The sequence below is a fragment of the Rutidosis leptorrhynchoides genome, chromosome 11 (assembly GCF_046630445.1).
Source record: "Rutidosis leptorrhynchoides isolate AG116_Rl617_1_P2 chromosome 11, CSIRO_AGI_Rlap_v1, whole genome shotgun sequence".
Classification (NCBI taxonomy): Eukaryota; Viridiplantae; Streptophyta; class Magnoliopsida; order Asterales; family Asteraceae; genus Rutidosis; species Rutidosis leptorrhynchoides.
In genome coordinates this window covers 118,920,600-118,992,688 of record NC_092343.1, presented here as the reverse complement: position 1 = coordinate 118,992,688, position 72,089 = coordinate 118,920,600, and the positions used below count along the sequence as shown (strand labels likewise).

The 72,089-nt window shown below is 33.2% G+C and overlaps 1 protein-coding gene across 1 annotated transcript; it reads right to left on the bottom strand.

The window, feature by feature from the left end:
- Positions 1-43,492: 43,492 nt before the first annotated feature.
- LOC139874899 (uncharacterized) lies at positions 43,493-43,912 on the bottom strand. The gene has a single exon (XM_071862289.1). It carries the CDS (start codon positions 43,910-43,912, stop codon positions 43,493-43,495), a length of 420 nt encoding a protein of 139 aa, XP_071718390.1.
- Positions 43,913-72,089: the final 28,177 nt, after the last annotated feature.

The following is a 72,089-nucleotide window of genomic DNA, read 5'->3' as shown; positions in this document are numbered from 1 at the left end:
TGTAATTGTAAGCATTTTTGTTAAGTAGAAGTATTTTGATAAGTGTATTGAAGTCTTTCAAAAGTGTATAAATACATATTAAAAAACTACATGTATATACATTTTAACAGAGTCGTTAAGTCATCGTTAGTCGTTACATGTAAGTGTTGTTTTGAAACCTTTAGGTTAACGATCTTGTTAAATGTTGTTAACCCAATGTTTATAATATCAAATGAGATTTTAAATTATTATATTATCATGATATTATCATGTATGAATATCTCTTAATATGATATATATACCTTAAATGTCTTTACAACGATAATCGTTACATATATGTCTCGTTTAAAAATCATTAAGTTAGTAGTCTTGTTTTTACATATGTAGTTCATTGTTAATATACTTAATGATATGTTTACTTATCATAGTATCATGTTAACTATATATATATATATCCATATATATGTCATCATATAGTTTTTACAAGTTTTAACGTTCGTGAATCACCGGTCAACTTGGGTGGTCAATTGTCTATATGAAACATATTTTAATTAATCAAGTCTTAACAAGTTTGATTGCTTAACATGTTGGAAACATTTAATCATGTAAATATCAATCTCAATTAATATATATAAACATGGAAAAGTTCGGGTCACTATACCTTTGAAGCTAGATCCATTTTTCTCATTTCCAGTAGTTTTATCCAGAAAACTTGAGGTAGTAATGATGTTCATAACATCATTCGATTCATACATATAAAGCAATCTTATTCGAAGGTTTAAACTTGTAATCACTAGAACATAGTTTAGTTAATTCTAAACTTGTTCGCAAACAAAAGTTAATCCTTCTAACTTGACTTTTAAAATCAACTAAACACATGTTCGATATCTATATGATATGCTAACTTAATGATTCAAAACCTGGAAACACGATGAACACCAAAAAATCGGATATACGCCGTCGTAGTGAAACCGGGGGCTGTTTTGGTTTGGTTAATTAAAAACTATGATAAACTTTGATTTAAAAGTTGTTCTTCTGGGAAAATGATTTTTCATATGAACATGAAACTATATCCAAAAATCTTTGTTAAACTCAAAGTGAAAGTATGTTTTTCAAAATGGTCATCAAGATGTCGTTCTTTCGACAGAAATGACTACCTCTTTAGTAATTAACATGTAACTTAAATTTCTGACTATAAACCTATACATTTTCTTTTTGTATTCTTAAATTATAGTTCAATATGAAACCATAGCAATTTGTTTCACTCAAAACGGATTTAAAATGAAGAAGTTATGGGTAAAACAAAATTGGATATTTTTGATCTTTTTAGCTACGGAAAATGTTTAACAAATCTATACAAATCATATCCTAACTAACTTATATTGTATTATACATGTATTCTAATATATTATGTAATCTTGGGATACCATAGACACGTATGCAAATGTTTTGACATATCATATCGACCCACGTATATATATTATTTGGAACAACCATAGACACTCTATATGCAGTAATGTTGGAGTTAGCTATACAGGGTTGAGGTTGATTCCAAAAATATATATACTTTGAGTTGTGATCTAGCCTGAGACATGTATACACTGGGTCGTGGATTGATTCAAGATAATATATATATATATCGATTTATTTCTGTACATCTAACTGTGGACAACTAGTTGTAGGTTACTAATTAGGACAGTTGACTTAATACACTCAAATCTTTAAAACATAATAAAAATGGTTGTAATTATATTTTGATCATACTTTGATATATATGTACATATTTGTATAGGTTCGTGAATCGATCCATGGCCAAGTCTTATTTCCGAGGAAGGAAATATCTGTGAAAGTGAGTTATAGTCCCACATTTAAAATCTAATATTTTTGGGATGAGAATACATGCAGGTTTTATTAATTATTTTGCAAAATAGACACAAGTACGTGAAACTACATTCTATGGTTGAATTATCGAAATCGAATATGCCCATTTTTATTAAGTCTGGTAATCTAAGAATTAGGGAACAGACACCCTAATTGACGCGAATCCTAAAGATAGATCTATTGGGCCTAACAAACCCCATCCAAAGTACCAGATGCTTTAGTACTTCGAAATTTATATCATATCCGAAGGGTGTCCCGGAATGATGGGGATATTCTTATATATGAATCTTGTTAATGTCGGTTACCAGGTGTTCACCATATGAATGATTTTTATCTCTACGTATGGGATGTGTATTGAAATATGAGATCTTGTGGTCTATTGTTACGATTTGATATATATAGGTTAAACCTATAACTCACCAACATTTTTGTTGACGTTTAAAGCATGTTTATTCTCAGGTGAATACTAAGAGCTTCCGCCGTTGCATACTAAAATAAGGAAAAGATTTGGAGTCCATGTTTGTATGATATTGTGTAAAAACTGCATTCAAGAAACATATGTCGATGTAATATATTTCTATTGTAAACCATTATGTAATGATCGTGTGTAAACCGTATATTTTAGATTATCATTATTATATAATCTACGTAATGCTTTTGAAACCTTTATTGATAAAATAAAGGTTATGGTTGTTTTAAAAATGAATGCAGTCTTTGAAAAACGTCTCATATAGAGGTCAAAACCTTCGCAACGAAATCAATTAATATGGAACGTTTATAATCAATATGAAAGGGACATTTCAGTTGGTATCCGAGCATTGGTCTTAGAGAACCAGAAAATTTGCATTAGTGTGTCTTTTCGAGTTTGTTAGGATGCATTAGTTAGTCTGGACTTCGACCGTGTTTTCTTTAAAAATGATTGCTTAACATTTTTGTTGGAAACTATATATTATTAACATGTAAATATTATGTGGTATATTAATCTCTTAACATGTTTGATATTGTGTGATAGGTGTCTACCTCTAGCACAAATCCCATTGACTCACCTAATAATAACAACGAAGAGTCGAATATATATTGGCAAGATTCACAAGTTCCTGAAGAACCGGAAGAAGAGGAAACTGAACCGGAAGAAGCGGAACCGGAAGAAGAGGAACCAGAAGAAGAGGAACCAGAAGAAGAAGAGGTTCCGGAGGGGGAATAGTAGGAACCACAGAAAACCAGTCAAATTAAAGAAAATCCTCAACCAATGGACCAAAGTTAATAATGGTCAATGGTGTTTCCGCTAAGGAAGCAAAATATTGGGAAAATTACCAATTTTCCGATGAATCGGATCCCGATGAGGATTCCGATGATGTTATAGAAATTACCCTGACCCAATTTAAAGAGGCAAAAGAAAATAATAAGGGAAACGGCATCAAAATAGAGAAATCTGATTCCGACCCCGATGAACTTTATATGTACCGTCAACACCCGTATTTTCAATATCGTGACAATAACCCGGGAACCTCTAAACCACCAGGTTTTTTTAAATCAATGTGGAAAATGATGGCTCGTATTAGAGGAACATCATATATCCCTAAAAGATTAGGAAAAAGAACCAAGTCCGAAGAAGAAGAAACCAGTGATTCAGATTAGAGGGGTGTGAGCATGTTGTGTAATAAATGTATTGTAGTGTGCTTCTACTTTTATGTTCTATGTAAGAATTGCTTGTATTGTTTGTTATTACGAATCTAATCCTTATCTATTTTACGGTATAAAAACAAAATGGACGTTAAGGGTAGACAACCGAATATTTTAGAAGACCTACCAGAGGATATGATTGAGGAAATCTTGTCTAGAGTTGGTCAGAATTCATCAGCACATTTAGTTATGGCGAAATTAACTTGTCAAACATTTGAAAGACTCTCCAGAAATGCCTTAGTTTATAAAATGATTTCCTTTGATAGGTGGGGTATATCACATTGGGAAGACTTTAAGTTACGCCGTGTTTTCTTAAAAGCATTAAATGCGGGGAACCCAAATGCAATTTTACGCTACGGGTTAAGAACCTTTTTTGCCTCAACATATCCCAACATAGGATTTCGTGAATTAGAAAGAGCTTCTAACATGCAACATAAAGAAGCATGTTATGCTTACGGGTTAGTGATGTTCGCTTCTTACCTAAGTGAGAAAAAGAACATCGGATTGCAGCTTTTAAATAAAACTTTCCCACAAGTGACGGATTCAGTAGTTGGGGTGAGAAACAAGATTTTTAGATTATTACGGGGCTATTGGACATTACGAAACCCTCGTTCTTTTGACGACATTACAACATGTTGCCTAGCCAATGGTCATAAAGGTTATTTTTCACAAGACCAAGGATGGAAAGTCATCTTAGTAAAACCAGAATGCATGACTTGTTTCTGGACTTATGAATTACGTGTCTTTATTTTCTTTACTGAACAACTTGCGTATTAACTAGATTTATCTTCAAAACTGTCCTGTATCATAGTGTACTATATTTCATGTTATATGTAATATAGCGAAGTTGTAAGTTTGAAGAATATTTGTATGTGATATATTATTATAATCAGTTTTTTATATGGAATTGTAGTAGTTGATTTGTATATTAGCTACTAAGTATGAACTTAACGGGTAGGTAGCACCCGAATTTAAACTTATATAATGCTAATATGAAGAAAAAACTTTTATAAATGAGTTCATATTATGCTACGAGATACTATTGACTACTCTTAATATTCTGTATGATTAACTTGTTTCATTTGACTATTTTGAAGGAAATGGCACCGACTACTCGACACACCTTGAATATTAGCGAAGAGGAATTTCGTGCCGTTCTTGCTTCAAACATAGCCGCAGTACAGGCCGCGCTACATACCAACAATAACTCTGAATCTAGCAATACAGCTAACGGCGCAAGAAATCGTGTAGGATGCTCCTACAAGGAATTCACTGCCTGCAAACCTTCAGAATTTGATGGGACCAAAGGACCAATCAGATTGAAACGGTAGACCGAGAAAGTTGAATCGGTGTTTGCCATAAGTAAGTGTGCTGAAGGAGACAAAGTGAAGTACGCTACGCATACCTTCACAGGTATTACATTAACATGGTGGAATACCTATCTAGAGCAAGTGGGACAAGATGCTGCTTACGCGCTACCGTGGTCAGCATTCAAGCACTTTATGAACGAGAAGTACCGTCCCAGAACCGAGGTCAATAAGCTCAAGTCAGAACTTAGAGGGTTATGAACACAGGGATTCGATATTACTTCGTACGAAAGACGATTCACAGAATTGTGCCTATTGTGTCCGAGGGCGTTCGAAGATGAGGAAGAGAAGATCGACGCATTTGTGAAAGGGTTACCGGAGAGAATCCAAGAAGATATATGTTCATACGAGCCTGCCTCCATACAAAAGGCATGTAGAATGGCTCACAAACTAGTGAACCAGATTGAGGGAAGAATTAAAGGACATGCGGCCGAAGAGGCCAACGTGAAGCTAGTCAAAAGAAAGTGGGAGGAAAACGGTGATAAGAGTCACCAATACAATAACAACTATCCCAACAATCGCAACATCAATCCCAACTACAATAAACGGCACAACAACAACAACAACAACAACTACAACAATCATCCCAACAACAATAACAACCGCAACAACAACAACAACAACAATCAGAAGCAGCTATGCCAAAGGTGTGAAAAGTATCACTCGGGGTTCTGCACCAAATTTTGCAACAAGTGTAAAAGAAATGGTCATAGCGCGGCGAAGTGTGAGTTCTACGGACCAGGGGTTAACAGAACGAAAGGAACAAATGGTGTCGGAACGAGTAATGGCGGAGCAAGTAGTGTCGGAGCAAGTTATGCCAATGTATTTTGTTATAAATGTGGAAAACCGGGCCACATTATTAGAAATTTCCCGAACCAGGAGAACACGAATGGACAAGGCCGCGGAAGAGTTTTCAATATTAATTTGGCAGAGGCACAGGAAGACCCGGAGCTTGTTGCGGGTACGTTTCTTATTGACAATAAATCTGCTTACGTTTTATTTGATTCGGGTGCGGATAGAAGCTATATGAGCAGAGATTTTTGTGCTAAATTAAGTTGTCCATTGACGTCGTTAGATAGTAAATTTTTACTCGAATTAGCAAACGGTAAATTAATTTTAGCAGATTATATATGCCGGAATCGAGAAATTAAGCTGGGTAGCAAAATATTTAAGATTGATTTGATACCAGTAGAGTTAGGGAGTTTTGATGTAATAGTTGGCATGGACTGGCTGAAGGAGATGAAAGTAGAGATCGTATGTTACAAAAATGCAATTCGTATTGTACGAGAAGAAGGAGAACCCTTAATGGTGTACGGAGAAAAGGGCAACACGAAGCTACATCTTATTAGTAATTTGAAGGCACAAAAACTAATAAGAAAAGGTTGCTATGCTGCTCTACACGTCGAGAAAGTACAAACTGAAGAAAAGAGCATCAATGATGTTTGATAATGCTAAAAACGAACATATATTTCATAGCATTATTCCTCAAGAAAGACAAGCTTTTAGTTGCAATTGTTCTATTTACAAGTGATATTCATTTAAATAATAAAAGGTGAAGACAAAAGACAGATTCGACGAATTGAAGACGCAAACGACCAAAAAGCTCAAAAGTACAAAAGACAATCAAAGAGGTTCCAATTATTGATAAGAAACGTCTCGAAATTACAAGAGTACAAGATTCAAAACGCAAAGTACAAGATATTAAATTGTACGCAAGGACGTTCGAAAATCCAGAACCGGGACATGAGTCAACTCTCAACGCTCGACGCAACGGACTAAAAATTACAAGTCAACTATGCATATAAATATAATATAATATTTAAATAATTCTTATAATTATTTATATATTATATAAATAAATAAAAACCGTCGGCAAGAAAGACTCCAAAAGCTGGTGAGCTGTATTTACAAACTCCGCGACTCGCGGAGTTTGAAGGCAAAATGGGCCGCGAGTCGCGGAGCCCCAAAGTCTGAAACTCCCTATAAAGCCAATCGAATTCTGATCATTTTTGATCATCAATATATCCATCTCTCTATCTATATCGTATATATTTATATTTATATTTATATTTTAATTTTAATTTTAATTTTAATTTTAATCCTAATAATAAGGGTATGTTAGCGAATGTTGTAAGGGTGTAAGTCGAAATTCTGTCCGTGTAACGCTACGCTATTTTTAATCATTGTAAGTTATGTTCAACCTTTTTAATTTAATGTCTCGTAGCTAAGTTATTATTATGCTTATTTAATCCGAAGTAATCATGATGTTGGGCTAATTACTAAAATTGGGTAATTGGGCTTTGTACCATAATTGGGGTTTGGACAAAAGAACGACACTTGTGGAAATTAGACTATGGGCTATTAATGGGCTTTATATTTGTTTAACTAAATGATAGTTTGTTAATGTTAATATAAAGATTTACAATTGGGCGTCCCTATAAATTACCATATACACTCGATCGGACACGATGGGCGGGGTATTTATATGTACGAATAATCGTTCATTTAGCCGGACACGGGAATGGATTAATAGCCACTAGAATAATTAAAACAGGGGTGAAATTATGTACAAGGACACTTGGTATAATTGATAACAAAATATTAAAACCTTGGATTACACTCAGTCGATATCCTGGTGTAATTATTAAACAAAGTATTAAAATCTTGTTACAGTTTAAGTCCCCAATTAGTTGGAATATTTAACTTCGGGTATAAGGATAATTTGACGAGGATACTCGCACTTTATATTTATGACTGATGGACTGTTATGGACAAAAACCAGACGGACATATTAAATAATCCAGGACAAAGGACAATTAACCCATGGGCATAAAACTAAAATCAACACGTCAAACATCATGATTACGAAAGTTTAAATAAGCATAATTCTTTTATTTCATATTTAATTTCCTTTATTTTATATTTAATTGCACTTCTAATTATCGCATTTTTATTGTTATTTTATTTAATTGCACTTTTAATTATCGTACTTTTTAATTATCGCAAGTTTATTTTATCGCACTTTTATTATTCGCAATTTCATTATCGTTATTTACTTTACGCTTTAATTTAAGTCTTGTATTTATTTTTAATATTTTACATATGGTTTTAACTGTGACTAAAGTTTTAAAATCGACAAACCGGTCATTAAACGGTAAAAACCCCCCTTTTATAATAATAATATTACTTATATATATATTTGTATTTTTATAAAAGTAAACTAATATAGCGTTAAGCTTTGTTTAAAAAGATTCCCTGTGGAACGAACCGGACTTACTAAAAACTACACTACTGTACGATTAGGTACACTGCCTATAAGTGTTGTAGCAAGGTTTAAGTATATCCATTCTATAAATAAATAAATATCTTGTGTAAAATTGTATCGTATTTAATAGTATTTTCCTGCTAAATTTAATAGCTATTTTATATACACATCGCACGACATCAATGTTCCCGTCACAAAAGAATTTCCCGATGTATTTCTGAAAGAATTACCGGGACTACCTCCACATCGATCTGTTGAATTTCAAATAGATCTTGTACCAGGAGCTGCACCAATAGCTCGTGCTCCTTACAGACTCGCACCCAGTGAGATGAAAGAACTGCAAAGCCAACTGCAAGAACTATTATAACATGGTTTCATTCAACCAAGCACATCACCATGGGGAGCTTCTGTTTTGTTTGTCAAGAAGAAGGATGGTACATTTAGGTTATGTATTGACTACATAGAGTTGAATAAACTTACCATCAAAAACCGTTATCCACTGCCGAGAATTGACGACTTATTTGATCAACTACAAGGCTCGTCGGTTTTTTCGAAAATCGATTTACATTCTGGATATCATCAAATGCGAGTAAAGGAGGATGATATTCCAAAAACTGCTTTTAGGACGCGTTATGGTCATTACGAGTTTATGGTTATGCCGTTTTGATTGACTAACGCACCAGCTGTGTTCATGGACCTTATGAACCGAGTGTGTGGGCCATATCTTGACAAGTTTGTCATTGTTTACATCGATGACATACTTATTTACTCAAAGAATGATCAAGAGCACGAAGAACATTTGAGAAAAGTGCTAGAAGTATTGAGGAAAGAAAAACTGTACGCTAAGTTTTCAAAGTGTGCATTTTGGTTGGAAGAATTTCAATTCCTCGGTCACATAGTGAACAAATAAGGTATCCAGGTGGACCCGGTAAAGATCGCAACCGTTGAAAAGTGGAAAACCCCAAAAACTCCGAAGCATATACGCCAATTTTTAGGATTGACTGGTTACTACAGAATATTCATCCAAGATTTCTCCAAAATAGCAAAACCCTTGACTGCATCAACGCATAAAGGGAAGAAATTTGAATGGAAGGATGAACAAGAGAAGGCATTTCAGTTATTGAAGAAAAAGTTAACTACGACACCTATATTGTCATTGCCTGAAGGGAATGATGATTTTGTGATTTATTGTGATGCATCAAAACAAGGTCTCGGTTGTGTATTAATGCAACGAACGAAGGTGATTGCTTATGCGTCTAGACAATTGAAGATTCACGAGCAAAATTATACGACTCACGATTTGGAATTGGGTGCTGTTGTTTTTGCATTAAAGACTTGGAGGCATTATTTATATGGAGTCAAAAGTATTATATATACCGACCACAAAAGTCTCCAACATATATTTAATCAGAAGCAACTAAATATGAGACAACGCAGGTGGATTGAACTGTTGAATGATTATGATTTTGAGATTCGATACCACCCGGAGAAGGCGAATGTGGTAGCCGACGCTTTGAGTAGAAAGGACAGAGAACCTATACGGGTAAAAGCTATGAATATAATTATTCGTACTAACCTTACTACTCAAATAAAGGAGGCGCAACAGGGGGTTGTAAAAGAAGAAAAGTTGAAGAATGAGATACCCAAAGGATCAGGAGAAACATCTTAATATTTGGGAAGACGGAACCCGATATAGGGCTGATAGAATTTGGTTACTAAGATTTGGAGATGTGAGAGAAATGGTACTTAAGGAAGCACATAAAACCAGATATTTAATACATCCCGGAGCGGGGAAGATGTATAAAGATCTCAAGAAACACTTTTGGTGGCCGGGTATGAAAGCCGATATTGCTAAATATGTAGGAGAATGTTTGACGTGTTCTAAGGTCAAAGCAAAACATCAGAAACCATCAGGTCTACTACAACAACCTGAAATCCCGGAATGGAAATGGGAAAACATTACCATGGATTTCATTACTAAATTGCCAAGGACTGCAAGTGGTTATGATACTATTTGGGAATAGTTGATCGTCTCACCAAGTCAGCACACTTCCTGCCAATGAGAGAAGATGACAAAATGGAGAAGTTGGCGCGATTGTATTTGAAGGAGGTTGTCTCCAGACATGGAATACACATCTCTATTATCTCTGATAGGGATGGTAGATTTGTTTCAAGGTTCTGGCAGACGTTGCAACAAGCATTGGGGACTCGTCTAGACATGAGTACTGCCTATCATCCACAAACTGATGGGCAGAGTGAAAGGACGATACAAACGCTTGAAGACATGCTATGAGCATGTGTTATTGATTTCGGAAACAGTTGGGATCGACACTTACCGTTAGCAGAATTTTCCTACAACAACAGTTATCATTCTAGTATTGAGATGGCGCCATTTGAGGAACTTTATGGTAGAAAGTTCAGGTCTCCTATTTGTTGGAATGAAGTGGGGGATAGACAGATTACGGGTCCGGAGATAATACAAGAAACTACCGAGAAAATCATCCAAATTCAACAACGATTGAAAACCGCCCAGAGTCGACAAAAGAGCTACGCGGACAGTAAAAGAAAAGATATAGAGTTTAAAATTGGAGAAATGGTCATGCTTAAGGTTTCACCTTGGAAAGGCGTTGTTCGATTTGGTAAACGGGGGAAACTAAATCCAAGGTACATTGGACCATTCAAGATTATAGATCGTGTCGAACCAGTAGCTTACCAACTAGAGCTACCTCAACAACTCGCGGCTGTACATAACACTTTCCATGTCTCGAATTTGAAGAAATGTTTTGCTAAAGAAGATCTCACTATTCCGTTGGATGAAATCCAAATCAATGAAAAACTTAAATTCATTGAAGAACCCGTCGAAATAATGGATCGTGAGGTTAAGAGACTTAAGCAAAAAAAGATACCGATTATTAAGGTTCGATGGAATGCTCGTAGAGGACCCGAGTTCACCTGGGAGAGTGAAGATCAGATGAAGAAGAAATACCCGCAACTATTTCCAGAAGATTCGTCAACACCTTCAACAGCTTAAAATTTCGGGACGAAATTTATTTAACGGGTAGGTACGGTAGTGACCTGAACTTTTCCATGTTTATATATATTAATTGAGATTGATATTTACATGATTAAATGTTTTCGATGTGCTAAGCAATCAAACTTGTTAAGACTTGATTAAATGAAATAAGTTTCATATAGACAATTGATCACCCAAGTTGACCGGCGATTCACGAACGTTACAAATTTGTAAAAACTACATGTTGTGGTATATATAGACATATATATATATATATATATATATATATATATATATATATATATATATATATATATATATATATATATATATATATATATATATATATATATATATATATATATATATATATGGTTAACATGATATTATGATGAGTAAGTATCTCACTAAGTATACTAACAATGTGTGATATACATAAGAAATGAGATTACTAAGTTAAGAAACTCGAAATAATATATATAACGATTATCGTTATGATAACGTCTGCTAAATACATATGTATCATATTAAGATATTGATACACTATATTTAACATGATAAAATGATATTTAAATATATCATTAAGTGTGTTAACAATGAACTACATATGTAAAAACAAGACTACTAACTCAAGAATTACGAAACGAGACTTATATGTAACGATTATCGTTGTAACGATATTTTAATGTATATATCATATTAAGAGATATTCATGCATAATAATATCATGATAATATAATAATTTAACATCTCATTTGATATAATAAAAATTGGGTTAACAACATTAATTGAGATCGTTAACTAAAAGGTTTCAAAACAACACTTACATGTAACGATTAACGAAGACTTAACGACTCCATTAGAATGTATATACATGTTGTGTTTTGATATGTATTCTTACACTTTTGAAAGACTTCAAGACACATATCAAAGTACCTCTACTTAACAAAAATGCTTACAATTACATCCTCGTTCAGTTTCATCAACAATTCTACTCGTATGCACCCGTATTCGTACTCGTACAATACACAGCTTTTAGATGTATGTACTATTGGTATATACACTCAAATGATCAGCTCTTAGCAGCCCATGTGAGTCAGCTAACACATGTGGGAACCATCATTTGGCAACTAGCATGAAATATCTCATAAAATTACAAAAATATTAGTAATCATTCATGACTTATTTACATGAAAACAAAATTACATATCCTTTATATCTAATCCATATACCAACGACCAAAAACACCTACAAACACTTTTATTCTTCAATTTTCTTCATCTAATTGATCACTCTCAAGTTCCATCTTCAAGTTCTAAGTGTTCTTCATGAATTCCATAAGTATAGTTTCATAAAAATCAAGAATACTTCCAAGTTTGCAAGTCTACTTCCAAGCTTTCTAATCCATTCCAAGTAATCATCTAAGATCAAGGAACCTTTGCTATTTATAGTAGGTTATATTTATAATTCAAGGTAATATTCATATTCAAACTTTGATTCAATTTCTATAACTATAACGATCTTATTTCGAGTGAAAATCTTACTTGAACTGTATTCGTGTCATGATTCTGCTTCAAGAACTTTCAAGCCATCCAAGGATCCTTTAAAGCTAGATCCATTTTTCTCATTTCCAATAGTTATCCATAAAACTTGAGGTAGTAATGATGTTCATAACATCATTCGATTCATACATATAAAGCTATCTTATTCGAAGGTTTAAACTTGTAATCACTAGAACATAGTTTAGTTAATTCTAAACTTATTCGCAAACAAAAGTTAATCCTTCTAACTTGACTTTAAAATCAACTAAACACATGTTCTATATCTATATGATATGCTAACTTAATGATTTAAAACCTGGAAACACGATGAACACCATAAAATCGGATATACGCCGTCGTAGTGAAACCGGGGGCTGTTTTGGTTTGGATAATTAAAAACTATAATAAACTTTGATTTAAAAGTTGTTCTTCTGGGAAAATGATTTTTCATATGAACATGAAACTATATCCAAAAATCTTGGTTAAACTCAAAGTGAAAGTATGTTTTTCAAAATGGTCATCAAGATGTCGTTCTTTCGACGGAAATGACTACCTCTTTAGTACTTGACATGTAACTTAAATTTCCAACTATAAACCTATACTTTTTCTATTTGGATTCTTAAATTAGAGTTCAATATGAAACCATAGCAATTTGATTCACTCAAAACGGATTTAAAATGAAGAAGTTATGTGTAAAACAAAATTGGATATTTTTGATCTTTTTAGCTACGGGAAATGTTTAACAAATCTATACAAATCATATCCTAACTAACTTATATTGTATTATACATGTGTTCTAATATATTATGTAATCTTAGGATACCATAGACACGTATGCAAATGTTTTTGACATATCATATCGACCCATGTATATATATTATTTGGAACAACCATAGACACTCTATATGCAGTAATGTTGAAGTTAGCTATACAGGGTTGAGGTTGATTCCAAAAATATATATACTTTGAGTTGTGATCTAGCCTGAGATGGGTATACACTGGGTCATGGATTGATTCAAGATAATATATATCGATTTATTTCTGTACATCTAACTGTGGACAACTAGTTGTAGGTTACTAACGAGGACAGCTGACTTAATACACTCAAATCTTTAAAACATAATAAAAATGGTTGTAATTATATTTTGATCATACTTTGATATATATGTACATATTTGTATAGGTTCGTGAATCGATCCGTGGCCAAGTCTTATTTCCGAGGAAGGAAATATCTGTGAAAGTGAGTTATAGTCCCACTTTTAAAATCTAATATTCTTGGGATGAGAATACATGCAGGTTTTATAAATGATTTACAAAATAGACACAAGTACGTGAAACTACATTCTATGGTTGAATTATCGAAATCGAATATGCCCCTTTTTATTAAGTCTGGTAATCTAGGAATTAGGGAACAGACACCCTAATTGACGCGAATCCTAAAGATAGATCTATTAGGCCTAACAAACCCCATCCAAAGTACCGGATGCTTTAGTACTTGAAATTTATATCATATCCGAAGGGTGTCCAGGAATGATGGGAATATTCTTATATATGCATCTTGTTAATGTCGGTTACCAAGTCTTCACCATATGAAAGATTTTTATCTCTATGTATGGTATGTGTATTGAAATATGAAATCTTGTGGTCTATTACTACAATTTGATATATATAGGTTAAACTTATAACTCACCAACATTTTTGTTGACGTTTAAAGCATGTTTATTCTCAGGTGAGTACTAAGAGCTTCCGTTGTTGCATACTAAAATAAGGACAAGATTTGGAGTCCATGTTTGTATGATATTGTGTAAAAACTGCATTCAAGAAACATATATCGATGTAATATATTTCTATTGTAAACCATTATGTAATGATCGTGTGTAAACAGTATATGTTAGATTATCATTATTTGATAATCTACGTAATGCTTTTGAAACCTTTATTGATAAAATAAAGGTTATGGTTGTTTTAAAAATGAATGCAGTCTTTGAAAAACGTCTCATATAGAGGTCAAAACCTCGCAACGAAATCAATTAATATGGAACGTTTATAATCAATATGAACGGGACATTTCAACAAACAGGTACAAAACAACCTTAAAAAGATCCCCTGAGTTCATATCAAAAAACCCAACAAATCCTAAAAAAAATTGGACAACTTACCACTGGAGGTTTAGATCTCGTCGGTGATGGTTTCGGTGGTGATGGTGACCGTATATTTGAAACAATAACCGAGCAATTCTGTAACAACCCTCACTTTTCGACTTCTAAATTACTGAATTAACCCTGGGGTTATATGTCTGACTATATGTATTAAGGGTTGTTATATACAATTAAATATTGACCGAATAGTAATTTTTAGTCAACAATGTACGCTTAAATAAATAATATATTATTAATTTATATAATTTGACATAATTTAACTAAGTATATAAACTTTGTATCACTTTTATTATTTAGTTAATGTATTATATATTTAACTATATAATAAATCCAATTATATATAAATGTAATAATATTTACAAACTTACTAAAGCTATAGTTTAATAATTAAAATCATAATTATTTTTAAAAATACAAAATACCGAATTATTTATTATTTTTATGCAAAATTTGTATTTATTAATTAAATAAAAAAAATTAAAAAAAATAAAATAAAATATTATTGACAAATATTCTTGGAAAAACATTAAGTAAATTTGTTTATTTACATAAAAAAATCCTTAAAATAAATAAAAAAAAATAAATAAATAAATAAATTACTTTTTAATTAAAAATTGTAATGAAAAAACTGCTTTCATTATTTTATTTTGTGCATTATCCCATGACCTAACATTTAATACTTTTTAATTTTAAAATCCCATTAAGAATTAAATATTTCTTTTTCTTTTAATTATTTTATTCTTTTTACCTAATTTTTTCAAGTATAAATACCTCTCATTTCTCATTCAAACTCACACCTAAATTTCTCTTATTCTTTCTTTGAAGAATTACTACTAGTAAGTATTTTTTCTTACTTTTTATTTTTTTTACTTTTTACTTCTTACTTTTTACTTTTTACTTTTTACTTCGATTATTATTTTTACCGAAATATGTAAATAATGTTATAAATTATATGCAATTAAAAATAAAATAAATAACATGTATACACTGTTACTATTACTAGAACCTATAACCTACTACTTATAGTGTAACATAAAAACATTTTAGGATACGTATTAGAGATGTATAGATCTTCGAACTTTCTTGACGAATGGTTTCTATGAGATTCTAGGCAGAGGGTTTGGATTTCCGATTTAAAGGGTCCTATGGCTCAAGCCCCTAGATCTAAATTAGCCATTCGAAGGGAAAGGGGTGATTGTAAGCTTATCTAATACGGCAAGTATCCTAAAATGGAAAACATTGATAAAAGTAGAAACTCTCTAGTCATAGAAACTTAGTAAAATAAGAAACTTTCTAAAAATGAAAACTTTATAAAAATAGTAACTTACTAGGAATAGAAACTTAGTAAAACAAACTATACTTAAACACATACTTAAACTTAAACATGGGCAAAACACTTAACTACTCTTAAATGTCAATAGGTTGACTTTCCTGCTCACTCGTTCAACTCTTTATTCCGAGGAATAACACTCTCTCTACTTACTAAGGTGAATTCATTACCCCTCTTTAATTGCTAGCAAACTTCCTTACTTTTACTTGGGGTGAGACACATGCTGTTTTTATTTTTTACACTTTAGACACAAGTACCAAACTATTAAACTATGCTATACCCGGCTATGTCCGACTATGTCCCTACAGTGATATTTTTAATTGCTGCGACATGCTTAATTATTGGGGGTAGGCCTATTGGGAGTAACGTCTCCGATACATTTGACCAAGTCATTGTATTACTTAATAATGAAATTAAACCGACAAGGACAGACACAACTTGTCATGGGGCAAACTTGAACGTTTAGTCTAAATATCACGCATTGGCATAACTTTTTGATCCTGCGGGAGATCAACTTTACAAACTAAATCTTGTGGTGTAAAACAACGACAAAATTTTTGTTAAACCTATGAACTTCACTCAACCTTTTTAGTTGACACTTTAGCATGTTTTGTCTCAGGTGCTGTTTGATTCAAGCTCTTATACTTACTGCTTATGTGATGCTACTTGGACATAGGATCAAGAGATATCGCATTTATTACTTCTGCATGTGAACATTTACGATATTGTTATTCCTGTCATTGTAACGACATTTCATTTTCCGCTGCGTACTCATTAAAGTTAAATTCATCATTTAGTATTGTTCTCGTTTATTATAATATGTTGGTATGTTTTGATATTAGTGACGTTCCTTCCGAACCCTATTGGGAGGACGTTATAGATTGGTATCTGTAGTAACCCGAACTTTTCCATGTTTATATATATTAATTGAGATTGATATTTACATGATTAAATGTTTCCAACATGTTAAGCAATCAAACATGTTAAGACTTGATTAATTGAAATATGTTTCATATAGACAATTGACCACCCAAGTTGACCGGCGATTCACGAACGTTAAAACTTGTAAAAACGACATGACGATATATATATGGATATACATATGGTTAACATGAGATTATGATAAGTAAGTATCTCCATAAGTATATTAACAATGAGTTATATACATATAAACAAGACTACTAACTTAAGGATTTCGAAACGAGACATATATGTAACGATTATTGTTGTAACGACATTTAAATGTATATATATATCATATTAAGATATATTAATATATCATAATATCATGATAATATAATAATTTAACATCTCATTAGATATAATAAACAATGGGTTAACAACATTAATTGAGATCGTTAACTTAAAGGTTTCAAAACAACACTTACATGTAACGACTAACGATGACTTAACGACTCAGTTAAAATGTATATACATGTAGTGTATTTAGATGTATTAAAATACTTTTGGAAGACTTCAAGACATATATCAAAACACTCATACTTAACGAAAATGGTTACAGTTACTTTCCCATTCTTTTCTTTCATCAAGAATTCTAGTCGTATTCTTACCCGTATTATACACAGCTTTAAAACATACTTACTATGGGTATATACCAATAGGGACTAGCATGGGATTCCACTCTTGATTATGTCATGTATGACTAATCAATTTTAACTTCTACCATGAGCTAGTCAACTAACTAGAACTCCTTTTAACCCCACTCACCACTCACCAATTACCACTCATCATTCACTCCATTTCACTTCCAATTCTCTTTCTAAATCTCTCTCAACACACACACACACACACTATTATGAACGTATTTTTCCAGTAGTTAATCATCATCTTCATCAAAAATCACTTCAAGAATCAAGCTATAATCATCATAGGAAGAACACTTCAAGAACACTTCAAAAATCCCTTCAAGTTTACTAATTTATTTCCAAGCTTTCTAATCCACTCTAAGTAATCATCTAAGATCAAGAAACCTTTGTTATATACAGTAGGTTATCTTTCTTATTCAAGGTAATATTCATATTCAAACTTTGATTCAATTTCTATAACTATAAACTATCTTAATTCGAGTAAAAATCTTACTTGAACTTGTTTTTGTGTCATGATCCTACTTCAAGAACTTTCAAGCCATCCAAGATCCTTTGAAGCTAGATCATTTCTTGTCACTTCCAGTAGGTTTACCTACTAAACTTGAGGTAGTAATGATGTTCATAACATCATTCAATTCATATATATAAAACTATCTTATTCGAAGGTTTAAACTCGTAATCACTAGAACATAGTTTAGTTAATTCTAAACTTGTTCGCAAACAAAAGTTAATCCTTCTAACTTGACTTTTAAAATTAACTAAACACATGTTCTATATCTATATGATATTCTAACTTAATGATTTAAAACCTGGAAACACGAAAAACACCGTAAAATCGGATTTACGCCGTCGTAGTAACACCGCGGGCTGTTTTGGGTTAGTTAATTAAAAACTATGATAAACTTTGATTTAAAAGTTGTTATTCTGAGAAAATGATTTTTATTATGAACATGAAACTATATTCAAAAATTATGGTTAAACTCAAAGTGGAAGTATGTTTTCTAAAATGGTCATCTAGACGTCGTTCTTTCGACTGAAATGACTACCTTTACAAAAACGACTTGTAACTTATTTTTCCGACTATAAACCTATACATTTTCTGTTAAGATTCATAAAATAGAGTTCAATATGAAACCATAGCAATTTGATTCACTCAAAACGGATTTAAAATGAAGAAGTTATGGGTAAAACAAGATTGGATAATTTTTCTCATTTTAGCTACGTGAAAATTGGTAACAAATCTATTCCAACCATAACTTAATCAACTTGTATTGTATATTATGTAATCTTGAGATACCATAGACACGTATACAATGTTTCGACCTATCATGTCGACACATCTATATATATTTCGGAACAACCATAGACACTCTATATGTGAATGTTGGAGTTAGCTATACAGAGTTGAGGTTGATTCCAAAATATATATAGTTTGAGTTGTGATCAATACTGAGATACGTATACACTGGGTCGTGGATTGATTCAAGATAATATTTATCGATTTATTTCTGTACATCTAACTGTGGATAACTAGTTGTAGGTTATTAACGAGGACAGCTGATTTAATAAACTTAAAACATCAAAATATATTAAAAGTGTTGTAAATATATTTTGAACATACTTTGATATATATGTATATATTGTTATAGGTTCGTGAATCAACCAGTGGCCAAGTCTTACTTCCCGACGAAGTAAAAATCTGTGAAAGTGAGTTATAGTCCCACTTTTAAAATCTAATATTTTTGGGATGAGAATACATGCAGGTTTTATAAATGATTTACAAAATAGACACAAGTACGTGAAACTACATTCTATGGTTGAATTATCGAAATCGAATATGCCCCTTTTTATTAGGTCTGGTAATCTAAGAATTAGGGAACAGACACCCTAATTGACGCGAATCCTAAAGATAGATCTATTGGGCCTAACAAACCCCATCCAAAGTACCGGATGCTTTAGTACTTCGAAATTTATATCATATCCGAAGGGTGTCCCGGAATGATGGGGATATTCTTATATATGCATCTTGTTAATGTCGGTTACCAGGTGTTCACCATATGAATGATTTTTATCTCTATGTATGGGATGTGTATTGAAATATGAAATCTTGTGGTCTATTGTTACGATTTGATATATATAGGTTAAACCTATAACTCACCAACATTTTTGTTAACGTTTTAAGCATGTTTATTCTCAGGTGATTATTAAGAGCTTCCGCTGTCGCATACTTAAATAAGGACGAGATTTGGAGTCCATGCTTGTATGATATTGTGTAAAAACTGCATTCAAGAAACTTATTTTGTTGTAACATATTTGTATTGTAAACCATTATGTAATGGTCGTGTGTAAACAGGATATTTTAGATTATCTTTATTTGATAATCTACGTAAAGCTTTTTAAACCTTTATTGATGAAATAAAGGTTATGGTTTGTTTTAAAATGAATACAGTCTTTGAAAAACGTCTCATATAGAGGTCAAAACCTCGCAACGAAATCAATTAATATGGAACGTTTTTAATCAATAAGAATGGGACATTTCAGTATCAGAGCATAACTAGGCTGTTATAGAGAACCAAGATTGCATTTTTATGTGTGCCTTACTTGTTAGCTAGGTTACCTTAGCAATCTAGGAAACTATAACCTTTCCTGCCTTAGAATTAAAGCACTTAGGATTGCCCCATAATCTTAACGATTATGCTTTAATAAACTTGACTTAAAGATTCTAATCAAAATATCCTTCCTAATGTTAGGATGTCTAATTATCATCAAACGACCAAAATGAATCTTTTCAAGCCAACCGAAAAAGATACTGAAAGGTCTTCCACAGAAAGACCAGTCCAAAGTCCACCTTATGGCTTTGGTGGTCCTCCCTCACCAAATTATAGCCCAAATACTACTCTAAAGTTACATGGGTCTCCTGAATACTATCCAACCCCGAGGAATAAAGACAAGAGGAAATGTTTTGAAGAAACTGGACCGTCAAAGAAAAGATCCTGATCTCCTTTCTATGATGAAGTTGATGCCAAGTACGAGCTCATGAATCTGCGAAAAACTACCGATGACCTAATTCGCCATATTGCAAGGATCGATTTTCAAATGAAGGAAAAAGACCTAGCGATCAAGAAGCTCATGGAGGAAAATGCTGAACTAAAGAAAGAGATAAAGTTGGTGAAGTATGAAGGTGATAGAAATACCCGATGGGGGAAGCAATCTCTCTCTTGCCTAAGAGAAGATGTTAACCTTAGATTGAAGATGGAGGAAAACCGCGTGAATAATCAACTTTCTATAAGGGACCACAAGTACCATGTAATCAACAATGAAGTTTCTAACCTTTATGATAATCTCGAGTTCCTGCATGAGAAACAAAAGGCGAGGAACGAGAAAGTTGATGAGTTTATGAAGAAGGTGGAGGATGAGAGGAAGAAATATGAAGATTACTTCAATCTTAATATTTCCTAGATTATTTTTCCAATTCCTTGTCTATGTAAAGGCTATGCCTTAAACTATTTTTATTTCCGAATCGTGTAATAAAGGCTTATTTAATGCCTCGTTCTAATAATATAAAGTGTTTTATTAATATCATGCGATATCAATACTTTATTTTATTCATACTTGTGATTGCTCAAACTTATAACTTGTTAAACTTATCAAACATATGTTCACTTTTATGTAGTGACATCATGGTTCGTTCAGCTGCACCTACCGTTAACAACGTTGTGTTAACTACTGAACAATTCCAACAGTTACTCGCTGCCGCCCAAGGCAACGCCCAAGCTAATCATGCTAATACTCAACCGAAACCTTGTTCCTACAAGGATTTTTCAAACTGTCATCCTCCTGCATTTAAGGGGACTGAAGAAGCTGTCAAACTAGTCCGTTGGTTCGAGAAGATGGAATCTATTTTTCGTATTTGCAACTGTGGTGATAACGATTGAGTAAAGTATGCCACTAGCTCATTGGGTGGCAATGCTTTAACTTGGTGGACTGCTCATGCCAAGTCCGTAGGAATTGATAATGCTAATGCAATTCCATGGGATGAACTCAAAAGCACGATGGTCAACAAATTCTGTCCTTGAAGTCAAGTTCAGAAACTTGAAGCTGAGTTCTGGGAACTCAAGGTCAAGGGTACTGACATTGAGAACTATACCAATCGTATATCTGGAGCTATCTACTCTATATCCTGAAATTTTTCCTACTGAAGCTAGAAGAATTGAGCGGTATATTGAAGGTCTTCCCGAGGATGTTCAAGGGAATGTTATTGCTGCTGAGAAGGTTACTTTGGATGCTGTGATTCTCATGGCACAAAATCTCATGTTGGCCAAGAGAAGAAGGGCGTCGACCAATAAGCAAGTTGAAAACAAGGGTAACGATGGTAAGAGGAAGTTTGAGCCATCTCAAGGTTCGGCTCAGAATGATAATAAGAAGCCTGTGGATGGTAGAAGGTCGAATTATAAGGGTACTTATCCTTTCTGTATTCGTTGTGAGAGGCATCACCCGGGGAAGTGTACTGCGGTTTGTGCGTTGTTTAAGAAAGTAGGACTCGTTGCTAAGACGTGTAAGACTCCTCCGAAGGATAAGGCTATTGTTCCGGCCAAAGCTCCTCCTACATGCTATACTTGTGGAGAGAAGGGACACATTAGTCCGAATTGTCCTAAGAAGAAAGATAATCCCGCTACTGGAGCTAATGCTACTGCTGTGAAGGGTCGTGCGTTTGTTATTACTGCTGCTGAAGCTCGAGATGAAGATGAAGTTATCACGGGTACGTATCTTGTCAATAATTTCTATGCAACTATTTTATTCGATACTGGTGCCGACAGAAGTTACGTGTCTAGTGATTTTTGTACCCTATTTGCTGAAAAGCCTCAACCCTTAGAAACTAAAAGATTAGTAGAAGTAGCCAAAGGAAAGGTCATGCAAGTCGATAAAATCTATAAAAACTGCAACCTAATCTTAGTCGATAAAGAATTTAAGATAGACCTTTTGCCGGTCGAGCTCGGAAGTTTTGACGTCGTAGTTGGAATGGACTGGTTACGTCCATTGAGAGCTGCCATCATGTGTTACGATAAAACCATTCATGTTCCATTGGGAAATGGAGAGACTCTTATCATCCAAGGTGAAAAGAGTGGTTCCAATCTCAATATTATCTCCTGTATTAAAACCCGCAAACACTTTATGAAAGGTTATCTAGCTATTCTAGCCCACGTTAACATGATTGAATCGAAAGAGAAGTGTATTAACGATGTACCAGTGGTTAAAGACTTTCCCGATGTATTTCCCGAAGATCTTCCTGGTCTTCCACCTCCTCGACAAGTTGAATTTCAAATTAATTTAGCTCCCGGTGCTGCTCCTATTGCTAAAGCACCATACCGTTTAGTACCTTCCGAAATGAAGGAACTTTCCAACCAGCTTCAAGAACTATTGGATGAAGGTTTCATTCGTCCAAGCTCGTCCCCATGGGGAGCTCCTATTCTATTTGTTAAAAAGAAGGATGGTACGTTAAGGATGTGCATTGATTACCGCGAGCTTAACATGCGTACTATCAAGAACTGTTATCCGTTGCCACGTATTGATGATCTATTTGACCAACTTCAAGGGTCAATTGTTTATTCAAAGATTGATTTGAGGTCCGGATATCACCAACTTAGAGTCAAGGAATCTGATATTCCTAAGACTGCTTTTCGCACTCGTTATGGGCACTATGAATTCTGTGTCATGCCTTTTGGTTTGACCAATGCTCCTGCCGTTTTCATGGATCTCATGAACCGTGTCTGCAAATCTTATCTCGATAAATTCATCATTGTTTTCATTGATGACATTTTGATCTACTCCAAGAGTGAGAAGGAACATGAGCAACATCTGCGCGTGATTCTTGAACTCTTATGAAAGGAACAACTCTACGCTAAGTTTTCTAAGTACGAGTTTTGGCTCAAAACCGTACAATTCCTCGGACACATTGTTGATAGTAATGGAATACATGTCGATCCAGCTAAGATTACCGATATCCAGAACTGGGAGATACCAAAGACTGCGAAGCATATTCGACAATTTTTGGGACTTGTCGGTTATTATCGGAGATTCATAAAGGATTTTTCCCTTCTTGCCAAACCTCTTACGAAGCTAACTCAAAAAGGGAAGAAGTTTGAGTGGTCCGAAGAACAGGAATCTGCTTTCAAGATTCTGAAAGAGAAGTTGACCACAGCCCCGATTCTATCTTTACCTGAAGGTACTGACAATTTTGTTGTTTACTGCGATGCCTCAAAGCAAGGCTTTGGTTGTGTTTTAATTCAACGTGAAAAGGTTATTGCCTACGCATCTAGACTGTTGAAGAAACACGAGGAGAACTATACCACACACGACCTTGAGTTTGGTGCCGTGGTATTTGCATTAAAGATATGGAGACATTATCTATATGGTACCCAGTTTACGGTGTACACTGACCATAAAAGTCTTCGACACATCTTTGATCAAAAACAGCTGAATATGAGGCAAAGCCGATGGCTCGAGTTATTGAACGATTATGACTGTAAGATGGAATATCATCCTGGCAGGGCAAATGTAGTTGCCGATGCCCTCAGTCGAAAAGACGATGTTAAACGTGTTCGTGCCTTAAACCTGAAAATCAAATCAAATCTTATATCACGAATCTGTGAAGCTCAACTGGAAGCTATTAAACCAACACTCATCGAAGGTTAAGGACCTATCGGTTTCGAGAACCAACTCCAAGTGAAAGCTAATGGTACACGGTACTTTGGCAACAGAATTTGGGTTCCTCGCTTCGGTAATCTCCGTGAACTAGTCTTGGATGAAGCGCATGAGACTAGGTATTCTATTCATCCAGGTTCCAGTAAGATGTACCACGATGTGAAGGAATTCTACTGGTGGCCTAATATGAAAGCCGACATTGCTACTTATGTTAGTAAGTGTCTCACTTGTTTGAAAGTCAAGGCTGAACATCAAAAGCCTTCTGGTCTGTTGACACAACCCGATATTCCGCAGTGGAAGTGGGAATGTATCGCTATGGACATTATTACTAAATTGCCCAAGACTTCTAGTGGCAATGATACTATATGGGTCATAGTAGATCGTCTTACTAAATCTTCTCATTTATTACCGATCAAGGAGATCGACAAGATGGAGAGATTGTCACAACTGTATATCAAAGAAATTGTCTCTCGTCATGGTGTTCCTATATCAATCATATCCGATCGCGACAGTAGATTCACTTCCAGATTCTGGAAATCCTTACAATCTGCTCTTGGAACTCAACTCGACATGAGTACTGCTTATCATCCGCAAACCAATGGTCAAAGTGAACGAACCATTCAAACATTGGAAGATATGCTTCGCGCTTGTGTTATCGACTTCGGCAAAGGCTGGGATAGACATTTGCCTTTGGTTGAATTCTCTTGCAATAATAGTTACCACTCAAGTATTAAGGCTGCACCTTTTGAGGCCTTATACGGACGAAAATGTAGATCCCCACTGTGCTAGGATGAATTAGAGGACAGACAGTTAACTGGTCCTGAAATCATACATGAGACAACCGAAAAGATAGTTCAGATTAAGAAACGAATAGAAACTGCCCGCAGCCGACAGAAGAGCTATGCTAATAAAGGTCGGAAAGATTTGGAATTCCAAGTTGGTGACAAAGTCATGTTGAAAGTATCCCCTTGGAAAGGCGTCGTTCGTTTTGGTAAACGAAGCAAACTAAGTCCGCGTTTTGTTGGAACCTTCAAGATTACTGAAAGGATCGGACCCGTGGCTTATCGATTAGAATTACCTGCTGAACTTAGCAGCGTACACGACGTATTTCATGTCTCGAATCTTAAAAAGTGTCTCGCTGATGACACTCTCGTTATTCCTTTGGATGACATTCACATTGATGATAAAATGCACTTCATAGAGGAACCCGTAGAAGTCATGGACCGATCTGCTAAACAATTGAAACAAAGCACCATACCTATTGTTAAGATCCGTTGGAATTCACGACGTGGCCCCGAGTATACCTGGGAACGTGAAGACCAAATGAAACAGAAATATCCCCATCTCTTCTCAACCGCTGATGCATCCGAGAAGTCTACCTAAAACTTCGGGACGAAGTTTTTATTAACGGGGAGGTACTGTAATAACCCTCACTTTTTGACTTCTAAATTACTGAATTAACCCTAGGGTTATATGTCTGACTATATATATTAAGGGTTGTTATATACAATTAAATATTGACCGAATAGTAATTTTTAGTCAACAATGTACGCTTAAATAAATAATATATTATTAATTTATATAATTTGACATAATTTAACTAAGTATATAAACTTTGTATCACTTTTATTATTTAGTTAATGTATTATATATTTAACTATATAATAAATCCAATTATATATAAATGTAATAATATTTACAAACTTACCAAAGCTATAGTTTAATAATTAAAATCATAATTATTATTAAAAATACAAAATACCGAATTATTTATTATTTTTATGCAAAATTTGTATTTATTAATTAAATAAAAAATAAAATAAAATAAAATAAAATAAAATATTATTGACAAATATTCTTGGAAAAAAATTAAATAAATTTGTTTATTTACATAAAAAAATCCTTAAAATAAATAAATAAATAAATTATTTTTTAATTAAAAATTGTAATGAAAAAACTACTTTTATTATTTTATTTTGTGCATTATCCCATGACCTAACATTTAATACTTTTTAATTTTAAAATCCCATTAAGAATTAAATATTTCTTTTTCTTTTAATTATTTTATTCTTTTTACCTAATTTTTTCAAGTATAAATACCCCTCATTTCTCATTCAAACTCACACCAAAATTTCTCTCATTCTCTCTTTGAAGAATTACTACTAGTAAGTATTCTTTTCTTACTTTTTATTTTTTTACTTTTTACTTTTTACTTTTTACTTTTTACTTCGGTTATTATTTTTACCGAAATATGTAAATAATGTTATAAATTATATGCAATTAAAAATAAAATAAATAACATGTATACACTATTACTATTACTAGCACCTATAACCTACTACTTATATTGTAACATAAAAACATTTTGGGATATGTATTAGAGATGTATAGATCTTCGAACTTTCTTGACGAATGGTTTCTATGAGATTCTAGGCAGAGGGTTTGGATTTCCGATTTAAAGGGTCCTATGGCTCAAGCCCCTAGATCTAAATTAGCCATTCGAAGGGAAAGGGATGATTGTAAGCTTATCTAATACGGCAAGTATCCTAAAATGGAAAACATTGATAAAAGTAGAAACTCTCTAGTCATAGAAACTTAGTAAAATAAGAAACTTTCTAAAAAATGAAAACTTTATAAAAATAGTAACTTACTAGGAATAGAAACTTAGTAAAACAAACTATACTTAAACACATACTTAAACTTAAACATGGGCAAAACACTTAACTACTCTTAAATGTCAATAGGTTGACTTTCCTGCTCACTCGTTCAACTCTTTATTCCGAGGAATAACACTCTCTCTACTTACTAAGGTGAATTCATAGCCCCTGTTTAATTGCTAGCAAACTTACTTACTTTTACTTGGGGTGAGACACATGCTGTTTTTACTTTTTACACTTTAGACACAAGTACCAAAATGTTAAACTATGCTATACCCGGCTATGTCCGACTAAGTCCCTACAGTGATATTTTTAATTGCTGCGACATGCTTAATTATTGGGGGTAGGCCTATTGGGAGTAACGTCTCCGATACATTTGACCAAGTCATTGTATTACTTAATAATGAAATTAAATCGACAAGGACAGACACAACTTGTCATGGGGTAAACTTGAACGTTTAGTCTAAATATCACGCATTGGCATAACTTTTTGATCCTGCGGGAGATCAACTTTACAAACTAAATCTTGTGGTCTAAATCAACGACAAACATTTTGTTAAACCTATGAACTTCACTCAACCTTTTTGGTTGACACTTTAGCATGTTTTGTCTCAGGTGCTGTTTGATTCAAGCTCTTATACTTACTGCTTATGTGATGCTACTTGGACATAGGATCAAAAGATATCGCATTTATTACTTCTGCATGTGAACATTTACGATATTGTTATTCCTATCATTGTAACGACATTTCATTTTCCACTGCGTACTCATTAAAGTTAAATTCATCATTTAGTTTTGTTCTCGTTTATTATAATATGTCGGTATGTTTTGATATTAGTGACGTTCCTTCCAGACCCTATTGGGAGGATGTTACAAATTCCCTGGTATATTTGAAACATATATTTTTAATTAATATTTATATATATAAATTTCTACATATACAGAATACAAAATTAAAATCCAAATTATTAAATGCTTCTTGCTTGCTTGCTTGCTTGCTTGCTTGGTTTCTCATTGATAAAGTGCAAGATTCTGCTTCTTTGTTCCTTTTCCCTGAAAGGCACTTCTTTGTTCTTTATTCCCTTTTGCAAACCGATTTGATTCATAAACAAGTACACAACAACCTAAAAAAGATCCCCTGAGTTCATATAAAAAAAACCCAACAAATCCTAAAAAAAATTGGACAACTTACCACTGGAGGTTTAGATCTCGTCGGTGATGGTTTCGGTGGTGGTGGTGACCGTATATTTGAAACAATATTGGAGCAATTCCCTGGTAATGAATCGACGCTGGTAGGTTCGTAACCTTACAGGTGCGATTCTGCAGGCGATGGAAAATGGAATTCCGGTGGATATGCTAGTTGAAGATGATGGCAGGTGCCGGAAAATCGAGGTTAGGTTGGTCAAGTGGTTGTCAAAGAAACAAACCCCAGAACCCTAATTTCACGGTTCATATTCAGATTGAAATTAGGGTTTATCTTTAGCTTTGTTAATTTAATTGCATACGTGTTTTTTATGGCGAAAATAAATATGTATATATATATATATGTATATATATATATATGTATATATATATATATATATATATATATATATATATATGTATATGTATATATGTATATGTATATCTATATAAAATATATAAAAAGATCTGATGATCTTATAGGTTACACTACAGTGATACAACTTGGGCGCTCTAATGAGCCTACAAAAGCACGTTCTGATGAACGCTACAATGACCAACTACAACCAGCATCACATGTCTACAATAACAATATGAACCGTCTACTAATCAATGTAACCAATGCGGAGTGAAGCTGCATTAAACATCCGCATCACCTAATGACAGCATATTGCAACAACCATGACGTAACCAACTACAAGATAACCAAACCTAATAAAACATCAAGCCCAAGTCGAATTTAACAACGCAAACCTCCCTCCATATTCCTCATAATAAAGCGCACCCACCCTCTACATCTTAAACCTGCCACAAAACCACCCGATGGGAAACCAAGAACACCCGCCTCGAGACCGCAATTAGAAAACCACGAAGACCCCTCGTTAGCTAGCAAATCCAAGAAGACCCATAGCGATCCACTCAGAAAACCAAACAAGTCAAAACTCAACCTACGGATGATAAAGAAACAACAGAGATAAACGCCCCAGAAAACCAATTTATTGGCCCTTAGCAGTAAACAACCGCTAAGGCGGAAACAATGTCAGACAAGTCCGCATCGAATCCAAGTTCGAGGAAGTTGGAACGAAAGAAAAGTGAACAAGAACACAACACGAAGACAGGATCAGGAAGCATCTCACATCCTAAGCCACATTCCGGCCAAAATCTGACACCAACAACCGGAGATCCGGTAGATCCAACTAGGACAGATTCTAACAACAATCCGGCCATCACCAAAAGCGAGACTACAACATACAAGGAAAACAAAGAGGCCAAGAAAAAAGAAGAAAGGAGATATCATCTACAGTCAAAGAGCAAAGTTGCCATTTTTGGAAGGAAAAAAAATAAGAGAAACGGAAAAAGAAACTCCCGCTATCTAGATCCGTTAAACAGACGAAAATCAAACCAAAAGCTCTGGTCACCTTCCTCAAATTAGTCGCGGAACACCACCAGGATGTTCGTCGAATGAAACTAGCCTGAAGAGAAAGCCACCGGAGTAGATTCACCTTGCATCGTGTAAAAGAGCATGAATGGAGAAAAGGATCCAGTTACCGAAGAAAAGGAGCGAAAGCTGCGAAATCAGAGCGTACACCTAAGAAACACTAGAGGACATAATGGATAACAAATTGACGCACCATTCGTCGCCTGACCACCGGAAAAACTTGAAAGCAGGCAACCAGAAAAAGCTCGCGGACCGGAAAGTGGAAGCAGAAGCAGAGTGAGAGAAAAGCAAAAAAGAAACCGCAACACACCAGAAAAATCAACCAAACCTAAGGCGTGGTGGAGGAGTGACTCACTGGAAAACGTAAAGAAGGAATCCTCCGAACCACCGACGAGATGCCGGTGGCTGTAGGTTGGGACATGAATTGTCCCGTTCATATTGATTATAAACGTTCCATATTAATTGATTTCGTTGCGAGGTTTTGACCTCTATATGAGACGATTTTCAAAGACTGCATTCATTTTTAAAACAACCATAACCTTTATTTTATCAATAAAGGTTTTAAAAACATTACGTAGATTATCAAATAATGAAAATCTAAAATATACTGTTTACACACGACCATTACATAATGGTTTACAATAGAAATATATTACATCGACATATGTTTCTTGAATGCAATTTTTACACAATATCATATAAACATGGACTCCAAATCTTGTCCTTATTTTAGTATGCAACAGCAGAAGCTCTTTGTATTCACCTGAGAATAAACATGCTTTAAACGTCAACAACAATGTTGGTGAGTTATAGGTTTAACCTATATATATCAAATCGTAACAATAGACCACAAGATTTCATATTTCAATACACATCCCATACATAGAGATAAAAATCATTCATATGGTGAACACCTGGTAATCGACATTAAAAAGATGCATATATAAGAATATCCCCATCATTCCGGTACACCCTTCGGATATGATATAAATTTCAAAGTACTAAAGCATCCGGTACTTTGGATGGGGTTTGTTAGGCCCAATAGATCTATCTTTAGGATTCGCATCAATTAAGGTGTATGTTCCCAAATTCTTAGATTACCAGACTTAATAAAAAGGGGCATATTCGATTTCGATAATTCAACCATAGAATGTAGTTTCACGAACTTGTGTCTATTTTGTAAATCATTTATAAAACCTGCATGTATTCTCATCCCAAAAATATTAGATTTTAAAAGTGGGACTATAACTCACTTTCACAGATATTTCCTTCCTCGAAAATAAGACTTGGCCACGGATCGATTCACGAACCTATACAAATATGTACATATATATCAAAGTATGATCAAAATATAATTACATCCATTTTTATTATGTTTTAAAGATTTGAGTGTATTAAGTCAGCTGTCCTCGTTAGTAACCTACAACTAGTTGTCCACAGTTAGATGTACAGAAAAAATCGATATATTATCTTGAATCAATCCATGACCCAGTGTATACACGTCTCAGGCTAGATCATAACTCAAAGTATATATATATTTTGGAATCAACCTCAACCCTGTATAGCTAACTCCAACATTACTGCATATAGAGTGTCTATGGTTGTTCCAAATAACATATATACATGGGTCGATATGATATGTCAAAACATTTGAATACGTGTCTATGGTATCCCAAGATTACATAATATATTAGAATACATGTATAATACAATATAAGTTAGCTAGGATATGATTTGTATAGATTTTTTAAACATTTCCCGTAGCTAAAATAATCAAAAAATATCCAATCTTGTTTTACCCATAACTTCTTCATTTTAAATCCATTTTGAGTGAATCCAATTGCTATGGTTTCATATTGAACTTAAGTTTTTGAATCTATACAGAAAAATTATAAGTTTATAGTTGGAATTACAGGTTACAAGTCGTTTTTGTAATGGAAGTCATTTCAGTCGAAAGAACGACGTCTAGATGACCATTTTGGAAAACATACTTCCACTTTGAGTTTAACCATGATTTTTGGATATAGTTTCATGTTCATAAGAAAAATCATTTTCCCAAAAGAACAACTTTTAATTCAAAGTTTATCATAATTTTTAATTAACTAACCCAAAACAGCCTGCGGTGTTACTACAACGGCGTATATCCGGTTTTACGGTGTTTTTCGTATTTTCCGGTTTTAAATCATTAAGTTAGCATATCATATAGATATAGAACATGTGTTTAGTTGATTTTAAAAGTCAAGTTAGAAGGATTATCTTTTGTTTGCGAACAAGTTTAGAATAAACTAAACTATGTTCTAGTGATTACAAGTTTAAACCTTCGAATAAGATAGCTATATATGTATGAATCGAATGATGTTATGAACATCATTACTACCTCAAGTTTTCTGGATAAAGCTACTGGAAATGAGAAAAATAGATCTAGCTTCAAAGGATCCTTGGATGGCTTGAAAGTTCTTGAAGCAGAATCATGACACGAAAACAAGTTCAATTAAGATTTTCACTCAAAATAAGATTGTTATAGTTGTAGAAATTGAATCAAAGTTTGAATATGAATATTACTGTGAATTAGAAAGATAACCTACTGTAAATAACAAAGGTTCCTTGATCTTAGATGATTACTTGAAATGGATTAGAAAGCTTGGAAGTAGACTTGCAAACTTGGAAGTATTCTTGATTTTTATTATTATAGATATGAAAGTTAACGCATTTAAATTGTTATCTTTACTAATATTAATTACTTTCATTATTAATATCAATATCGGTATTATTAATTTAAATATGAAATTTAATAAGAATAACTGATTATATTATTAGCATTGTCATTATTAATATCATCATCATTATCTTATCACTTTACTTAATATTATTAAGTACTATAAGTGTTATTAAAATTATAATAAGCAAATTGTTATATGTAATATGTTATATTATCAGTAGTATTATTATGATCATTGTTATCATCATGATTATTAACAAAAATAGCATATTATTATTATTATTATTATTTTTTATTTATGATTATTTATTATTAATATATTTTTCAATATTATTATTATTAATAATATCATAGTTATTATCATTAGATAATATTACCATTATCATTAAAAATTATTATTATTATTATTATTATTATTATTAACATTATTATTATAGTTATTAAAATAATACAATTTATATTATGTTATCATTAATGATATTATTAAAATCATTTTAGTATTATCTAATAATAGTAACATTAAGATATTAGATTCTAATATTAATATATTTAATTTTTAATTAATTGTAATTATTAAGTCATGGTAAGATTACTGAATCAATTTTTGTTAAACATCGTTTTCCTACTTTTATTATTTTGTTTCTTCTGATTGTATTTGTCTACCTTCCTCTTATCATAAAAATTCGTTATCAATCGAAGAACACTGATATATTTTTTTTCTTTCAAAACCCGTTTCTCTTTATTTACACTTTTTGGCCAAAACTTCAATTCAAACACGAATTAAAAATCTGGATATGCAGTTATGTTAGGGATGATCCGTTTTAACTATCTGTAAGTTTTCGATTTCCAATTCATTCTATTTATTCTGAATTTTTCGAGTCAAAGCTCAACTTAAAAAGTCAACCATTTTGTTCTTGATAAAAATTCGAGTCTATGATGTTGTTGTAGATTAAATTGAGGTTACACACAGATTATAGGATGTATTTAGGATCCTTTTCATGTTTTAACCTTTGCATAAAACATCCTTGTTTTAAAAATCAATTTTTTTTTTTTGCATCGTGAACCCAGCGACTGTTTTTATATTTTTTTTTTATTTTTATTTTTTGTTTGTAACTGATCATGTATATGTTGGGTATTATATCCTAAAAATCAATTTTTTTAACTGATAGCATGTTTGGTGCTAATCTACATCCTATAATCTATTTCTTATCGAAAATCCTTCATCTGATCGTACGAGATGATTCCCTCAACCAGTTCGAGTCCTTCAGATTCCGATAACTATTCCGATAGTTATTCTGACAGTTATTCCGATATGGAAACACACTTGAGCTCCGAAAGCAGTATAACCGGAATGGATCAACCAATCGGCCATCATCAATTCATCTGATGAGTTCGAAGTCTACTTAATCATTGGAGACAAGAAGAAGGTGATCCTTTTCATCAACCGAATTCACCTCTTAGTGAAGAACCTGAAGTACTTACCGGCGAATCTATTCGAAACACCATATTCACCCTCATTGCCAGGATATCCCACAACAATTATATTCTATCCACAATTCTAGATCTTATTCATCCGCTCGTTCCGACCGACAATCACTCCGGAATAATAGAAGAATTCAACGAACTTAGCGCCCGAGTTGTAGCCTTGGAAAATATGGTGCAAAACATACCAGCTTCAGCAACATCACCGGCACCAACAGTACCATCAGTAACAACACCCGTACCATCAACAAAACACGCTTCAACATCTCATTCTGTACCTCGATTATAATCATCATACTACATATCGTTCTACATCAATTATCTTCGTTCGACATGGCGATTATGTAATCTCTAATGTTTTAGAGATTATATATTCTTGTTTAAACGGTAAATCAAATGAGTTTAATATCATATTGACTCATTAAATCCATGATTACATCTGAAGAAAATATATATGTATATATATTTTTCATAAAGATTGTAATTAAAAATTCTTTCATACAAACTGTTAATGGTGAAAATATTTTAACGGGTAGGTAATACCCGAGAAATATTTAGATTTCACATTAATAAGATACACTGTACATTCTTCGAATCTGATTCAACAATCATTTACTATCCTACTTACATCCACCGATATACAAATCCGTTCACCACAGAATAACCATATTCATCCAATTTCATATTTGGATTTTGATTTATCAAAATCCAACAAGTGGCATAATGAAGAAAACATTTGACAAAATAAAATTTGTTAGAAACAAACAAATCAACTATGAGAAATTTTGTTAAGAATCCACGCTAACTGTTCCTAGCTAATTGTTCCTAGCCAACTGATTACATTTTATTTATCGCAATTTAATTATCGCAATTTACATTCTCGCAATTTTATTTATCGTCATTTAATTTCTGTTATTTACTTTACACACTTTATTTATCGTCATTTAAATTCTTGTTATTTATTTTACGCACTTTAAATATCGGGACACGTATACAAGGTTTTGACATATCATATCGACGCATCTATATATATTATTTGGAATCACCATAGACACTCTATATGCAGTAATGATCGAGTTCTCTATACAGGGTTGAGGTTGATTCTACAATAATATATATACTTTGAGTTGTGATCGAGTCTGAGATGTATACGGGTCACGACACGTATTAATTAATTCGAATATTATATATTAAACTATATATGAATTATTGGACTGTCAACTGAGGACTATTAACATTGGACAATTAAAATGAATTAAAATATTGATTATAATATATGAAACTAAACAATTCTTTAAGTTTGCCACTTGACTTCATTCTAAACTTCATTAGTATCTTAACGATCACAATATGCGTTCAAACCTTTCATGATTCTTGAAAACACCTCAATCGATAGGATGAATCAACCGCACTTTATCTACGGAAGGAAAGATTTAGGCATATAGTTATGTACCTGAGAAAATCTCGACAACTGAGTAAAAGTTTAACACGTAGCCGCGTTAGATCCTTTGGCATTTATTAGCAAAAAATAATAATAATTTTGCGATCCCTTTTCAAAGTAGCCAAGTTTGTCACAGCTCCAACAAGTCAACTTCGACTTTTCATTCGAAGTAACCTTACTATAATCCTGAGATATATATGATTATCCCTTTTAATACCGGAGAATTCTTTTATATTCCACCATATTACCAGCAGACGTACCAGCAACCTCGTTGCTTCTTGGCTTAGATCTCTCTGACAAATCATTATATTTATTCATTGAAACCCTATCATATACTCATCCGCATTTTGTAACAAGAACTTCCATACCAACTACCGGGAATCGGCAATCAGTACTTTGAAGACTCACAGCATATCTACGTCAACAGTTATATGTATCCATATAACATTTGTCTCTTAGAATTATGATCTTTCATTATGAAATTCTGAAAAGCACTCAGTCTACAAATCAATACATTAAACTTTGAAAAATCTGAATGAAGTAGCAGAAACTGTAGGCAACCGTAAACAACCTTAATCGTCGGGAGTTGATGATAAAGAATTGTATGTTGGCAAAGCTCAGAAAAGTTGGAACTGGAAAACGGATTGAGCTAACCACGAAGGAGACCAAGGACAAATACAAGGACCATACCATATATTCAAAGAATCCAGGTAATACTGGATCCGATGAAACCTTCAACGAATATCTTGCTCCGTACTCATGTTAAAATTTTGCGGAAAATCTTCTACATCAACCATCGAACTTAGAAATTCCAAAATATTATCATCAATATCTTCGATATTTCTGAGGATATTTTCATAAACATTCTCGTCCGAAATTATATACCTCTTCGTGCTTCCTGTGTATCATTATATTGGAAACATTCAATAGAAAATTTAGTACCGAAAAGCGGATTATGCGAAACCATGAAGGAAGCCGTGGACAAATCACAAAGAATAAGTTTGAATTTAAAGAATCCAAATGATTCAATATCTGCTGAAATCTTTAGCGAATACCTTGCTTCTGACTCCAAACTCTTGCGGACAAATTTTCTTCACCGTCCTTCGATATTAAAAATTCCAAGATATCATCGTATCTTTCATTATAAATATCCTCCATATTTCTGGAGATATTTTTATAACTATTCTTATCTGAAATCGATAATCTCTTCGTGCTATCAGTAGTACATCATATAGAAACTGTTAGTTTCTATATTCTGTAAACTCTCAAGCTTAAAATATGAATGTTATTGAAGTAATGTTGGGAATTGATGCATGAATCAGTATAATATAATGACACTTGATCAACGTGATTATATTACAGTAAGTCATGCTGAGTTTCTAAATGGAACGTGATGATTCACAGATCATAACAACATCATGTGCCATGTTACATAACTCTTTCATCCTACTTAACTTCGGAACAAATCAAGAAAATGTATTCTTGATGGTTCTATCTTCCGTGATGTTGATAAATTTGAAAATCAAATCGTGCTATCACGTTCCTTCCTGCTTAGAACATTATAATCATTCGAGACTCTATATCTACAAATTCTGGACCATTAATCGCTTGACTTGAAGTCGGGAAGAGAAAATAAAAGCATAGAGCTTTGAAATATAAGGGAGAATATAAAGCCGATAACAACACATAAATTACAAATCGTGTATATCAATGTTTATCGCAACATAAAGACACGGGAGAATTAAAAATATTATAATCCCGAGGGCGAAGTAGAAGAAAACAGATTCCTCTGGTGGAAGTTGGAAAAGGAGAATGATTGTTACGACAGTAAGGATAAGGACAAGGATTAGAATTGGATTAAGCATTTTCACAATCTTTTGGATGTATGAACTAAGGAAGAGAGTATGGGAATGGTTAGAATAATGGAACGGAAGAGCTTAATTTATAATGGAAATATCAGACAGAGTAATCGAGGCAGATCACCGTATTTAATTATAGAGATCTTAATTTTCTCACTCGCCGAAGAATCAAATCTTTTAGATTTCAAAGATTTTCTTTAAATCCCTTGAATTCCGGAATTCAACCATGACAATGTCAAAAGTTAAGATGCACCTTATTTTCTAAATTCATCCATGACTACGTCAAAAGTTATGGAGAATCTCCATTCCTTCACCTCGATCTTTTGTGATAGCTTCATTCGTACGCTTCGAATAATCGAATTATTTTATCCAGGTTACACCCTGTGCTAAAATTATATTTATCAACTCATTTGCCATGAAAACATTTTTTTTTTGTTAGCCATTACAACCTCACTCAAATTTCGGGACGAAATTTCTTTAACGGGTAGGTACTGTAGTGACCCGGGAATTTCCGACCAAATTTAAACTTGAATCTTTATATGGTTTCGACATGATAAGCAAAGTCTATAATGTTGAAGTCTCAAAACCTTTGAACTGTGTTCATGTGTACATTTGACCTTTGACTAATTCCCGACGATTCACGAACTATTAAGTGTAAATAAATAAATATATATATGTAAGTATATATAATAATTTGAGATTTCAATTTAAACAAAGGTAAATATGTAAAATAAGATACAAAAATAATTAAGTGTAATTTAAAATGAATATATATATATATATATATATACATATATATATATATATATACATATATATATATAATTTATAAATATTAAATAGTTAATAAAATTATTATATAACATATTTGTGATTATTAAGTTTTACATAATTAATGATAAGTTAAAATATACTTGTTATAGTAATATTATTATTTTGTTATTATGATTATTAATATTAATAACTAACATCAGTATTAGTTATATTATTATAGATATTATATAGATATGAAAGTTAACGCATTTAAATTGTTATCTTTACTAATATTAATTACTTTCATTATTAATATCAATATCGGTATTATTAATTTAAATATGAAATTTAATAAGAATAACTGATTATATTATTAGCATTGTCATTATTAATATCATCATCATTATCTTATCACTTTACTTAATATTATTAAGTACTATAAGTGTTATTAAAATTATAATAAGCAAATTGTTATATGTAATATGTTATATTATCAGTAGTATTATTATGATCATTGTTATCATCATGATTATTAACAAAAATAGCATATTATTATTATTATTATTATTTTTTATTTATGATTATTTATTATTAATATATTTTTCAATATTATTATTATTAATAATATCATAGTTATTATCATTAGATAATATTAACATTATCATTAAAAATTATTATTATTATTATTATTATTATTATTAACATTATTATTATAGTTATTAAAATAATACAATTTATATTATGTTATCATTAATGATATTTTTAAAATCATTTTAGTATTATCTAATAATAGTAACATTAAGATATTAGATTCTAATATTAATATATTTAATTTTTAATTAATTGTAATTATTAAGTCATGGTAAGATTACTGAATCAATTTTTGTTAAACATCGTTTTCCTACTTTTATTATTTTGTTTCTTCTGATTGTATTTTTCTACCTTCCTCTTATCATAAAAATTCGTTATCAATCGAAGAACACTGATATATTTTTTTTCTTTCAAAACCCGTTTCTCTTTATTTACACTTTTTGGCCAAAACTTCAATTCAAACACGAATTAAAAATCTGGATATGCAGTTATGTTAGGGATGATTCGTTTTAACTATCTGTAAGTTTTCGATTTCCAATTCGTTCTATTTATTCTGAATTTTTTGAGTCAAAGCTCAACTTAAAAAGTCAACCATTTTGTTCTTGATAAAAATTTGAGTCTATGATGTTGTTGTAGATTAAATTGAGGTTACACACAGATTATAGGATGTATTTAGGATCCTTTTCATGTTTTAACCTTTGCATAAAACATCCTTGATTTAAAAATCGATTTTTTTTTGCATCGTGAACCCAGCGACTGTTTTTATAATTTTTTTTATTTTTTTTTGTTTGTAACTGATCACGTATATGTTGGGTATTATATCCTAAAAAGTCAATTTTTTTTAACTGATAGCAAGTTTGTAAGAACGATGGATTCGATTTGTGTTTTCAAAATGAAGGAGATGAAGAAGGAGAAAAAAATATGGGTTATATACATTTGGGTTCTGTATAAATTCGGATAAATGGGCAACAGCCTAATGGTTAAGAGTGTTAGGAGTGAGCGGGAGGTCTAGGGTTCGAGTCCCGTTTGGTGCATTTCTTTTTAGGTATATCTCTACTTCTCATTTCCATTATTATTATTGTTATTATTATTATTATTATTATTATTATTATTATTATTATTATTATTATTATTATTATTATTATTATTATTATTATTATTATTATTATTATTATTATTATTATTATGATTATTATTATTATTATTATTATTATTATTATTATTATTATTATCATTATTGTTATTACAAAAATTGTATTAATAAATGTATTGTATTAATTAGTATTATTATTAATATCCTCATTTATAATAAGATTACTATTATTATTATAAATAAGTGATAAGTAGTATTATCAAAAATTATTATTTCCATTATCACTAACATTACTAGTATTATTATTATTAAACTTATAATCATTATTCTCATTAGTAGTGAAATGAATATAATTATTATGATTAGGTTTACAAATTAAGGTTATAGAAGCTTTAATCTTTAGTTTATAAAGTTAACACGAAGATTACGAATATAGAAAGCTTGGAGATAAATAGTATTATGAAAATGATACAAAATTATTATGATTATCATTTATATTAATATTAGTACCATCTCTATAATTATTAGTAGTATCATTATTAACAATATCATTATTATTATTAACATTATCATTTTAATAATGTTATTATTAATATTATTATTATTTTTAGTAAATCATTAATATCAAACCTATAAATTTTGAATAGATAAGTATTTTGTATATAAAACAAAATCTTTACATATACTACAATTATATTAATAAGCCATATAAATATATATACAACATATTAACATTACTTGTATAAAAATTTATATACAACAAATTAGATATTTTTCAAATATAGACATATTAATATAATTATATAAATAATAATCACCCTCAAATATATATACAAACTAAATACATAATATATGAAGTAACAAGATATGAGATTGTTCGATTACGAATATATATCTTAATATATATATATATATATATCTATATATATATATATATATATATATATATATGTATATATATGTATATATATATATATGTATATATATATGTATATATATATATATATATATATATATATATATATATATATATATATATATAAATGATATAGGTTCGTGAATCCGAGGCCAACCCTGCATTGTTCACTTGTTCAATGTCGTTCTATGTATTTTTACTACAAAATACATTAGGTGAGTTTCATTTGCTCCCTTTTGCTCTTTATATTTTTGGGACTGAGAATACATGCGCTGTTTTTACAACTGCTTTATTAAATGCTTTTGAAATATATTTTGAACTGCGAATACATGCAAATGCTTTATTAACTGTTTTACAATATTTATATGCGTGAGTTTCATTATTCCCTTTTTAAATACTTTTGCAATATATATTTTTGGGACTGAGAATACATGCGCTGCTTTTATAAATGCTTTACGAAATAGACACAAGTGATCGAAACTACATTCTATGGTTGAATTATCAAATCGAATATCACCCTATATAGTCTGTTAATCTAAGAATTAGGGAATAGAAACCCTAATTGACGCGAACTCTAAAGATAGATCTATCGGGCCCAACAAGCCCCATCCAAAGTACCGGATGCTTTAGTACTTCGAAATTTATATCATGTTCGATGGAGGATCCCGGAATGATGAGGATATTCTTATATACATATTGTGAATGTCGGTTACCAGGTGTTCAATCCATATGAATGATATTTTTTGTCTCTATGCATGGGACGTATGTTTATGGGAAATGAAAATATGAAATCTTGTGGTCTATTAAAATTATGAAATGATTATTTACGTTAAAGTAATGAACTCACCAACCTTTTGGTAGACACTTTAAAGCATGCTTATTCTCAGGTACGAAAGAAATCTTCCGCTGTGCTTTTGCTCATCTTAGAGATATTAATTGGAGTCATTCATGACATATTTCAAAAGACGTTGCATTCGAGTCGTTGAGTTCATCAAGATTATTATTAAATGAATTATAGTAAGATATGTTATGAAATGGAATGCATGTCGTCAACTTTAGATGAAATGAAAGATTGTCTTTTCAAAACGAATGCAATGTTTGTAAAATGTATCATATAGAGGTCAAGTACCTCGCGATGTAATCAACTGTTGTGAATCGTTTATAATCGATATGGACTTTGTCCGGATGGATTAGGACGGGTCCTTTCACATTTAACATAATTAACCAAGTGTATCAATATCTTAATATGATTCATATGTACCTAGTAAGACGTTGTTATAACGATAATCGTTATATATATCGTTTTCTAGTTTCTTAATTTAATAGTCTCATTTTTATGTATATAACTCATTGTTAAAATAGCTAATGAGATACTTACTTATAATAAAATTATGTTAACTATATGTATAACCATATATATTTCATCGTATAGTTTTTACAAGTTTTAACGTTCGTGAATCACCGGTCAACTTGGGTGGTCAATTGTCTATATGAAACCTATTTCAATTAATCTACTCTTAACAAGTTTGATTACTTAACACGTTGGAAACATTTAGTCATGTAAATATCAATCTCAATTAATATATATAAACATGGAAAAGTTCGGGTCACAACAGTACCTACCCGTTAAATAAATTTCGTCCCATTAAGCTGTTGAAGGTGTTGACGAATGTTCTGGAAATAGATGCGGATATTTCTTCTTCATCTGATCTTCACGCTCCCAGGTGAACTCGGGTCCAGTTGGAAAGATAATGGTTGAACGCGCTTGTTATAGTAGCTTGCGATTTTTTGCTTGTTGATTGCTTCTTTTATTGCCGCCATTTCTCTGCGCTCTTCAACTAATTTTAGATTTTCACACAGTTCTTCGCCGTTGCTAATTTCATCGAAGGAAGCAATGTGCATTGTTGGCACATTTATTTTGGCGGGTATTACAGCCTCGGACCCGTACACCAAACTGAAAGGTGTTTCGTTAGTTGCGCCTTTTGGAGTTGTGCGGTGCGCCCACAAAACGTTAGACAGTTCGTCTATCTAACCCCTTCAGCACAATCCAAATCTTGCTTTGATTCCCAAAACGATATCCCGATTCGTAACCTCACACTGACCATTCTCATGAGGGTGTGCGACTGACGTAAACGTTTGCTTTATATTCAATTCTTAGCACCAGTCACTAAAAGGGTTTCCATCAAATTGTGTACCATTGTCGCTCACTATTTCATTTGGTATTCCAAACCGACAGACGATGTTTTCCCATACGAAATTTTGAATTTGCTTGCCCGAAATTGTCTTTAGTTGTTTGGCCTCTACCCATTTCGTGAAATGATCAATGGCCACTACCAGAAATTTTACACCCCCTGGTCCTGAGGGAAATGGCCCTACTATGTCGATTGCCCATTTGCAGAACGGCCATGGGGACGCAACCGGTATCATAGGATGTCGCGGAGCCATGCTTACTGGTGCATGAAGCTGACACGATTGACACTTGCGAATTACCTCTGCAGCATCTCTATACATTGACGGCCAGTAATATCCAAGCCGAATTATTTTGGAAGCGACTGTTTTGTGTCCTGAATGCAAAGCGCAGATTCCCTCATGTACTTCCCGTATGATCGACTCCGCTTGAGTTGGATTGAGACACCGCAAATGAGGCCCCAGAAAATACTTTCTGTATAGGACTCCCTTGTCTAACAGATACATTGGTGCTTTCATCTTAATCTTTCTTGCTTCACTTGAACCTATCGGCAACGTACCTTTAGTTAGAAATTCTATTATTGGTGTCATCCAACTTCGCTCTTCTTCTTCAACCGCAGCTGGAACACTATTCTCTTCAATAGATTTTATCTTAACTTCCTCAACCCAAATTTCTTTCTTAAAATGCTGAATGTTAACGTGGCTAACTTGCTTAACGCATCCGCCTTTTTGTTCAGTGTCCTTGAAATCTGAGTTATCTGGAACAAATCGAAGTCAACTGCTAACTCTTGCACTAGCCTCAAGTATTTTTGCATCGATTCATCATGTGCTTCGAATATTCCATTAATTTGGTTTGCAACCAACTGCGAATCAACGTATACTGAAAATTCTTTAACTTCCAGATGTTTTGCTACCCGCATCCCAGATAACAATGCTTCATATTCAGCTTTGTTATTTGTGACGGGGAAGCTGAATCGCAGTGCGAAGGTATATTCTTTCCCCTCTGGACTTTTTAGGACTATTCCTGCCCATGCGCCTTCTGGACCACAAGCCCCATCTGTGTGCATTTCCCACAGTTGTTCGGGCAGAGGTAGTATTTCTTTTGATTCATGCGAGACTTCGATATCTCCGGCTGTTTCAGCCAGATAATCTGCTAGGACTTGTCCTTTTACCGCACTTCGTGGTGAGAAGCTTATCTTATGTTCTCCCAATTTAATAGCCCATTTGGCCATGCGACCAGAATTTTCTGGCTTATATAGCACCTGCTTTATCGGCTGATCTGTTAGAACCCTTATTAGGTGCGCTTGGAAATATCTCCGCAAGCGTCTAGCCGTATGCACGAGTGCATAAACTAATTTTTCGATTGCAGGATAATTTAATTCGCTCCCTGTCAAAGCTTTGCTAACGAAATACACAGGCATTTGTGAAATGTCCCGTTCTTATTGATTAAAAACGTTCCATATTAATTGATTTCGTTGCGAGGTTTTGACCTCTATATGAGACGTTTTTCAAAGACTGCATTCATTTTTAAAACAAACCATAACCTTTATTTCATAAATAAAGGTTTAAAAAGCTTTACGTAGATTATCAAATAATGATAATCTAAAATATCCTGTTTACACACGACCATTCCATAATGGTTTACAATACAAATATGTTACATCGAAATCAGTTTCTTGAATGCAGTTTTTACACAATATCATACAAACATGGACTCCACATCTTGTCCTTATTTTAGTATGCAACAGCGGAAGCTCTTAGTATTCACCTGAGAATAAACATGCTTTAAACGTCAACAAAAATGTTGGTAAGTTATAGGTTTAACCTATATATATATCAAATCGTAACAATAGACCACAAGATTTCATATTTCAATACACATCGCATACATAGAGATAAAAATCATTCATATGGTGAACACCTGGTAACCGACATTAACAAAATGCATATATAAGAATATCCCCATCATTCCGGGACACCCTTCGGATATGATATAAATTTCGAAGTACTAAAGCATCCGGTACTTTGGATGGGGCTTGTTGGGCCCAATAGATCTATCTTTAGCATTCGCGTCAATTAGGGTGTCTGTTCCCTAATTCTTAGATTACCAGACTTAATAAAAAGGGGCATATTCGATTTCGATAATTCAACCATAGAATGTAGTTTCACGTACTTGTGTCTATTTTGTAAATCATTTATAAAACCTGCATGTATTCTCATCCCAAAAATATTAGATTTTAAAAGTGGGACTATAACTCACTTTCACGGATTTTTTACTTCGTCGGGAAGTAAGACTTGGCCACTGGTTGATTCACGAACCTATAACAATATATACATATATATCAAAGTATGTTCAAAATATATTTACAACACTTTTAATATATTTTGATGTTTTAAGTTTATTAAGTCAGCTGTCCTCGTTAGTAACCTACAACTAGTTGTCCACAGTTAGATGTACAGAAATAAATTGATAAATATTATCTTGAATCAATCCACGACCCAGTGTATACGTATGTCATAACCCGTCCTTAACCATAAGAACGTGTTAGATAACGTATGATTTCATTGCGAGGTATTGACCTCTATATGCGACATTTTTAAAAAGGAAAACTGCATATATTATACATTACAAACCAAACCATTATTTTTGTTACAAGCTTTAGACAATAAAAAGATGATTATCGTTTAACGATAATCTTCGACTTACAAACTTTACAAATGATAATAACAACACGATTTCTAGCATATTTTACAACACACGTCCTCGGATATGCAGTTTTATTTTTTGACACAAATATGAGTACGCATGATCCTGCTTAGATTCAACATAATGCAGCGGAAGCTTTAATTATCACCTGAGAATAAACATGTTTAAAAACGTCAACATAAAGTTGGTGAGATATAGGTTTAGTGCGCAGCAATATATATATATATATAGACCACAAGATTTCGTATATAAACATTTCAATAAAAATATTCTAAGTGGTTGAGCACCTGGTAACCATACTTAACATTTTCACGTCGCATATTCCCTTTAATATGAAATCTTACTACACCGTACCAAGTGTAGTCACAAAACGAAGTACTGTGCAACCGTTGAATACTGGTCGTCCAGTCCGGTTGGGGTTGTCAGGCCCGATAGATCTATCAACAGGATTCGCGTTTACAATACCGCTGTAAATATTAGTTACCAAGCTACAGGGAAGTATGCCAGTGGTACAACTCAACGTAGAATATATTTTTCAGTTACTTGTGTCCATAATGTAAAACATAAAATACATGTATTCTCATCCCGAAATATTTAGAGTTTAAAAGTGGGACTATATACTCACTCTTGTCTTGATGATATATATATTTTGACTCGGTCTTCCGGTTGATATCACGAACCTATCCATATATAATATATCAATATGTTTTCATTTTAAAACAAACGTTATATATATATATACTTGTTATACTTTTAATATTTTGAATATTTCCTTAGTCCGTAGTTAGCATTCCGATGTTAGTAATTCAATTTTTAATGGTTCATTTTTAGATGTTTAATATACCCGCAATAAACAAAACCCCCAACGAAATAAATAAAACCCCATCGTATATGTATTGGTCGAGATTAATCTTGACCCATGGTACCGGTGTTGTCAAATGACGTGTTGCGTACATAAAGTACCGGTGTTGTCAAATGACGTGTTGCGTACAAACATGGGATCTTATGATTAATCTTCTCGTATTGTTTACGGGTGATCCTGAACCATATAAAATTGAATTATAAGTACATATATATAAAATATCATGTTATCTTAGAAATATGTGATTTATATCATTTTTTTCCAATTGATCCCGTAGTTGAAATGATCTAGGATAACCAATTTTGTTTCGGTCATAGTTTCTTCGTTACAAATCCGTTTTCGTTGATTCAAATTGCCATCTTCTTGGATCGAGTTCTTCTTTAAGACTATGAACTGTAAATACCTTGGTTTGTATTCAAAATCATACGGCATAAGTGAAACATTAGTGAAACATATGAAGTTAAACATTTTTGTTACAACAAAATCATTTAATGACCATTTTTCTAAAAATACTTATACTTTGAAAAACCAAGTTTTACCTTGTTAAATTAGCATATACATAAGTTATATTACAGGTCTTGAAGTATTTTAAAAGTTAAGTTAGAAGGATCTATTTAGTTTGCAAACAAGTTTGAAAACATTCAAACTATGTTCTTGTTGTTAAACTTTTGTACCACAAAATAAGATAGCTATATATATATGAATTGAATAAGGTTATGAACATAAATTCTACCTCAAGTTCCTTGGATAAGTTTGCTGTAAAAGAGGAGTAAGAAGCTAGAATCAAAAGGGTGATAGAAGTGGATGAAAGATTGGTAGTAAGTTGGTGTTCTTGGAGGGTTTTCTTGAAGTGTTTTTGTAAGAGTTTTCTTATGGTGTTTTAGTATGGTTTTTATGGCTAGATCTTCTTGGTTATTTGCTGGATTGTTATGGAGTTTAGAGAGTAAGAAAGAGTGTGTGTTTTTGATAAGAAAATGGTAGTAAAAATGGATCAAAATGATGATACATATATACTCCTAAAAATGTGATCTTTAAGGATAACATGACAAAATTTTAGTTTGTATTTTTGTAATTAGTCTTGCAATGATTCAAAAGTAATTACCTTATACATAAGGCATGAATAAGGGCTGGTTAGGTGGTGATTTGATGTGTATATACCAATAGTAAATACGTATAGAAGCTTGGTATGATACGAGTACAAATACTCTAGGTATACGTATAGAAATTTTGTGAAAAATGGAATGAGGATTTAAATATAGCTATCTTTTGTGAATACACTTATATGATTTTATGTATTTAAGTTCTTAAAAGTGATTAAATACATTACTTATACGATATATGTATAAACATTATAAGTCTTAAGTATTTATGTCAAATAACGTTACGTATAGTTATCGTTTTGAAAACTTAAGTTAGTAGTTTCAAAATATACTTGTAACTTATTGTTATTAATATAAAATGAGGTATTAAAACATTCATTAATCATGTTAAATATGTATATATACATATATATATACACAAACGTATAATTATCATATATTGTATAGTTCGTGATATCATCGATCAAACTAGACGGTCAAACGTTGTGTAAAACTCTTTTCGGAAATATAAATCTCGACAATTTGGATTGCTTATCATGTTGGCAAGGTTTAATTTATGTAAATATTAATCTTATAAGTATAGTATGATCGAAAAAGTGCGGGTCGTTACATTACCTCCCCGTTAAATAAATTTCGTCCCGAAATTTTAAAATTGTGCCTATTTTGCGTCATCGAGAAACAAATGCGGATACTTTCGTTTCATCTGATCCTCTCGTTCCCAAGTAAACTCGGGACCTCTTCTAGCATTCCAACGAACCTTAACAATCGGTATATTACTCTGTTTGAGCTGTTTAACTTCACGGTCCATGATTTCGATTGGTTCTTCGACGAATTGTAGTTTCTCGTCGACATGAATTTCTTCAAGAGGAATGGTGAGGTCTTCCTTTGCAAGACACTTCTTAAGGTTCGATATGTGAAAGGTATTATGTATTCCGGCGAGTTGTTGCGGTAACTCGAGTCGATAAGCTACCGGTCCAATGCGTTCGATGATCTTAAACGGGCCTACGTACCTTGGGTTCAGTTTACCCCTTTTTCCAAAACGTATCACACCTTTCCAAGGTGACACCTTTAGCATAACCATGTCCCCGACCTGGAACTCTAATGGTTTCCTTCGAACATCGGCGTAGCTCTTTTGGCGACTACGGGCTGTTTTCAATCTCTCCTTGATTTGTACTATCTTCTCGGTCGTTTCGTGTATGATTTCGGGACCAGTTAAATGTCGATCTCCTACTTCATTCCAACAGATAGGAGATCTACACTTCCTTCCGTACAATGCTTCGAATGGCGCAGCTCCAATGCTCGCATGATAACTATTATTATACGAGAATTCTGCTAACGGTAGATATTTATCCCATCCGTTTCCAAAATCGATCACACATGCCCTGAGCATGTCTTCGAGAGTCTGAATCGTTCTCTCACTCTGTCCATCGGTTTGTGGATGATATGCGGTACTCATATCCAACCGAGTTCCTAGTGCCTCCTGTAGTGATTGCCAGAATTTTGAGGTAAATCTACTATCACGATCGGATATAATGGAAATAGGTATTCCATGCCTTGAAACAACTTCCTTTATATACAATCGTAATAGTTTCTCCATTCTATCCGTTTCCTTTATAGGCAAGAAATGTGCAGACTTGGTGAGACGATCAACAATCACCCAAATGGTGTCGTATCCCCAGGCAGTCTTTGGTAACTTCGTGATGAAATCCATAGTAATACCGTCCCATTTCCATTCTGGAATTTCTGGTTGTTGAAGTAACCCTGACGGCTTCTGGTGTTCTGCTTTAACCTTGGAACAAGTTAAACACTCCCCAACATATGTTGCAACGTCTGTTTTTAAATTAGGCCACCAATAATGCGTCTTAAGATCTTGGTACATCTTTCCAACTCCAGGATGTATCGAATATCTTGTCTTATGTGCCTCGTTCAATATCAACTTCCTTAATCCACCCAACTTCGGTACCCAAATACGATTTGCAAAATATCGAATTCCATCTTTCCGCATAACGAGTTGCTTCTCATACTTCTTCATTATTTCATTTCCTATATTTTCTTTAGTAAGTGCTTCTCGTTGAACTTCTTTGATTTGTGAGTTGAGATTCATGCGAATTTTTATGTTCATCGCTCGTACTCGAATTGGTTCTCGTTCCTTTCTGCTTAGAGCGTCGGCCACCACGTTCGCTTTCCCGGGATGATAACGAATTTCACAATCATAGTCATTTATTAACTCAACCCACCTACGTTGCCTCATGTTCAGCTGTTTTTGATCGAAAATATGTTGAAGGCTTTTATGATCAGTAAACACAGTGAATTTAACCCCATACAAGTAATGTCTCCACATCTTCAATGCAAACACGACTGCTCCCAGTTCTAGATCATGCGTCGTATAATTCCGCTCGTGAATCTTCAATTGTCGGGATGCAAATGCAATTACTTTCTTTCGTTGCATAAGAACACAACCAAAACCTTGTCGCGAAGCGTCACAATATATTTCAAAATCATCGTTCCCTTCAGGTAACGATAAAATAGGCGCTGTAGTTAACTTCTTCTTCAGTAATTGAAATGCGTTCTCCTGCTCCGAGGTCCATTCATATTTCTTCCCTTTTTGCGTTAACGCTGTCAACGGCTTAGCTATTCGGGAAAAATCTTGAATAAACCTTCTATAATAACCGGCTAAACCCAAAAATTGACGTATCTGCGTTGGTGTCTTAGGAGTCTCCCATTTTTCAATAGCTTCAGTTTTTGCTGGATCAACCTGAATTCCTTCGCTATTAACAACGTGACCAAGAAATTGCACTTCTTTCAACCAGAAAGCACACTTAGAAAATTTAGCATAAAGTTGTTCTTTTCTCAACAATTCCAGTATCAACCTTAAATGCTCTTCATGCTCTTGCTCACTCTTGGAGTAGATAAGAATATCATCAATGAAAACGATAACAAACTTATCTAAATACGGACTACAAACTCGATTCATGAGATCCATGAATACAGCTGGCGCATTCGTCAATCCAAACGGCATAACCAAAAATTCGTAATGACCATAACGTGTCCGAAAAGCAGTTTTCGGAATGTCCTCTTCTTTAACGCGTAGTTGATGATAGCCCGATCTTAGGTCGATTTTCGAATAAACACATGATCCTTGCAATTGATCAAATAAGTCATCAATTCTCGGTAGTGGATACCGATTCTTGATAGTTAACTTATTTAATTCACGATAATCTATACACATTCGGAAAGATCCGTCTTTCTTCTTGACAAACAAAATTGGAGCTCCCCACGGTGATGTACTTGGTCGTATGAATCCACGGTCCAATAATTCTTTTAACTGACTTTGAAGTTCTTTTAACTCGGACGGTGCAAGTCTATATGGAGCACGAGCCACTGGTGCAGCTCCTGGTACTAAATCTATTTGAAATTCTACCGATCTAAATGGAGGTAATCCCGGCAATTCTTCCGGAAAAACTTCAGGAAAATCTCTTGCCACAGGCACGTCGTTGATGCACTTTTCTTTCTTTTCGACTTTATTAACATGTGCTAGAATAGCATAACACCCCTTTTTTAAACACTTCTTGGCTTTCAAACAGCTAATGAGTTTTAGCTTTGAATTACCCTTCTCTCCATAAATCATCACCGGTATTTTATCCTTACCAGGAATACGAATTGCCTTCTTAGCACAAACAACTTCCGCTCCTATTTTGGACATCCAGTCCATGCCGACTATTACATCAAAACCTCCTAATTCTACGGGTATTAAGTCGATTTTAAACGTTTCTCCGGCTAGATTTATTTCACAACCACGACAAATTTTATCGGCTTTAATTAGTTTACCATTAGCTAACTCAATCAAGTACTTAGCATCGAGAGGTAATGATGAACAATTCAATTTAGTGTAAAAATTTCTACACACATAACTTCTATCGGCGCCAGTATCAAATAAAATAGATGCTGATAAGTTATTAATGGTAAACGTACCCGTAACAAGCTCCGGGTCTTCTCGTGCCTCTCTAGCATTAATAACAAACGCTCTTCCACGTGCAGGTCCGCCATTCTGATTCGGGCACTGGCTCTTATAATGACCTTGTTTTCCACACCCAAAACAAGTAATGTTAGCCAAAGCAGTTCTATTTGCGTTGGTGGCAGGAGTCTTGTTACCATTTGCATTTGTAACGAGAGCCTTACAATCTTCAGCAAGATGTCCCTGTCTATTGCATTTAGTGCACAACACACTACAGTAACCAAAATGATGTTTGTGACAACGGTTGCATAAAGGACTTTGTCCTTTGTAACCAAAGCCTGAACCGCTACCCGCACCTTTCGTGGTTTCTTGTTTCTTATAAGGTTGTTGTTGGTTACCTTGATCATAACCTCCATTCCACTTTTTCTTGTTCCCCAATACCTTCACCTCAGTATTGAATGCTTTCTTGTCCAAAATGACCTGATCCATTAGCTCGTTTGCCATGGTTATAGCTTCATGAATTGTCTTAGGTTTCGATGCTGTAACGTTTGCCTTGACCTTTTTGGGCAAACCACCTTTGTACATTTCAATCTTCCGTGCTTCGGTTGGAACCAATTCAGGACATAGCAAAACTAATTCCATGAATCGCTGGTTGTAGTTGGTGATTTCAGTACCAACCACCTTCAAACTTCGTAACTCATCTTCTAACTTAATAACCTCATTCCTTGGACAATACTCGGTGATTATCATTGCTTTGAATTCTTCCCATGGAGTATCATAAGCTACATCTCCTCCTACCGCCTTCACATAATTCTTCCACCATGTGAGTGCACTATCTTGTAAAGTGCACGATGCAAACTTGGTCATGTCTTTTTCATCACAACCGCTGATTTTGAACACCGTCTCCATCTTTTCTATCCATCGGGTTAAACCGATAGGTCCTTCCGTTCCACTGAATGATGATGGCTTGCAAGCTTGAAACGTCTTGTAGGAGCATCCTACACGAGGATTTGGATTAACTGCAGCAGCTCTTGCAGCCTCAACCCATAACATTCTGTCGTTCACTCGCTGGTTGATGAGTTCCTCGAGTTCTTGTTCCGTCATTCGATTCAATCGCGCCATTTCCTAATGAAAGAAAATAATTATTCACATGGATTATTATAGATGTAGTGTGTATTTATAGTACATTATAGCTTATTAATAATATGAACTAGGTATTATTATAAAAGCCTTTTCTTCTTATTAGCGTTTTATAATTATATCTTGGGTAGTACCTACCCGTTAATGTTCATACTTAATAGCTTAGTACAGAATCAATTACTACAATCTAAATAATACTTAACCATGGAAAATTATTGCATTTCATACTTCAATATTTTACATATGCTTATCTTACATCGAACATTAAGCAAACCACACTATTAATATTATACAAAACATTATTCGGTTCCATGGTTTGACACAGCAGCGCATCGTTTGATCTATTTTCTAGGACGTTTAGACACAAAGATTTGCTTAACGCTTATCCTAACTGTCTGCCTATATTTTGGCTGTGGGACTGAAGAACTGGATGCCGGGACAGCACGAATAGGAATAGCGGGAATAGGGGTGGTAGTGTTGAGTGGAATTGGTGCCACATCATTCTCATTAAACTCGGGATTTGGATTTTCTAATTCATTAGCCTTTCGTTTCTTTCCTAGTTCGAACTCGTCTTTTGTAATTTCCTGTATTTCTTCCTCGGGTTCACTTTCCTCCTCGGGTTCACTTTCCTCCTCGGGTTCACTTTCCTCCTCGGGTTCACTTTCCGGGTTCTCTATAGTCGGTTCATCCGGAATTTGTGAGTCTTCCCCAAGGATATCATTTTCGTCATCGGACAGGTTAATGACTGGAACGCCATCTGAAGATTCTGATTCGGAGTCGTTGATTGTGATAACAATTTTTGAGCTCGACATCTATCACACAACAACTAACCCATTAGTACTTATATAATATTTACATATAAATTTTAACCAACAGTGATAAGCAATGGTTTTTTTTTTTTTTAAATCAGACCCGGTCAAAGTCCAGACTTACTAATGTATCCTAACGGCTTCTCGGTTAGACACACTAATGCAGACCTGGTTCGCTAAGACCAACGCTCTGATACCACATGTCATAACCCGTCCTTAACCATAAGAACGTGTTAGATAACGTATGATTTCATTGCGAGGTATTGACCTCTATATGCGACATTTTTAAAAAGGAAAACTGCATATATTATACATTACAAACCAAACCATTATTTTTGTTACAAGCTTTAGACAATAAAAAGATGATTATCGTTTAACGATAATCTTCGACTTACAAACTTTACAAATGATAATAACAACACGATTTCTAGCATATTTTACAACACACGTCCTCGGATATGCAGTTTTATTTTTTGACACAAATATGAGTACGCATGATCCTGCTTAGATTCAACATAATGCAGCGGAAGCTTTAATTATCACCTGAGAATAAACATGTTTAAAAACGTCAACATAAAGTTGGTGAGATATAGGTTTAGTGCGCAGCAATATATATATATATAGACCACAAGATTTCGTATATAAACATTTCAATAAAAATATTCTAAGTGGTTGAGCACCTGGTAACCATACTTAACATTTTCACGTCGCATATTCCCTTTAATATGAAATCTTACTACACCGTACCAAGTGTAGTCACAAAACGAAGTACTGTGCAACCGTTGAATACTGGTCGTCCAGTCCGGTTGGGGTTGTCAGGCCCGATAGATCTATCAACAGGATTCGCGTTTACAATACCGCTGTAAATATTAGTTACCAAGCTACAGGGAAGTATGCCAGTGGTACAACTCAACGTAGAATATATTTTTCAGTTACTTGTGTCCATAATGTAAAACATAAAATACATGTATTCTCATCCCGAAATATTTAGAGTTTAAAAGTGGGACTATATACTCACTCTTGTCTTGATGATATATATATTTTGACTCGGTCTTCCGGTTGATATCACGAACCTATCCATATATAATATATCAATATGTTTTCATTTTAAAACAAACGTTATATATATATATACTTGTTATACTTTTAATATTTTGAATATTTCCTTAGTCCGTAGTTAGCATTCCGATGTTAGTAATTCAATTTTTAATGGTTCATTTTTAGATGTTTAATATACCCGCAATAAACAAAACCCCCAACGAAATAAATAAAACCCCATCGTATATGTATTGGTCGAGATTAATCTTGACCCATGGTACCGGTGTTGTCAAATGACGTGTTGCGTACATAAAGTACCGGTGTTGTCAAATGACGTGTTGCGTACAAACATGGGATCTTATGATTAATCTTCTCGTATTGTTTACGGGTGATCCTGAACCATATAAAATTGAATTATAAGTACATATATATAAAATATCATGTTATCTTAGAAATATGTGATTTATATCATTTTTTTCCAATTGATCCCGTAGTTGAAATGATCTAGGATAACCAATTTTGTTTCGGTCATAGTTTCTTCGTTACAAATCCGTTTTCGTTGATTCAAATTGCCATCTTCTTGGATCGAGTTCTTCTTTAAGACTATGAACTGTAAATACCTTGGTTTGTATTCAAAATCATACGGCATAAGTGAAACATTAGTGAAACATATGAAGTTAAACATTTTTGTTACAACAAAATCATTTAATGACCATTTTTCTAAAAATACTTATACTTTGAAAAACCAAGTTTTACCTTGTTAAATTAGCATATACATAAGTTATATTACAGGTCTTGAAGTATTTTAAAAGTTAAGTTAGAAGGATCTATTTAGTTTGCAAACAAGTTTGAAAACATTCAAACTATGTTCTTGTTGTTAAACTTTTGTACCACAAAATAAGATAGCTATATATATATGAATTGAATAAGGTTATGAACATAAATTCTACCTCAAGTTCCTTGGATAAGTTTGCTGTAAAAGAGGAGTAAGAAGCTAGAATCAAAAGGGTGATAGAAGTGGATGAAAGATTGGTAGTAAGTTGGTGTTCTTGGAGGGTTTTCTTGAAGTGTTTTTGTAAGAGTTTTCTTATGGTGTTTTAGTATGGTTTTTATGGCTAGATCTTCTTGGTTATTTGCTGGATTGTTATGGAGTTTAGAGAGTAAGAAAGAGTGTGTGTTTTTGATAAGAAAATGGTAGTAAAAATGGATCAAAATGATGATACATATATACTCCTAAAAATGTGATCTTTAAGGATAACATGACAAAATTTTAGTTTGTATTTTTGTAATTAGTCTTGCAATGATTCAAAAGTAATTACCTTATACATAAGGCATGAATAAGGGCTGGTTAGGTGGTGATTTGATGTGTATATACCAATAGTAAATACGTATAGAAGCTTGGTATGATACGAGTACAAATACTCTAGGTATACGTATAGAAATTTTGTGAAAAATGGAATGAGGATTTAAATATAGCTATCTTTTGTGAATACACTTATATGATTTTATGTATTTAAGTTCTTAAAAGTGATTAAATACATTACTTATACGATATATGTATAAACATTATAAGTCTTAAGTATTTATGTCAAATAACGTTACGTATAGTTATCGTTTTGAAAACTTAAGTTAGTAGTTTCAAAATATACTTGTAACTTATTGTTATTAATATAAAATGAGGTATTAAAACATTCTTTAATCATGTTAAATATGTATATATACATATATATATATACACAAACGTATAATTATCATATATTGTATAGTTCGTGATATCATCGATCAAACTAGACGGTCAAACGTTGTGTAAAACTCTTTTCGGAAATATAAATCTCGACAATTTGGATTGCTTATCATGTTGGCAAGGTTTAATTTATGTAAATATTAATCTTATAAGTATAGTATGATCGAAAAAGTGCGGGTCGTTACAACGTATCTCAGTATTGATCACAAATCAAACTATATATATTTTGGAATCAACCTCAACCCTGTATAGCTAACTCCAACATTCACATATAGAGTGTCTATGGTTGTTCCGAAATATATATAGATGTGTCGACATGATAGGTCGAAACATTGTATACGTGTCTATGGTATCTCAAGATTACATAATATACAATACAAGTTGATTAAGTTATGGTTGGAATAGATTTGTTACCAATTTTCACGTAGCTAAAATGAGAAAAATTATCCAATCTTGTTTTACCCATAACTTCTTCATTTTAAATCCGTTTAGAGTGAATCAAATTACTATGGTTTCATATTGAACTCTATTTTATGAATCTAAACAGAAAAGTATAGGTTTATAGTCGGAAAAATAAGTTACAAGTCATTTTTGTAAAGGTAGTCATTTCAGTCGAAAGAACGACGTCTAGATGACCATTTTAGAAAACATACTTCCACTTTGAGTTTAACCATAATTTTTGGATATAGTTTCATGTTCATAATAAAAATTATTTTCCCAGAATAACAACTTTTAAATCAAAGTTTATCATAGTTTTTAATTAACTAACCCAAAACAGCCCGCGGTGTTACTACGACGGCGTAAATCCGATTTTTACGGTGTTTTTCATGTTTCCAGGTTTTAAATCATTAAGTTAGAATATCATATAGATATAGAACATGTGTTTAGTTGATTTTAAAAGTCAAGTTAGAAGGATTAACTTTTATTTGCGAACAAGTTTAGAATTAACTAAACTATGTTCTAGTGATTACAAGTTTAAACCTTCGAATAAGATAGCTTTATATGTATGAATCGAATGATGTTATGAACATCATTAATACCTAAAGTTCCTTGGATAAACCTACTAGAAATGAGAAAAATGGATCTAGCTTCAAAGGATCCTTGGATGGCTTGAAAGTTCTTGAAGCAGAATCATGACACGAAAACAGTTCAAGTTAGATTTCCACTCGAAATAAGATTGTTATAGTTATAGAAATTGAATTAAAGTTTGAATATGATTATTACCTTGTATTATAAAGATAACCTACTGTAAGTAACAAAGGTTTCTTGATCTTGGATGATTACTTGGAATGGATTTAGAAAACTTGGAAGTAAACTTGCAATCTTGGAAGTATTCTTGATTTAATGAAACTAGAACTTTTGGAATTTATGAAGAACACTTAGAACTTGAAGATAGAACTTGAGAGAGATCAATTAGATAAAGAAAATTGAAGAATGAAAGTGTTTTTAGGTGTTTTTGGTCCTTGGTGTATAAGGATATGTAATTTTGTTTTCATGTAAATAAGTCATGAATGATTACTCATATTTTTGTAATTTTATGAGATATTTCATGCTAGTTGCCAAATGATGGTTCCCACATGTGTTAGGTGACTCACATGGGCTGCTAAGAGCTGATCATTAGAGTGTATATACCAATAGTACATACATCTAAAAGCTATGTATTGTACGAGTACGAATACGGGTGCATACGAGTAGAATTGTTGATGAAACTGAACGAGGATGTAATTGTAAGCATTTTTGTTAAGTAGAAGTATTTTGATAAGTGTCTTGAAGTCTTTCAAAAGTGTATGAATACAGATTAAAACACTACATGTATATACATTTTAACTGAGTCGTTAAGTCATCGTTAGTCGTTACATGTAAATGTTGTTTTGAAACCTTTAGGTTAACGATCTTGTTGAATGTTGTTAACCCATTATTTATTATAACAAATGAGATGTTAAATTGTTATATTATCATGATATTATGATATATAATATATCTTAGTATGATATATATACAGTTAAATGTCGTTACAACGATAATCGTTACATATATGTCTCGTTTCGAAATCATTAAGTTAGTAGTCTTATTTTTACATATGTATTTCATTGTTAATACACTTAATAATATATTTACTTATCATTTAACATAATTAACTAAGTGTATCAATATCTTAATATGATTCATATGTACCTAGTAAGACGTTGTTATAACGATAATCGTTATATATATCGTTTTCGAGTTTCTTAAATTAATAGTCTCATCTTTATGTATATAACTCATTGTTAAAATACCTAATGAGATACATACTTATAATAAAATCATGTTAACTATATATATAACCATATATATGTCATCGTATAGTTTTTACAATTTTTAACGTTCGTGAATCACCGGTCAACTTGGGTGGTCAATTGTCTATATGAAACCTATTTCAATTAATCAAGTCTTAACAAGTTTGATTGCTTAACATGTTGGAAACACTTAATCATGTAAATAAAAATCTCAATTAATATATATAAACATGGAAAAGTTCGGGTCACTACAGTACCTACCCGTTAAATAAATTTCGTCCAGAAATTTTAAGCTGTTGGAGGTGTTGACGTATCTTCTGGAAATAAATGCGGGTATTTCTTCTTCATCTGATCTTCATGCTCCCAGGTGAACTCGGGTCCTCTACGAGCATTCCATCGAACCTTAACAATCGGTATCTTGTTTTGTTTAAGTCTCTTAACCTCACGATCCATTATTTCAACGGGTTCTTCAATGAATTGAAGTTTTTCATTGATTTGGATTTCGTCCAATGGCATAGTGAGATCTTCTTTAGCAAAACATTTCTTCAAATTTGAGACGTGGAAAGTTTTATGTACAGCTACTGGTCCGACACGATCTATAATCTTGAATGGTCCAATGTACCTTGGATTTAGTTTCCCCCATTTACCAAATCGAACAACGTCTTTCCAAGGTGAAACCTTAAGCATGACCATCTCTCCAATTTCAAATTCTATATCTTTTCTTTTAATGTCAGCGTAGCTCTTTTGTCGACTTTGGGCAGTTTTCAACCGTTGTTGAATTTGGATGATCTTCTCGATAGTTTCTTGTATTATCTCCAGACCCGTAATCTGTCTATCCCCCACTTCACTCCAACAAATCGGAGACCTGCACTTTCTACCATAAAGTGCTTCAAACGGCGCCATCTCAATACTTGAATGGTAGCTGTTGTTGTAGGAAAATTCTGCTAACGGTAGATGTCGATCCCAACTGTTTCCGAAATCAATAACACATGCTCGTAGCATGTCTTCAAGCGTTTGTATCGTCCTTTCACTCTGCCCATCAGTTTGTGGATGATAGGCAGTACTCATGTCTAGACAAGTTCCCAATGCTTGCTGTAATGTCTGCCAGAATCTTGAAATAAATCTGCCATCCCTATCAGAGATTATAGAGATTGGTATTCCATTTCTGGAGACGACTTCCTTCAAATACAGTCGTGCTAACTTCTCCATCTTGTCATCTTCTCTTATTGGCAGGAAGTGTGCTAACTTGGTGAGACGATCAACTATTACCCAAATAGTATCATAACCACTTGCAGTCATTGGCAATTTAGTAATGAAATCCATGGTAATGTTTTCCCATTTCCATTCCGGGATTTCAGGTTGTTGTAGTAGACCTGATGGTTTCTGATGTTCAGCTTTGACCTTAGAACACATCAAACATTCTCCTATATATTTAGCAATATCGGCTTTCATACCTGGCCACCAAAAATGTTTCTTAAGATCCTTGTACATCTTCCCCGTTCCAGGATGTATTGAGTATCTGGTTTTATGAGCTTCTCTAAGTACCATTTCTCTCATATCTCCAAATTTTGGTACCCAAATTCTTTCAGCCCTATACCAGGTTCCGTCTTCCCGAATATTAAGATGCTTCTCCGATCCTTTGGGTATTTCATTCTTTAAATTTCCCTCTTTTAAAACTCCTTGTTGCGCCTCCTTTATTTGAGTAGTAAGGTTAGTGTGAATCATTATATTCATAGATTTTACTCGAATGGGTTCTCTGTCCTTTTTGCTCAAGGCGTCGGCTACCACATTTGCCTTCCCTGGGTGATAACGAATCTCAATGTCGTAATCATTCAACAATTCAATCCACCTACACTGCCTCATATTCAGTTGTTTCTGATTAAATATGTGTTGAAGACTTTTGTGGTCGGTATATATAATACTTTTGACCCCATATAAGTAGTGCCTCCAAGTCTTTAATGCAAAAACAACTGCGCCTAATTCCAAATCATGCATCGTATAATTTTTCTCGTGAATCTTCAATTGTCTAGACGCATAAGCAATCTCCTTCGTCTGTTGCATTAATACACAACCGAGACCTTGCTTTGATGCGTCACAATAAATCACAAAATCATCATTTCCTTTAGGCAATGACAATATAGGTGCCGTAGTTAGCTTTTTCTTCAATAATTGAAACGCCTTCTCTTGTTCATCCTTCCATTCAAATTTCTTCCCTTTATGCGTTAATGCAGTCAAGGGTTTTGCTATTTTGGAGAAATCTTTGATGAATCTTCTGTAGTAACCAGCCAATCCTAAAAATTGACGTATATGCTTCGGAATTTTTGGGGTTTCCCACTTTTCAACGGTTTCGATATTTGCCGGGTCCACCTGGATACCTTCTTTGTTCACTATGTGACCGAGGAATTGAACTTCTTCCAACCAAAATGCACACTTTGAAAACTTAGCGTACAGTTTTTCTTTCCTCAATACTTCTAGCACTTTTCTCAAATGTTCTTCGTGCTCTTGATCATTCTTTGAGTAAATAAGTATGTCATCGATGAAAACAATGACAAACTTGTCAAGATATGGTCCACACGCTCGGTTCATAAGGTCCATGAACACAGCTGGTGCGTTAGTCAATCCAAACGGCATAACCATAAACTCGTAATGACCATAACGCGTCCTAAAAGCAGTTTTTGGAATATCATCCTCCTTTACTCGCATTTGATGATATCCAGAACATAAATCGATCTTTGAATAAACCGACGAGCCTTGTAGTTGATCAAATAAGTCGTCAATTCTCGACAGTGGATAACGGTTTTTGATGGTAAGTTTGTTCAACTTTCTGTAGTCAATACACAACCTAAATGTATCATCCTTCTTCTTGACAAACAAAATAGGAGCTCCCCATGGTGATGTGCTTGGTCGAATGAAACCACGTTCTAATAGTTCTTGCAGTTGGCTTTGCAGTTCTTTCATCTCGCTGGGTGCGAGTCTATAAGGAGCACGAGCTATTGGTGCAGCTCCTGGTACAAGATCTATTTGAAATTCAACAGATCGATGTGGAGGTAGTCCCGGTAATTCTTTCGGAAATACATCGGGAAATTCTTTTGTGACGGGAACATCATTGATGCTCTTTTCTTCAGTTTGTACTTTCTCGACGTGTGCTAGAACAGCATAGCAACCTTTTCTTATTAGTTTTTGTGCCTTCAAATTACTAATAAGATGTAGCTTCATGTTGCCCTTTTCTCCGTACACCATTAAGGGTTCTCCTTCTTCTCGGACAATGCGAATTGCATTTTTATAACATACGATCTCTGCTTTCACCTTCTTTAGCCAGTCCATGCCAACTATTACATCAAAACTCCCTAACTCTACTGGTATCAAATCAATCTTAAATATTTCGCTACCCAGTTTAATTTCTCGATTCTGGCATATATTATCTGCTGAAATTAATTTACCGTTTGCTAATTCGAGTAAAAATTTACTATCCAACGGCGTCAATGGACAACTTAATTTAGCACAAAAATCTCTACTCATATAGCTTCTATCTGCACCCGAATCAAATAAAACGTAAGCAAATTTATTGTCAATAAGAAATGTACCCGTAACAAGCTCCGGGTCTTCCTGTGCCTCTGCCGCATTAATATTGAAAACTCTTCCGTGGCCTTGTCCATTCGTGTTCTCCTGGTTCGGGAAATTTCTAATAATGTGGCCCAGTTTTCCACATTTATAACAAACTACATTGGCATAACTTGCTCTGACACTACTTGCTCCGCCATTACTCGTTCTGACACCATTTGTTCCTTTCGTTCTGTTAACCCTTGGTCCATAGACCTCACACTTCGCCGCGCTATGACCATTTCTTTTACACTTGTTGCAAAATTTGGTGCAGAACCCCTAGTGATACTTTTCACACCTTTTGGCATAGCTGCTTCTGATTGTTATTGTTGTTGCAGTTGTTATTGTTGTTAGGATGATTGTTGTAGTTGCTGTTGTTGTTGTTGTTGTTGATGTTGTTGTTGTTGTTGTTGTTGTTGTTGGGCCGTTTGTTGTAGTTGCGATTGATTTTGCGATTGTTGGGATAATTGTTGTGATTATTATTGTAATTGCTGTTGTTGTTGTATTGGTGATTCTTATCACCGTTTTCCTCCCACTTTCTTTTGACTTGCTTCACATTGACCTCTTCAGCCATCTGTTCTTTAATTCTTTCCTCAATCTGGTTCACTAGTTTGTGAGCCATTCTACATGCCTGTTGTATGGAGGCGGGCTCGTGTGAACTTATATCTTCTTGGATTCTTTCCGGTAATCCTTTCACAAACGCGTCGATCTTCTCTTCCTCATCTTCGAACGCTCCCGGACACAATAGGCACAATTCTGTGAATCGTCTTTCGTACGTGGTAATATCAAATCCTTGGGTTCATAACCCTCTAAGTTCTGTCTTGAGCTTATTGACCTCAGTTCTGGGACGGTACTTCTCGTTCATTAAATGCTTGAATGCTGACCACGGTAGTGCGTATGCATCATCTTGTCCCACTTGCTCTAGATAGGTATTCCACCATGTTAACGCAGAACCTGTGAAGGTATGCATAGCGTACTTCACTTTGTCCTCTTCAGTACACTTACTTATGGCAAACACCGATTCGACCTTCTCGGTCCACCGTTTCAATCCAATCGGTCCTTCGGTTCCATCAAATTCCAAAGGTTTGCAGGCAGTGAATTCTTTGTAGGTGCATCCTACACGATTTCTTGTACTGCTAGATCCAAGGTTATTGTTGGTATGTAGCGCAGCCTGTACTGCGGCTATGTTTAAAGCAAGAAAGGCACGAAATTCCTCTTCGCTCATATTCAAGGTGTGTCGAGTAGTCGGTGCCATTTCCTTCAAAATAGTCAAATGAAACGAGTTAATCATATAGAATATCAAGAGTAGTCAATAGTATTTCGTAGCGTAATATGAACTCATTTATAAAAGCTTTTTCTTCATATTAGCATTTTATAAGTTTAAATTCGGGTAGTACCTACCCGTTAAGTTCATACTTAGTAGCTAATATACAATTCAACTACTACAATTCTATATGAAAAACTGATTATAATAATATTTCGCGTTCAAACTTTTATACAATATTTTACAAACTTACAATACCGCTTATTTTACATAAAGCATGACATATAGCACACAATAACTTTGATACAAGATAGTGTGAAGATAATTCTAGCTAGTACACAAGTCGTTCCGCAAAGGCAATAAAGACACGTAATTCATACGCCCAGAAACAAGTCATGCATTCTGGTTTTACTAGGACTACTTCCCATCCTTGGTCTTGTGGAACATAACCGTTATGGCTGTTGATAAGACAGCGTGTTGTAACGTCGCCAAAGGGACGAGGGTTATGTAATGACCAACAGTCTCGTAATAACCTAAAAACCTCATTTCTTACCCCAATTACCGACTCCGTCACTTGTGGGAACGTTTTGTTTAATAGTTGTAGCCCGATGTTCTTTTTCTCACTTTGGTGAGAAGCGAACATTACTAACCCGTAAGCATAGCATGCTTCTTTATGTTGCATGTTAGCCGCTTTTTCTAAATCATGAAGTCCTATATTCGGATACATTGAGTCAAAATAATTTCTTAACCCGTTGCGTAAAATAGCATTTGGGTTCCCCGCAATATATGCGTCAAAGTAAACACATCGTAACTTATGGGTTTCCCAATGTGATATCCCCCATCTTTCAAACGAAAGTCTCTTATAAACCAAGACATTCTTGGAACGTTCTTCGAATGTCTTACAAACTGATTTCGCCGTAAATAGTTGTGCCGAAGAATTCTGACCGACTCTAGACAAGATTTCATCAATCATGTCTCCGGGTAGGTCTCTTAAAATATTGGGTTGTCTATCCATTTTGTGTTTTTATACTGTAAAATAGACAAGAGTTAGATTCATAAAAAAAATACTTATTAATACAAGCAATTTTTACATATATCATAAAGCATAAGCACACTATATTACATATATTACACCACACGAATACAACTATCTTATTCCGACTCGCTCGTTTCTTCTTCTTCGGTTTTGGTTCGTTTTGCCAAGTTTCTAGGGATATATGATGTTCCCCTAATACGAGCCGTCGTTTTCTACAACGGTTTTGAAAAACCTGGTGGTTTAGAGGTTCCCGGGTCATTGTTACAACTTAAGGGCTTCGGGGGTTGACGATACATATAAAGTTCATCGGGGTTGGAATTAGATTTCTCTATTTTTGTGCCCTTTCCCTTATTATTTTCTTTTGCCTTTTTAAATTCAGTTGGGGTAATTTCTATAACATCATCGGAATTCTCGTCGGAATCCGATTCATCGGAGAATTGGTAATCCTCCCAATATTTGCTTCCTTGGCGGAAACACCATTGACCATAATTAACCTTGGTCGGTTGGTTGAGATTTTCTTTTACTTAACCGTTTTATTATTTCCCCCACCGATTCTATTTCCTCCTCCGGTTCATCCTCTTCCGGTTCTGATTCTTCTTCCGGTTCTGATTCTTCTTCCGGTTCTTCTTCGGGAACTTGTGAATCAGTCCAATATATATTCGATTGTTTGTTATTATTAGGTGAGTCAATGGGTTTTGTGCTAGAGGTAGACATCTATCACACAATATCAAACATGTTAAGAGATTAATATATCACATAATATATACATGTTAATAATATATAGTTTCCAACAAAAATGTTAAGCAATCATTTTTAAAGAAAACACGGTCGAAGTCCAGACTCACTAATGCATCCTAACAAACTCGATAAGACACACTAATGCAAATTTTCTGGTTCTCTAAGACCAACGCTCGGATACCAACTGAAATGTCTCGTTCTTATTGATTAAAAACGTTCCATATTAATTGATTTCGTTGCGAGGTTTTGACCTCTATATGAGACGTTTTTCAAAGACTGCATTCATTTTTAAAACAAACCATAACCTTTATTTCATAAATAAAGGTTTAAAAAGCTTTACGTAGATTATCAAATAATGATAATCTAAAATATCCTGTTTACACACGACCATTACATAATGGTTTACAATACAAATATGTTACATCGAAATCAGTTTCTTGAATGCAGTTTTTACACAATATCATACAAACATGGACTCCAAATCTTGTCCTTATTTTTGTATGCAATAGCGGAAGCTCTTAGTATTCACCTGAGAATAAACATGCTTTAAACGTCAACAAAAATGTTGGTGAGTTATAGGTTTAACCTATATATATCAAATCGTAACAATAGACCACAAGATTTCATATTTCAATACATATCCCATACATGGAGATAAAAATCATTCATATGGTGAACACCTGGTAACCGACATTAACAAGATGCATATATAAGAATATCCCTATCATTCCCGGACACCCTTCGGATATGATATAAATTTCGAAGTACTAAAGCATCCGGTACTTTGGATGGGGCTTGTTGGGCCCAATAGATCTATCTTTAGGATTCGCGTCAATTAGGGTGTCTGTTCCCTAATTCTTAGATTACCAGACTTAATAAAAATGGGCATATTCGATTTCGATAATTCAACCATAGAATGTAGTTTCACGTACTTGTGTCTATTTTGTAAATCATTTATAAAACCTGCATGTATTCTCATCCCAAAAATATTAGATTTTAAAAGTGGGACTATAACTCTCTTTCACGGATTTTTTACTTCGTCGGGAAGTAAGACTTGGCCACTGGTTGATTCACGAACCTATAACAATATATACATATATATTAAAGTATGTTCAAAATATATTTACAACACTTTTAATATATTTTGATGTTTTAAGTTTATTAAGTCAGCTGTCCTCGTTAGTAACCTACAACTAGTTGTCCATAGTTAGATGTACAGAAATAAATTGATAAATATTATCTTGAATCAATCCACGACCCAGTGTATACGTATCTCAGTATTGATCACAACTCAAACTATATATATTTTGGAATCAACCTCAACCATGTATAGCTAACTCCAACATTCACATATAGAGTGTCTATGGTTGTTCCGAAATATATATAGATGTGTTGACATGATAGGTCGAAACATTATATACGTATCTATGGTATCTCAAGATTACATAATATATAATACAAGTTGATTAAGTTATGGTTAGAATAGATTTGTTACCAATTTTCACGTAGCTAAAATGAGAAAAATTATCCAATCTTGTTTTACCCATAACTTCTTCATTTTAAATCCGTTTTGAGTGAATCTGTAACGTCCTCCCAATAGGGTCTGGAAGGAACGTCACTAATATCAAAACATACCAACATATTATAATAAACGAGAACAATATTAAATGACGAATTTAACTTTAATGAGTACGCAGCGGAAAATGAAATGTCGTTACAATGACAGGAATAACAATATCGTAAATGTTCACATGCAGAAGTAATAAATGCGATATCTCTTGATCCTATGTCCAAGTAGCATCACATAAGCAGTAAGTATAAGAGCTTGAATCAAACAGCACCTGAGACAAAACATGCTAAAGTGTCAACCAAAAAGGTTGAGTGAAGTTCATAGGTTTAACAAAAAAAATTTCGTTGTTTTAGACCACAAGATTTAGTTTGTAAAGTTGATCTCCCGCAGGATCAAAAAGTTATGCCAATGCGTGATATTTAGACTAAACATTCAAGTTTGCCCCGTGACAAGTTGTGTCTGTCCTTGTCTATTTAATTTCATTATTAAGTAATACAATGACTTGGTCAAATGTATCGGGGACGTTACTCCCGATAGGCCTACCCCCAATAATTAAGCATGCCGTAGAAATTAAAAATATCACTGTAGGGACTTAGTCGGGTATAGCATAGTTTAGCAGTTTGGTACTTGTGTCTAAAGTGTAAAAAGTAAAAACAGCATGTGTCTCACCCCAAGTAAAAGTAAGTAAGTTTGCTAGCAATTAAAGAGAGGCTATGAATTCACCTTAGTAAGTAGAGAGAGAGTTATTCCTAGTAAGTTACTATTTTTATAAAGTTTTCATGTTTAGAAAGTTTCTTATTTTACTAAGTTTCTATGACTAGAGAGTTTCTACTTTTATCAGTGTTTTTCATTTTAGGATACTTGCCGTATTAGATAAGCTTCCAATCACCCCTTTCCCTTCGAATGGCTAATTTAGATCTAGGGGCTTGAGCCATAGGACCCTTTAAATCGGAAATCCAAACCCTCTGCCTAGAATCTCATAGAAACCATTCGTCAAGAAAGTTCAAAGATCTATACATCTCTAATACATATCCCAAAATGTTTTTATGTTACAATATAAGTAGTAGGTTATAGGTGCTAGTAATAGTAATAGTGCATACATGTTATTTATTTTATTTTTAATTGCATATAATTTATAACATTATTTACATGTTTCGGTAAAAATAATAACCGAAGTAAAAAGTAAAAAGTAAAAAGTAAAAAAACATAAAAAGTAAGAAAAGAATACTTACTAGTAGTAATTCTTCAAAGAGAGAATGAGAGAAATTTTGGTGTGAGTTTGAATGAGAAATGAGGGGTATTTATACTTGAAAAAAATTAGGTAAAAAGAATAAAATAATTAAAATAAAAAGAAATATTTTAATTCTTAATGGGATTTTAAAATTAAAAAGTATTAAATGTTAGGTCATGGGATAGTGCACAAAATAAAATAATAAAAGTAGGTTTTCCATTACAAATTTTTAATTAAAAAGTAATTTATTTATTTATTTATTTTTTCATTTATTTTAAGGATTTTTTTTATATAAATAAACAAATTAATTTAATGCTTTTCCAAGAATATTTGTCAATAATATTTTATTTTTTTTATTTTTGTTTTATTTAATTAATAAATACAAATTTTTGCATAAAAATAATAAATAATTCGGTATTTTGTATTTTTAATAATAATTATGCTTTTAATTATTAAACTATAGTTTTAGTAAGTTTGTAAATATTATTACATTTATATATAATTGGATTTATTATATAGTTAAATATATAATACATTAACTAAATAATAAAAGTGATACAAAGTTTATATACTTAGTTAAATTATGTCAAATTATATAAATTAATAATATATTATTTATTTAAGCGTACATTGTTGACTAAAAATTACTATTCGGTCAATATTTAATTGTATATAACAACCCTTAATACATATAGTCAGACATATAACCCTAGGGTTAATTCAGTAATTTAGAAGTCGAAAAGTGAGGGTTGTTACAGTACCTCCCCGTTAATAAAAACTTCGTCCTGAAGTTTTAGGTAGACTTCTCGGATGCATCCGCGGTTGAGAAGAGATGGAGATATTTCTGTTTCATTTGGTCTTCATGTTCCCAGGTATGTTCGGGGCCTTGCGTGTTTTCCAAAGGATAGAATATTGTTTTGCTTCAAGCGTTTAAGTCATACAAACCATAATCTCTATAGGTTCTTCTACGAAGTGCATTTTATCATTAATGCAGAGATCATTCAAAATGATGATGTTATGCAAGTCATTTCAGTAAATTGGATACATGAAATGTGTTATGAATAATATTGAGCTCATTTAAAACCTTGAGCGTTTATGCTGCAATATTAGGCAGACAAAACAGAGAGGAGTTCATGAAAATCATAGTCATGAAATTTGTTAGAGATCGTCATTCTTTATAACAAGAATGATGAATTAGAGTTTTATCGACATTAAATAATATAGATAAAGTAATTCGATTATAGAAAGAGTATAAACGAAGCTATCGTAAAAGAGTAAATGAGAAAATTAAATGTTCGCCTTAACTTTTAACGTAGTTACGATTGATTTCTGGATTTCAAGGAATTAAAGAAATCTTCGAAATCTTTATAAGATTTGATTTTCCGGTAATTACGGAAATTAGGATTTTCTTTAATTAAATGCGGTGAATTGCCTCGATTGCTGTGTCTGGAATTTTTGCTATAAATTAGCTTCTTCCGTTTCATTATCTTCACCACTTATATACTTTCTTTCTCAATTCATACTTCCAAAAGTTTTGTTAATATGCTCAATCTAGTTCTTGTCTTTGACATTATATTGGTTATCGCCACAATCATCCTTCTTTTCCAACTCCCACCAGAGGAGTCTGTTTACTTCTACTATGCTCTAGGATTTATTGTGTTTTTAGTTCTCCCGTGTCTTTATATTGCTATACACATTGATATACACGGTTTGTAATTTCAGTGTTGTTATCGGGATTTATATTTTCCCTTATATGTCGAAGCTTCATGCTTTTGTAAAGCAAGTAACGGTCCAGAATTCGTAGGTATGAAGTTTCGAATGATCATGATATTCAAAGCAGAAGGAAAGGTAATAGCACGATTTGATTTGTCATATTACTAGAATATCCGGAAAAGACCGAATTATCAAGAAAAATATTTTCTTGATATGTTTAGAGTTTAAATAGATAAGAGTCGTGTAACATGGCAAATGATGATTATAAAGTCTATGAATCATCATCTTCCATTAAAAATTTAGCATGACTTACTGTAATATAATCACGTTGGCCTGACGTCATTATATTATACTAACTCATGCTTCAATTCCCAACACTACTTCAAATCATTCATAATTTAAACTTGAACTTTACAGAATATAGAAACTAAAACAGTTTCCTTTATGATGTGATAAAGATATCGCAAAGAGATAATTAATTGCTGACAAGAATCGTTATAAAGATATCTTCAGAAATATAGAGGATATTTATAACGAAAGATACAGTGATATCTCAAAATTTCTTAGTTCCAATGACGAGGACAATTCTTTTGTTTCCTCTGCATTTAATGCTACCATATCTGAATCATTGGTTATCAATCCGAGATGGTTTCAAGAAATTTTATTTTTTAGATGATTAAACGCTGATTGTAATCGTCAACAGATCTAATGGTTAACGAATAGGCGTTGTTGATGATAATTTCGGTGGTTTGATGTGATAATTCATCATAGAATACGAATGAATATAATTCATGAATGTAGTGATCTTTAGGAAGATAACACCTGCTAAAGCTTTACTTGAATTCTGGTATGTTAATTTCAGGATGTGTAATTAAATTTGTATGAAAATGATTGTGTATCACAGTGAAGGCAGTGAGTATAATTAATGATTTATGAATCGAAATTGAAGAATGTACAGTGTATTTATGTGAGATGTAAATATTTCTCGGGTATTACCTACCCGTTAAAATTTTTTCACAATTAACAGTTTTTACAATCTTTATGAAGATATACGTTCATATATGTATTCTTCAGATATAATCATGGATTTAATGAGTTATTATATATTAAACTCATTTGATTTTCGGTTTGGAACGAGAGTAAATAATCTCCAAAATCTTAGAGATTTCATAATTGTTGCGAAATATTTCGCTAATGAAGTTATGAATCAATACATTCATCGTTATACTTGATTTATTATGAAATGGAGTTTATTGTGCTGAAGCAGTGATTAACAATTGTTAAGTCATTAGCGAAGGGTGTACATCATAGCATATTAGTGATATGAATTAATCAAGTAGTACATACTAGTTGAGATTCTCACGTAATTAATTAGTACGACAAGATTTATTATTGTTCCAAATCATATATATATAAGGTGTACATATATAATTCTTCACGAAGAATGAGTCAATACATCTTAACTCTTTATTGCTAATATTCCTTGGTATCTATGGGGCGTATCATGTTGATGTTTGAGGTACTGAGTGTGTTGTTGAGGCGGGGGATGCGAATGTTGTTGTTGATGAAGCTGATGCTGTTAGTGGTGATGTTGATGGTACTGATGGTATTGGTGGTGATGCTGGTTATGCTGCTGGTGCTGCTGCTGGTGTTCGTAGGTTTCGCACCAGATTTTCCAGAGCCACTACTCGAGCGCGAAGCTTGTTGACTTCTTCTATTATTCCGGGATGATTGGTGGTTGGAACAAGGGGGTGAATAAGATCTAGAATCTTCGATATTATATATTCGTGACGGGATACCCTGGAAAGAAGAGAGAAAATGGTGTTTCGGACTGGTTCGCCGGTAAGCGCTTCAGGTTCTTCGCCAAGAGGTGAATTCGGTTGGTGGAAGGGATCACTTTCTTCTTGTCTCCATTGATTGAGTCGGCTATGAACCCATCCCCAATTCATCCAGAATAGATGATGCCTGATTGGTTCGTTTGTTCCGGTTACGCTGCCATGGGAGCTTGAAGAGTTTGAGAAATTCATATTATATGTTTGGAATAGGGTTTGATATGAAATGGGTATTGAATACCGAATGATATATTCGTCTCCTTGAATACGTATTTATAGCAAAAAGATTTCCGTAATTTACGGAGGAAATTTAGGATAAGTGGTAGACAAAGTTTATAGACATGATAATATATGATAAGATATGATGTGTCATCCATTTATGTAATAATGGTGGTATGACGTGTTGAGATTTGTAACCAGATATTGATTAAAGAATTTCAATTCGTATACTGTGATAACCCAATAATATTTTCCGGTTCGCAAACCGATGCATAAAGGCATAAGATACGTGAGTGTTTGAAGTAGTAGCAGGAGCTTGTGGACGAACCGTTATCTTCAATAACATATAGAAGTTTGATAAACTTGATAGGTCATAAGTTTGAAAAAAAAATTAAGTGGAATAAAGATGA

Coding starts and splice junctions, on each gene's coding strand:
- LOC139874899 (XM_071862289.1), bottom strand. CDS start 43,912: ATGCACACAGATGGGGCTTGTGGTCCAGAAGGCGCATGGGCAGGAATA.